The sequence below is a fragment of the Mercurialis annua genome, linkage group LG7 (genome assembly GCF_937616625.2).
Source record: "Mercurialis annua linkage group LG7, ddMerAnnu1.2, whole genome shotgun sequence".
NCBI lineage: Eukaryota > Viridiplantae > Streptophyta > Magnoliopsida > Malpighiales > Euphorbiaceae > Mercurialis > Mercurialis annua.
The window spans coordinates 10,262,969-10,334,098 of NC_065576.1; the positions used below are offsets into that span (position 1 = coordinate 10,262,969).

The following is a 71,130-nucleotide window of genomic DNA, read 5'->3' on the forward strand; positions in this document are numbered from 1 at the left end:
CAACATTTTACATCATTTAGTTCTCTTTGTAGTTGTCTCTTTTAGTTAGGAGTAGAATAGTTTTAGGGTTTTGTGCCTCCATCTTTTCCACCATTGTTGTGGTGTTGGAGCTTTATGATTTGTGTTGAACAAGAGTTATCTATTAATACAAGTCTTTATTGTTGATTCAATTCTTCCAAGTAAGTATTTATTCAATATGATTTCCATTTGCTTAGTAGTTATTAGTGATGTTTAGCATGTTTGGCTAAACCCCCATGTTTGGGGGGTTGATATGAACTCTTAAATGTTGCTTTGAATGGATTTGTATGTATGGATTGAATAACATGTTTTAATCATTGTTCTTAATGCTTGTTTTAGATTGATCTCCTAAAGCATGATTAGTGTTTGTTTAATGCATTGAGAGGTGGTTAAATAGATAGACATATGTGATTAGAAGTCTAAGTCATAACACCGTGAGAGCGGGTTAGGGATTAGGTAGCCGTTGAGTTGGATTAATCATTGCTTGTTGTTTAATTGATTAGGTTTAGTATCACGAGAGTGAGTTAAGCTTTAATTGGTTGCTCGATAGGTGGTTTTGTTGTTCTTTGAGGCTCGAGAGAGCGGGAACGATGCTTTAGAAACAACTCGGTTCTTGTTGAATGCCATGATGTTCATTTCCGTTTGTTGCAATGTTAATTAGCTAGTATCAACCCTCAAACACTTTAATCTTATTGTCTTCAATCCTCTTATCATTTAGTTGTTGATTGTTGTTTGCTTTTATAGTTGAATAGTTGATTGCTTAAGTTTAATTTCCGTAGTTGTTAATCGAAAAACCAATCACTCGTTTGCTATCCGAATTGGAGTTCAAAATCATATTTCATTCTCATTAAACCTCTCATCCCTGTGGGTTCGACAATCCGGACTTATAGTCCATTCTATTACAAGTTGGTGAGTAAAATCCCCAACAGTAATCTTAAAAATTAGGGGGAGTTAAATTGTAAAACATAAAAATATTGGTACTAACTTTTACAATTTTGAAATTTTAGAAGAGGTCATGACACTTTTATACCTCCTCCTATCTCCGTCGTTGGATAGCCCTGTGAATGTAAATATGTTAACATTAGTTTGAGTTTCACTCAAATCCAAATGTATAATTCATAATTCAGATAAACAATTTGGTCAAAATCTAAATCGAAATCGAAATCAAAACATAAATCCTTAGCTATTTAAACGCACTTTAAAAGAAGGGTTAATTGCAAATTCATACACGAACTTGTAAATTCTCTATGTAGGCTTTGATTTAACTCATATCCGGATTCAATAAACTCGTATTTTGAACTAAGAATATGGCAAAATTCCAAATCCAAGTTCATAGCTATCCAAACGTAGCCTTAGAAATCAATCCAAGTCACCTTTATATCAAAAAATAACCATTTTATAGCGAAATAAAGTTTGATATGAAGACTACAACTTGAATATAATACAATAACCTTCAGAATTCATTATCAGGATTTTATGAATCAGAATTGAAATTTAAAGACTTCATTGAAGAGCCATAAGGTCAATAACAGTGAAGACATATCTTTTATAATATAAATGAGATACCGACTACTAGAATCTCAATTTATTAAATGGAGAAATTTTTAGGTAGACCGAGTCTAGCACGTCATCCGTAGACTAAACTACTCATAATACAACACTTCATTAAAATGATGGCAATATCGTAATATCACTATCAAAATTTGAATGCATTTATTGCAAAATTATTACGATATTGCCATCATTTTAATAAGGTGTTGCATTATGAGTAGCTTAGTCTACGGATGACATGATAGATTTGGTCTACCTAATAATTTCTCTTATTAAATGTTATTTATAGAGATGGGATTTGAGTCCATGACATGCAAATGCACTGGAAACACTTTAACTATATATGCTACTAGTACGAAACTCTCGCTTCGCCGTCGGAAAAATAATAAAAAATTAATAAATATTCAAAATTTCACAAATAAATATTTAATATGATATACAAGAATTTTTTTGCTTTTGGTTAGAAAAAATTTTTAAATTTTCATTGATAATTTAATTTTTGAATTAACATTTAATTAATTTTTTTATTTTATTTTAAAAAATGGTCTTTATAGATGAAAGCGAGTTTATTTTACTTCATAAAAGTTAAAAAGGGCTTGAATGTATTATTATAAATAATAAGTTTTGTAATTTGATTTTAACATATTTATTCGGCGAATTACAAACAATGCTCTATGGCACCGTTTGAATTGAGAAAATTCGGATGATTAAAGTCCATGAATTTGAATAAAATCCATCGTTTGGTATAGTAAAAAGTGATTAGAATGCATCGATTGTTTCAATCCACCATCCTCTAAAATTATTCATTTGATTTCCCACCTAGCTAGGAGGTGGAAATCCACCATTTTTTTGTACATGATGGATTTATTATTCCAAAATTATCCTTATATATCCATTGATTTTAGATTCTATCCAAACGATGGAATTTGCAAATCCACCAATTTCATATTCCATGAATTTTAAATTTATTGATTTTGTTAAATCCATCGATTTCTAAATCCTTCAATCGAAACGGTGCCTATATTTTCTTCTTTAAATATTTCTTTCTATATTAGGTTAGCAAAAATCGATTCATAATTTGTTTAAGCATCACTGATATGGCTTTACATTTGTTCATATTTTTAAGAAAACATTTCATAGTTAAATACGATGGCAAATTAAAGAAGATTTTATAAAATAGAAAAAATATAAAAAAATAAATATTATCATAATTTCATAAATGTATTATAAGTATAAAAGTTAATAACTAAAAAATTTAAAATAGACAAAACTATACTATTAAAACATTTTAATTATTAATATAAATTCAAAATAATAACAAAAGTAGTATTGCAAATCCAATTTTATTCCATAAATTAAAATACAAACTTTTTAAAAAAATATTGGGGTATTCAATTGGCATATTTAATAAACAATAATAAAATATGGTGTTCATTATATTCTTTTCTGTATGTTAAATATGTTTGAAAAAATAAATTAGTTGAAAATAATTATGTTAAATTAGAAAAATTAAATTTTAATAATATAACTGATCTAGACTAATCCCGCTGAATATCTCAGTTAAAAAAAACATATCAAATAAATAAGTTGAAAAGTAAAAGGAAAAGTTATGTTAAATCTGTACATTGAGCATGTTTGTTTTTTCTTTGCTATTTTATAATAAGGGGCAATTTCATTTTCATCTTGTCAAAAAAGACAAATAGGAACATAAAAGAAAAGAAAAAATGATTATCATGTGACATATTTTATTGTTTTCCAAATAAAGACACTACAATTAAAATAGAGCAAAAAGGACAAAAGGGATATACACTAATAGGAAAAAATATAAACAGATTTTTAAACTTCAATTGGTCCAAAAGTCAAATTTTATAAGGATATATGTAAACTCAATTTATCATGTTATTTGTGAACTAAACCCCCAGCAGAGTGCTTTCGTCGTTGGTGTTCTTTCCGATCTCTACGCATTTCACCGCTCCACCGGAAATTCCCTCTGCCCCTACCGTACTCCAGCTTCATATTATATCATGAATTTAAATCGCGGTAACGGCCGCAGTCGCGGCCGCGGCCGTATATAACGGTAAAGGTTACGTAACGGCCGTAACGTTGTGTAACGGTCTACCGAAGCGCATTTTTTTAAATTTTTTTTGTAAAGTATGTGAAATTAACATTAAATTAAAGAATTAAACTGATATTTTAATATACAAACCTCTAATAAAAAGAACTGTTAAAAAAAAACATATTTTACTAATTTGTTGTTATTAGAGTTGAATATACGTTAATTTTTGTAATAATAATAAAAAGTTATTCATAGGAAAAGGCAAACAAAAAATATACAAAAAGTTGTATTTATTGTTTTGAACTAGAAACTTCAAACAATATAATAGCACAGTGAAATAGCTTATTCGTAACTGATTTTTCGGTGTGTAAAGTTACATATAAATGACACATATATATAGTACGTAGCAAAAACATTTATTCACTATTTAAATTTGTCATTTTTCTCCAATTATTTCTGAAGACATCAATAATTTTACGAAAATAATTAACTTTCATTATTTTGAAATGGCCAAATGTTGTAAAAAGGCCAAACCTTTTATAAAAGTTTCACAAAAGTCCTGACCTTTCAATTTTGTCGATTTTGGCCAAAAACAAATTATTTAGTTTCAATTGTGGCCAACTCTCAATTTGATCTCAATTTGTCTATGTGGCATGACAAATATTGAAAGGTCAGGACTTTTGTGAAACCAAATAATCCATTTTTGGCCAAAATCGACAAAATTGAAAGGTCAGGACTTTTGTGAAACCAAATAATCAGTTTTTGGCCAAAATCGATAAAATTGAAAGGTCAGGACTTTTGTGAAACTTTTGTAAAAGGTTTATCTTTTTTACAATATTTGGCCTTTTGAAATTGAATTATTTACTGGCATATATCAACAACTACTCCACTCATATTGTCCCACTCCCACTTATAAACAAAATAGCAAAACAAATCTACCCACCCAATTTTTTCCCATCTCTTCACGTGGCCTTCTGCGCAGCTCCCTTCAAATCACACTGCAGCTCCCTTCAAATCAATCATTTCACTCTACCTCTCCACTCCACTCCACCTCTCCTTTCTTTTCCTCTTCCATGGCCGTTTCTCAAAGGTAACGGTGTGAAATCGGTGTTACCTGTTATACAACGGTGGTAACGGCCGTTACTAGCCAAAATAAAAAATAGGTGTAATGTAACGGAGATCTCGGTAACGGCGACCTCAGAAACCTAGAAATAACGGCCGTTACGTTACGTAACGGCCGTTATTTAAATCCATACATCATTAAAATAATAACAATCTTATAAATTCGTTTGTTACTTATTTACACCTTTTGAATAATAAAATTACGACACGTCACTGAGTATACTTAAGAATTTCTCACATCTACATAGATGTTCATACCGACAAAAATGGTGAATGGAGACGAGCTATTAAGCTTATTTACTCATTTATTACCTTTTGCGTGTTCCGTTGCAAAACTCGAGTTTCTGCACACAAACAAATCACAGAAATGAAATTCATCAAATCACATATATACAAACTTACGAATCATCGTCGTGTTAATACATCAGATTCATCCAACAACTTTTTACGTGTCATAAAATACATTAGTATGTAACTCGTTTGTATATTTGAGTTGTGTCAATAATTTCAAATAAAAATATTTGTTTCTTGTGCGGGAAATATTATTGAGAAGAATAATGATGTTGCTTTGAGCTGTATAAAAGCATATATATACAAGCTGATATATACTTGATAACAACAACGTAACAAACCACTAATGAACCAATGATAAAGTAATTGAGTTAGATACAAATATACAGTTCTCATCGGAGAGGGTGATTAGAAACTGATAATCTAGCCAACGAGTTATAATTCAAATAGTAAAACTGTTAAGATTGTTGTTTTAATTTTTCCTACAAACACTCTTTCTTTATAATTATTAGAAAAAAAAACTAAAATTTAAAAAGGAAACTGTTTTTAATTTTATTTGTTGAACATACTTTATTTTTAACTTATTTGCCAAAACTACTCCGGTGTGGAAAAGTATTTAAATTTATTAAAACACTATATTTAAGTTGTTTATAGAAATCATTTCAAATTGTTAGGAATTCCATTTAAAAATTGTTTTTTATAAATGATTGTAAACAGCGATTATAGACCATTTAAAATTGTTTGAAACCATTTAAAATTGTTTTAGAAATGATTTTGTTTTTAAACGGTAGCAAATTATATTTTTAAAAACCGTTTGAAATTATTTTTTAAAAGACATATTGAAAAAGGATTTGATGCAGGAAGTCAAAGTGCAAGATTAAGAAATAAACTATGGAACACAGTGTGGAAAAGTATTTAAATTTTGTAGGCCTAATTACTTAAAAACCACCCACTTTGTAATTTTTTTTCGTTTATATCATGACTTAGGAAAATTTTCAATTGTACCCTATTTTCATTTTTTATGTTTCATCTCTACCCTAATGAGTTAAATTGACCTATTTTCTTTTGAAAAAGAGTTTAAATTAATTCTTCATTTTTAATCTATATTCTGATAAAACGTTAATATTAATCATTTATGTATCTTGTTTTTAATATTTTCATCCTTAAATTAATTATTATCAAAAAATTTAATTTTAGGGTACAAATGAAACATAAAAATTGAAAGTAGGGTACAATTGAAAATTTTCCTAGGTTATGGTATAAATGAAAAAAAATTACAAGATGGGTGGTTTTTAAATAATTAAGCCAATTTTGTAAGTATTCTATTTTTTAGGTACTTTTATAAACATCTCTTGAGAATTCAGTTAAATCAAATTAATCAATATAAATTGCTTATATTAAATTAAAAATTTTGATTAATTTGATTAATCTGATGGATATGGTCAAAATAAAAAAAAAGTTTATTTTCATCTGTCGTCCCTGACTTTTGAGCTTTTTATCACTGACGTCCCTAAACTTTATTTTCGGCCTGTAAACCCCCTGAACTTTAATTTTCCGATCACAAAAGTCCTTTTATCCGAAAAATAACTAAATTACCCCTAATAAAAAAATAAAAATCTAACCAAAACCACTCCAACCAACCCAACTAAATTTAAAACTCACCCTCAATCCATCCATCAGCCACCGTCGCTCCACCTGCCACTCCGGGTGGAGCTGCTCGCCTGAAGGCGAGTAGATCTGCTCGCCTCAAGCGAGTCCACATGGAGAAGAACAGTCGTTCTTCCCCATGTGGGAAAGAACATATTTTCTTTCCCACATGAGATCGTTCTTCCCTTAGGGAAGAATAGATCTCTGTTTTTTTCCATGACTGGAATTTTCAAGTCATGGAGTCCGGCCATGGAGAAAAACAAAGCCAGATTGAAAGAGGAAGGGAGGGAATGGCGGTGGCCGGAGCTGCGGTGGCTAGAGTGGCGGCGGTGGAGCGGAGGGTATAATTAGATTTTAATTTTATATTAATAAAAATGATGATTTTAGGTTTGGTTAGATAATTTTAAATTTAATTACGTGGTTTTAAGTTTAATTAAGTGGTTTTGGATTTGATTCGATTAGGTTAGATTTTTATTTTTGTCATTACACATTTTAGGGGCAATTTAGTCATTCTTTGGGCAAAAGGACTTTTGTGATCGGAAAATCAAAGTTCAGGGGGTTTACAGGTCGAAAATAAAGTTTAGGGACGTCAGTGATAAAAAAAGGTCACAAGTCAAGGACGATGGATGAAAATAAGCCAAATAAAAAGTTTCATTTTGTTTATAGTTAAAAAATCTAATTAACTGGATTAATCGAATTTTCAATATTTTATTTAATTTTTATTTTATCTATCTTTGGTTCAATTATATATTTTTTAGGTTATTAACGTCATTTCGATTAATTCAATTTCAAACTATTTAATTAATTTTGAAACAGTAAAATTAATATATTGATTTTTTTTTGTCGATTAAATATTCATGAACCGGACCCTTAGATAGTCATGCTAAGGAAAGCAACATCAACTGCTCCATGTATGGTGTGCTTTGCGTGAGTTTCCTTTCAGATTCTTAATTATGTTGAAATTGTGGACTATATGGAAGGGGAGATTATAAGAGCATATAATTGTGATGAATGAGAAAGATCCTAATCTTTCAACAAATTAAATTCTACAAAAATAATTCATTATAGAACAAATGCTAACCAATCAATAAATTTTGAAAGAAAAAAGGGTTATATATGCCATTAAGGTTTGGCACAAAGATCAACCAAGTTCTTTACATCCGGAAAGGTTCAATACACCACCAACGTCTTTTAAAGTGATTATCTATGCCCTTAATTATGACACTGTTTTCATTATTTGAAGACGCCGTTTATTTTATCTTGCGTTGATTATATTACCGTTTATCTTAGGAAAAAAAGATCATCTACGCCCCTAATATTTGGTTTAAGGATCAACTAAATTTTAACGTCTCGAAAGTATTACACCACCAATGTCTTCCAAAATGATCATTTATGCTTTCAATTTTGAGACTGTTTACACTCTTCGAAAACGGCGTTTATTTTATCCTTTGAAGACTCCACACCACATCGTCCTCATCTATTGTTACAACGGCAAGATCATTCTCCATTTTCCTGACATAAAACTCATTTTTTTGTAGCAGTGAACGCTCTATTTCCTTCTTTGGTAAGTCATAAATACTTCAAATTAATTAATTTGATTTGTATTTCTAAGATTTAGTAATTTGATTATGCATTATATATAGGCTAAATACACCAAAAATCACCAACTTTCGTGTGTTTTTGATATTTAACATAATCTTTTAATTTTGGCAATATCTAGCATGAACTTTCAAAAATTTTACAATTAAGACCACATGTGTGTTTCATTCAAAACATAGTGTCATTTTACATCCACAACGGTCGTTTTAATTTAAAACGATGCCATTTTACATCCAAAAGGGTGCCGGCGTCTTTAAGTATAAAAATTTAAAAGCTCATGTATTTTTTTGGTCAAAATTAAAAGATTATGTTAAATATCAATAACACGCGAAAGTTGGTGATTTGTTTGGTATGTTTAAGCCTTATATATCTACATACAAAATTTTGTTGAAGCTTGGAGGGTTTTGTGAAATAAACGACGTCTTCGAAGAACAAAAACAATATAAAAAATAAGGGCATAAATGATCATTTTGAAAGAAGTTAGTGGTGTATTTAAACGTTTTCAAACATTAAGGGTTTAGTTGATCCTCGAGTCAAATCTTACAAGCATATATTATCTTAAGATAATATAGTCCATGTAGGACAAAATAAACGGCATCTTTGAAGAATAATGAATTCTCAGTCTTTAACTCACATCATATACGAGCGAAGAAGAAAAGTCAGTTACATTATTAAATTATAACAGCAAATTAAATAGATTATATAGATTAGAATTTATAAAAATATTTCATTAATAATATAAAATTAATAGTTTATACAAATTGGAAGTATGACAAGAATGTTCATCTAAATAGTTCACATAAATTTAAAACTAGTGAATATTCTCATAGTAATAATAATTTTATAAAAAATCCATGAATGATTATTTTATAATAAAGAATTTAAAAATACACATTTAATAAATAAATAATTTTATATTAATTTCAATTAAAGAGAGTTATCTAATAATAATTCTTTTTGAATACTTTATTTGGCGCATAAATAAGTGGAAAGTTTTGCTTTTAGAGGTAGCAATTTCATGTTCCTTCTTTTTTTTTTATTAAAGATTTTAGCATATACAACTTTAAAATTAAATGATTCATCAAGAATTATAGTCGAATCATTCTAAAAGTTTGCATAAGAAAAATATGACTAAGCCACAGTAAAAAATTTGAAATCAACATCTATAATTTTCACTTGTCCATCTAAAACATACTTAAAACAATGATGAAGTGTAGACAAAATTAGACTATGTTCATGTATCCACACCTTCCCTAACAACAGTTTGAAAGTAATTCTAGCATCAATTACATCAAATAATGCATTTGATTCCATATCATCTATTACCACTGCAAGCCTAATCTTGTCGAGAGTCCTTTGATCCCCTTAATTGAGGCCTTGCATTATAAAACGATTCTTCAAAAGGTGGTCTATGGGCATTTTCAAACTTTTTCATGGTTTTTTTAGGTAACATATTGATAGCATATTCGTCATCTATCAATATTTTATTGACCATTAATTTTAAAATAAAACATTTTAAAAATAATGGATAATTAAGAGGTTTATAACCAAAATGTAAGTCCTCATTAGTGAAGTATATCTTGGACATACAAGAATGAAAGTGGGTCCTTTACACTCAGATTTTACTTCTTCTATTCTATCATGATCATGTTCATCAATATGAGCTTTCTGTCTCCGTTTGCTTTTCAGCCTTTGACTTTGCCTAGTTCCAGCATACCTTTTTTTTCCAGAGGGTTTTAACTTTTTAAATACCCCAAATAGCCTTGTAATTTTTTTATTTTGTAGACTTTAATGATCGTTGTTCTTCTTTTCTTAATTGGATTTTTCACTTCTTTTATCTCTTTATTTTGTTTCATTTGTTTTGCTCGCTTCTTGTTATTATTTTTTGTGTTTCCTTTATGCTTTTTTGGGGGAATGTTTTCCATTTTTTGACTGTTGCCTTATTATTATTTTTTGAGGAATGTTCCTCAGATGTTTTGGCTATTTCCTTTTTGAGAGATGTCTCTCAAGTGTTGGCTGTTGTCTTTTGAGAAATGTTTCTCAAATGTCGTGGCCGTTGCCTTTTGGGATTTGTTTCCCATGTGTTTTTTTAGTTAGTTTGTTTTTGTCACTTCTGTTAAACATTTTGTGAGCTTTATCCATTCATGATACAATTTGAGATATTCTATATTCCAAACCTAGATACCTCCTCGCCCTGTATTGTTTCAAGGTGGTAGGCTCCTCTTCCTGTTGTCTAGGTTACTCTGTACGGTCCTTCTTAGTTGCTTTCAAGTTTGTCTACACTAGCATTGCCTTTACCTATTTCAGCATCTCTTAGGACTAGGTCTCCTACCTTAAATTCTTGCACTTGCACTCCTTTATTGTGGTATCTTACCGCTTGCCTTCGGTACACTTCTGCTCGTATGTTTTTCAGATGTCTTTTTTCTTCCAGGCGGTCTTTCGATAGGCGCAATTCTTCTTCATTCGTTTCTTTATTGTAGTGTTTTGTTCTCATCGTAGGCATTCCAATTTCCACTGGTATGACTGATTTTGTCTCGTATGTTAGCCGGAAGGGTGTTTCGCCCATTTACTGATTTTGTCTCGTATGTTAGCCGGAAGGGTGTTCGGTACATTATTCCTTAGTAGATTATGTATATGTTGGCTATTCTTCTAACCTTTTCCGCTTCTCTTTTAACTTCTGGAATTTAGCCTGTCTCTAGGTATTTCCAGATGGGTTCCATCCATGGGTCCATCTTCTGTATGTGGTAGCTTGCTAGGCTGTCATTTTTTATGAACTTCTTTTGATTCATTGATGTTGGAATGGTCTTAGGATATCTATTCCCCATTTTGCAAATGCCGAGGGGCTGTGTGCCAGCTTAGTTTCTTGGGCGGGTATGTGTGATCTGTTTCCATGCCTCTAGCATTTGCCGCATATCCTGGCCAACTCTTTTGCATCTGACTCCATGGTTGGCCAGTAGTAGCATTGCAAGGATGATTTCCTAGCCATGGCGGTTGGTCCTTCGTGGGCTCAAATTCCATCGTGTATTTCTCCAAGGATGTACTGCCCTTCTCTTTGTGATATACACCTGCACCATGGACGGCTTACCGACGTTCGGTATATTGTTCCTTGGCAGATTATGTATATGTTGCTATTCTTCTAACCTTTTCCGCTTCTCTTTTAACTTCTTGAATTTTGCCTGTCTTTAGGTATTTCCAGACAGGTTCTATCCATGGGTCCATCTTTTGTATGTGGTACTTGCTAGGGTGTCATTATTGGTGTCCTTATTTCATCTTTAAGTTTCATATGCTGGAATTTGTCATTCTTTTTTTAGGCTGCTTTTACTATCAGATCTACTTCTGCGTTTGCTTCTCTTCTGATCTTCGTACCTGCCATTGTCCTCCTCTTTTTCCAATTTCTTGCAACAACTCCTTTTCCCTTTTGTGATATATTAGGTTTTCTTCTTTCGTGGCGAACGCTCCGTCGATTTGTCCAACCACCAGCTGTGAATCGCAGTAGTTCTTTAGGTTTCTTGTTCTTACCTCTGCCGCTAGTGCTAATCTTGTTATCAGTACTTCGTACTTTGCTACATTGTTCGTCTGTATGAAATTCAAGCGGATTGCGTACTCGATTCGCACCTTGTGTGGGCCTTTAAGGATGATCCCTGCTCCTGTTCCTTTCTCATTCTTGGCCTTGTCTACATACATTTCCCACTACTCCTTCACGTCCGTTTCTGGTTTAGAATAGCCAGTGAGCTCTGCCACGAATCGGCTAGAGCTTGGGCTTTCATTTCTTGTCTTGATTCGTACCTGATGTCGTGCTCTCCCAATTGCACCGACCATTTGACTAATCTTCTCGAGAGTTCGAGTCTTTGTAAGGCCTACCTCAGCGATTGATCGGTTCGTACGACTATTAGATGTGCTTGGAAGTATGATTTCAACTTTTTTTCTATCATTGTCAAAGCTAGTGCCATCTTCTCGATTTATAGATATTTGTATTCCGCATCTCTCAAGATTCAGCTTACATATTACACGGGGTGTTGCCAGCCTTCTTCATCCTTTACTAGGACAGTCGCTATGGTGTTTTTGTTATTAAAAGGGGCACGTTTGAGCCACTTTTGAAACCTTAATGGCTTAAATGTAATGGGAAATCCAATGAGGGCTTACTTGCCCTTAAATGTTGAGTTGGAGTTCCAGCATGTCCTATAAAAGAAAAATAAAATTCCTTAGTTGTCCATTTAGACTTTATTTGTCTATAAATACTTGTCCATTTAAGGACTTAAGGTGATTTTAATCTTTATCTTTCAAATTCACCCTTACCTAATAAATGACTATGTTTCACTTTAAAAAGCATTTATTAACTAATAGGGCTACATTCAAGAAAAAGCACTATCTTGGTATGTACAATTTACCTAAATGGACAACTAAAATGGAGGGAGTAGTTTTTTTTGACCTGCCATTGCCAATGCTAAACTTTCTCACCTGGGATTCCTATTTCTGATCATACTATCTCATGCAATAGAAGGAATGAGCTCATTACAATTTTCTTACTATTACTGAAATTAATAAATGGAAATGAAAGATCTGACATTTGAAGGTTTGAGTGTTACACATTCAACTCATCCGAACATCTTTGATCCTCACAGCTTTGACATAGAATAGTCCAAAGCATCCACGAGAAAATCTGCACATAACAATAACATACCAATGTGATTGTAGATTCTGCTGCAGAATCTCTATATAAACAAACAAAAATTTGATTTCAATCACAAGCATTTCATAAGTTGATGCATTATGTTTGTATGTAAAGGCCAATTCGTTTCCAGTGTTTATAGAATCATTCTGAAAGATGATCTCATTCTGCTCGTATAAATTAAGAGGTCTTGATTTATTAAAAAACCGCATTAGATAAACCGTTACCTGCATCATCTTTGGTGAAACACATAGGTGGCTTCACTCGAAAAACATTTCCATGCAGTCCACCTTTCCCAACTAGAACACCAAGATCTGCCATTCGAAGACGAACAAGGAAACATATATGTAGAAAATTAAGAGAAAATCATTTTATATATATTAAAGTTTAATATTTTCTATATTTAAATTGCTAAGGTTGGGTTAATACCTTTGAGTTTCTCAAAAAGAACTGTGGTTTCTGCCTTGGCTGGTGTCTTCTCCTTCCTGTCTGTAACAAGTTCTATTCCCACCATTAAACCCCTCCCTCTTACGTCTCCAATGACTGCAATATTACCAAAGCATGAAAAGTGTTTGAACCATCATTCTGTGTTATATCAGATATAAAAAATTAATTCAAAATTTTCAAATCGTCATACTTAATGTCATGGAGAACTTCAGCAAATTATACCCAGGCACAAGCGTGTAGATATTGGAAGGGTAAAATCAAGTTATTCTACATGAGGTTTTATTTTCTTTTATCTTTCATTAAAGATGAGCATTTCTTATGTTTTTTCTATACAAGCTCACAAGTGGCATGCAGGTCCACACGGGCATGCATTTGCAAAATTAGTCTACTTGTCTGATAGCTCTTAATGAGACAGAGTACCAGAACAAGCTCATCACATATTTCAAAGTCCTAAACTTCTGAGCAAATTGGTTTTACTTGCATGCACTCAAAAATTGAAAAACGACATTAAAAATAGGTGCTGAATGATAAAAAAAAGTTTAGGTTTCCTTGATGGTAATGAACCTAATATATAGCTGTTATGGTCCCGCAAATAGGATCTCGTCACGGGTCTGTTCGCCGGGAAATCTGCTAGATTTCCTTTGTTTCCTCCTTTCTTCGAGCGACCTATTACTAATGAAAAAGAGACTTTCTCTTTTCAAACTATAATTGAATTTATTGATTGGTTTATTATTCCAAATTCCTTCTCTTTAAATAGAGAAGAATCTTTTCCTGATTACAATAGGTAATCTAAAAGAGTCCTAATTAGAATACGTTCTAAAAGAATCCTATTCTAATAATAAAACATATACTATTACTAAATAAGAAATAAATAAAACTACTTCCTAAATAAGTCTGAGACTTATATTTATCTACTAACTAAATATTTAAGCTAAGATATAGGAATATATTATAACAGCTAGCTATCGTAACATTACTCCCTTTCTCGACTAAGAGCTTGTCCTCAAGCTCTGCTCTAACCAATCCAGGTGGTTTCCTCTTCCTCCGGGTCGTATAGCAAGAGGCAAAAAAGTCTTTTGCATTTATGCCCATTTGAGTAAAGTTCATCACAATTGAAACATTGCCCTTTCGCCCTTCGTTCTGACATTTCAGCTCTGGTCAAACGCTTAATTGAGGGTGCAACTACTCCTATTTCCATATTAGGTGATGATATAACATTATTGCCTTGGCGTTGGATTTTCTGCTCTTGGCTAATTGCTGAAGATGTAGCAATTTCGAATGGATTTGGGGCTGCCAATGAGATAGGAAAATTCTTTTCTCCTATTCCACGATAAATTTGTATTTTTCTCTCAAAAGCTCGTGCATAGTTCATTGCCGTCACCAAGTTTGGAGGATTTTGCATTTCCACATCGACTCGCAATGCCTCTGTCAAACCTGCAGTAAACATATCTACCTGTTGGTCTGAACGAACTGAGGTTGCTCTTGCAAGTAGGGTTTGAAATTGACTTTGATATTCTTCCACCGTTCCTACTTGTTTGAGATTGATTAGCTCTCCTAGCGGGTTGCTACTTAATGGAGGTCCAAACCTCAAAAGACAATAAGATTTAAATTGTTCCCATGCAATCCTTGGCTCCTCTTGCTCAAGTCTGTAAAACCACAATTGAGCTTCACCTGTCATGTGGAAGGCTGCCAAATCAACTCTCTCTCCCTCATCAGTTTTTTGGTTGGAGAAGAATTGTTCACAGCGATATAACCATCCTAGAGGGTCCTCTTTCCCATTGTAAGAGGGAAACTCCAGTTTAGAAAATCTTGGCACAACTGATGTTCCAAAATCTTTTACTGGCTGCCTGACTAAGTTTTGGCTATCACTTTCTGACACAACTTTGTTATCGCATACCTTTTCTTTGCCTGAAAATTGCAGCTCCAACATCCGTTCTATTGCCTTGACACTCTCGCGTAATTCGCCAATCTCTTGACTGACTCTCTTTTCTAAATCTTCGACTTTGCTTGCTAATTGGTTCTGATCAGCCATGACGACCGGCTTTGATACCAAATTGTTATGGTCCCGCAAATAGGATCTCGTCACGGGTCTGTTCGCCGGGAAATCTGCTAGATTTCTTTTGTTTCCTCCTTTCTTCGAGCGACCTATTACTAATGAAAAAGAGACTTTCTCTTTTCAAACTATAATTGAATTTATTGATTGGTTTATTATTCCAAATTCCTTCTCTTTAAATAGAGAAGAATCCTTTCCTGATTACAATAGGTAATCTAAAAGAGTCCTAATTAGAATACGTTCTAAAAGAATCCTATTCTAATAATAAAACATATACTATTACTAAATAAGAAATAAATAAAACTACTTCCTAAATAAGTCTGAGACTTATATTTATCTACTAACTAAATATTTAAGCTAAGATATAGGAATATATTATAACAGCTAGCTATCGTAACAATAGCTCGTCTCATTTATGTTGCAATTTGCAAACAATTAAAAGGTTACAAGATATAGGATCTATGCCTAACCCAACAGATCACCTACAAGCGGATGTTTGTATCTCTCTTTTTTTTTCCTATTTAGTGAACTTCCATTATGTCACAAGACAAAGAAAATGAGAAACAAATTATTCAATTGAGATGCCAAGTTTAAAAGAAATTACTGTCATGTTTTAGCTGAAGGTCTTTCAAGCGGCTAATAATGTGGGAACCCACATTGGCGCAATGTTCTTGACGCTTCTCTTTGTCAAGAACTTTCAGTACCGCATGCCCACCAGCAGAACAAACAGGATTGCCGCCGAACGTGTTAAATTGAATCTTCTGAGACATAACACTTGCTATTTCTGGTGTTGTCACTACTGCTCCTAGTGGTAAACCATTACCAATACCCTGAAAGATGTTACTTGTGAAATGTTAATTGGTGACAACACAAAATTAATACAACTCTCAAATCTGACTATTCAAAGCATTGTAGTGCTGACTGCTGAGGAATTTAAATTTTGACATTTAACTATTCATCAAAAATGAATAAGACAATCAAGACCTTGGCCATGGTAACTATGTCAGGAATGACTCCTTGTGTCTCAAAACCCCAATAATGGCTTCCTGTGCGACCAAATCCAGTTTGAACTTCATCAGCAATGCAGACACCGCCAGCATTGCGTACAATGTCATAAACCAGTTTTAAGTACCCAGGGGCCAATTCAACTGTTCCTCCAACTCCCTAGCATCAATCATTAACAAGCAGCAAAAAAGAAGTTTCAGAAATCTCTCTACACAAATAACTTGAAAGAAGAAAGAATTTAGGCGAATTGTCAACCTGAATAGTTTCAGCTATAAATCCAGCAGCTTTTCCTGAAGTACCATATGCAATGTGATCTTCCACGTCTTTGGCATATCCAGATGGATCAGAACCAAAAATCCCTCGATATGGATCTGGATTAACAACGTGATGAATGTCATCCTGCGGAAGATGGTTAGAGTCATTTGTAAATCTTATCTCAAGGCCAGGAAACTCACTATCGGGTGAGAATATGAGCCTTAAACTATATGTAAGATGCACTGTCTTAAAGAAAATTAACCATATAGTTCAGGGAGATTAAGAATTTTACATTCTTCGCTTAAGTTAGGAGCAGAATCAAAGAAAACATCCAGAAATTTGAAAACAAAAAACCAAATGCCTGTTGTTTACTGTTTGGCGCACAGTTTTAAGTCAATAACGTTAATTGAACCCAATATCTCATCAAAATTATGATGCTTTCACAATACGATTGATGTAGATAGTCATTTACATGAATGATTATCTAATTTCATTTTGTTGGATGGATCATATATATGAACATTCTGTAACATAGATTACTAACATAATGAGAAAAAACACACACTGGAAGATTCTAGTTGACGAGATAGTCACATAATCTAGGGCTTCAATTTACTTTGCACACGCAGTTCAACTATAAGGCTTAGGCTGTGCTCATGATTAGATCAGTGATGAAATTCCTAACAAAAAATGCCGAAATCACCAAACCAAACTAGCTGCTAAGTTACCCAAAATAATAACAACAACAAAATCATATAGGATTTGCAAAAAATTGTACATAGCACTAGGATATAAACAAACCTGTGGTATAGGGTACTTCCATGTGTTTAGAGCAGTTAGTCCAATTGTATTAGAGCTTCCTCCATGATAAGCATTTCTTAAAGAAATCATATCTAGATTACCACTGTATAGTCTGGCCATCAGCATTGCTAATTCATTAGCTTCCGACCCAGAATTTACAAAATACACAACCTGCAATATATATAAGGATCATAGTCATCGACACAATAGTCATCCAATTAGCTAGAAAATGTTCAAATTATCTATTAGTTCAAGCAGATTTCCATTTTTTACAATCAAAGCTTCATCTACAAATCAGATTATGTTACGAAACTATAATATGTTTAGCAAAAAAAAAGGATTATAAACCAAGGTAGCGCGGACACTTCATTCAACCAACATGTCCCGTTTCAGAAACATTTCAGACACTTGACATTTCAGACACAAAACCTATTTTTTAAGTAGGAAACATTAAAATAACACCATTACGCCGTGTCCGTGACCATGTCAAGTGTCCCGTTTCTCCATTTCCGTGTCAAGTGTCCCGTTTCTCCATTTCCGTGTCCGTGCTACCTAGACCAATAATAATCTAGAAAATTCAATTTAAAGAAGAAAAAAACCTTAAGATTTCCGGGCATCTTAGCGGCTAAAGCCTCAGCAAAATCAGCAATAGCATGATGCAAATAGATAGTAGTAGCATGTTGAAGAAGCTTGCTCTGTTCCATAATAGCATTCAAAATGTCAGGATGACAGTGACCACATGAAACCGTCACTATTCCAGCAAACGCATCCAAATATCTCCTCCCACTTTCATCAAACAAATACTGCATCTTCCCTTCAACAATATTTAACTGCACAATAACACAATCCTTCATGAGCTACTAAAGACCAAAACTTTTGACTAAAAAAAGGACATAAACTTACAGGTTTTTGATAGTAGTAGAAAAGAGAAGGACCCAGAAATTTCTTTCGTTTGCTAAGAACCTCATCGGCCAATGGGCCTTTGTAGGGTTTGGGATCATAGTTGAAAGGTGGGAGCTTTGGTGGCGGAGGATCGGTGGCTGTGGCGGTGGCGGATGGAGTGGTGGTGGTGGCGGCGGTGGAAGCAGCAGATGAAGAGAAGAGATTGATGTTGTTGTAAACAAGAGAAGTGGGTTTGGATTTTTGTATGATTTTCTTGAGAATATGAGACTGTAACGCCATTTTTTGGAAAGCAGGTGAGTGTGAGGGAAGGGAGAGTAACAGTGTCAGTGACTCTGATTCTTATGAGCAACTTGTAAATAATTTTTCGGTTAGACGTAAGCTGATGTGCAACTTTCTTTTTCGGCAAAAAGTATAGATAGGTCTTCGTATTTTTTACAAAAGTACGGATCAGATTTTTTAATTTTTTAAGTACAATTAAACCCTCTTAATTTTTTTTTTTTTTTGAGAATAAACCCTCTTTATTTTCAAATAGATAAATAATCTCTTTCGTCCAACACCATTAGAAACAGTTGTTTTAATGGTTGATATGTCTCTCACGATGATATAGGAAAAAAATTTACAAATAATTTTAATGTTTAAAATATTTATCAAAAATTTGAAAGGGTATATATTCAAAAAATAAATTAAAAGGGTTTATTTGTTCAATTTTAAAACAATGAGGGTTTAATTTTTTAATTTTAAAATTATAAAGACTTAATTGTGTCCAAAAAATAAAAAAACTTATTTTTTTTACCTGTCTTACCTTCTCAAAAACAAAAGTCAGGCGAATTTTAAAAAAAAATTCAAAGAGCACTTTGTCTCTTTAATCTATAAAAGATGGACAATTAGTATATAAGTTGATTTTGCGACAAATTAATTTTAAAATTGATAGTTATAATCAACAAATTTTATTTTACAAATTAATTTAGTTGTAGGAATAAATTGTTAATTGAAGAGATAGTTAAATTACAAATTGAAGTGATAAATTATAAAATGGAATTAATTGACCAAAATTGCGAATTACTTTAAATTATAATTATTTGAAAGTTGAATCCTAGAAAAACTAAAAAGGATTAAATTATTTTGAATTATAAAAATATTATACTATTTTGAATAGTTTAAAATACAATATGGAGTTTAAAAATAAGTATATCCTTGGAGGAGGTAAAGACAAAATGGCTGATTTGGAAGTGAGTCATGATCATGGATATATTAAGATCAGTGCATGTTTCACATGCTTTGTCTTCACGCTTTATTTTAGCTTAATAACATTATTAATGGTGGTTAACATCAATAATGGTTCGGAACAATTAATTGTAAAAATGCTGAATCAGAAACACAAGAAATAAACTATAAAATTAAGCCGGTTTAATTTTGATTTATTTTCTATATTGATATTGTAGAAAATACACCGAAAAAAAATCAAAAAACACACTTAAGAGACACGTACTAAACATTATAAAAAAAGGGTTAATTCCTAAAAAAATCACGAACTTTACACGAAGTTTCATTTTAATCATGACCTTTAAAAGTTGCCATTTAAAGGCACGAACTTTCATTTTGTTTCAAATTTATCATTTTAATGTATTTTTGTTTTCTAAATTCTTCAATAAACCATTAATAAAAGACCCAAATTATAAATCGACATTAAATCTTATTATCTTTTAGTTAGAGTATATAGGATTAGGAATTTTTGGTTCGATAAAATACACCGGATTTTACTTTGGCGATAGATTTGAAACAAAATGAAAGTTCGTGCCTTTAAATGACAACTTTTAAAGTTCATGATTAAAATGAAACTTTGTGTAAAGTTCGTGATTTTTTTAGGAATTAACCCTAAGGCCCCCTTTGGAATAATTCCAATTGTTAATTGGAATTCATTTACAAATGAATTCTATATGGAAATCATTTACAAATGAATTACACCGTTTGGAATGAAAGAATACAAAATTTAAAATTGAAATGAATTCCATATATTTATGTTTGGAATGAATTCTAGAATTGAATTCTTTGTAACCTTATTCCCATATTAACCTTATAGACATTTTATTAAAAATATCTTAAAAATAGAAATAATCATTAATTTTTTAATAATATCAGCTTATTAAATATATATATATATATATATATATATATATATATATATATATATATATATATATATATATATTTAAAATTAATAATACTAAAGTCACTAATATTATGATTAAGATGTATAAAATAATTAATAATGATTTTTAAAAATTAAAAATAAAAATATACTACATAAAAAAGATGGAGATGAAAATTAGAAAGAAAAGATAGAAAGAAAAAAAATAGTAATAAAAATAAAAAGTGAAAGAAAATAAAAAAATAACTTTATAAAGTAAGGACAAATTAGTCAAATAAAATTATTCTTTTAAATTTTTGGAATTCATTTGCAAATTCCACCTATTTTAGTTGGATTTGCAATTCCTCAAATTATAATTAAAACCAATTCCAGAATTTCAATTTCAAGAATTGTTTTAATAGGTTCATTTATTCCAAACACAAAAAATTAGAATTACAAATGAATTCCACATAATTTTATGGAATTCATTCATTCCAAAGGGGCCCTAAAAAAATTATCTTTTCTCTCTAAAACAATCCTAGCGGCCTAGAGTTTTTTTTTTAATTATTTCTTCAGCAGTCGTCAATAGTTTAATTTTTCCGTTGACGGTAGCCATTCCTTTATTTATGTTATTTTAATTTCATAAAATATAATTTGGATTAAAAGAATAAAACAAAGAAGATATTTGCAGAAAAGACATTCTACATGAAGAACTGTGGATTAATTGAAAGAAGCTAAAGTAGATAAACAGACCTGTTGGATCCATGTGTGTATAAGTTCAATTGTAGTTCAATTTCCAGAATGAAGCACCCTTGTCAAGGACATTTATTTCAAGGTCACCACTTCATAATCTGCCATCAGCACTGCTCATCCATTTGCTTCTGAATCTGTATGTCCTGCATTTTGGAAACAGTACAAGACCAATAGCTGCCTAATTTCAAATGTTCACAAGTTTATAAGCAGAACTTCATCATTTATATTTAAAACTTAAGCAAAGTCAATAATATTCAGGATGATGAATCTCCAAAACCTGAAAATTTCCTGGCATCTACTCAGCTAATGCCCACCAAAATCAGCAATAGCATTAAACAAGTAGATGGTTGTACTTGTAGCATTCTGGGAGACTTGCTTTGCTCCATAAGAGCATACAAGAAATCAAGCTATAAAAACACAACATAACAATCATCATTGATAGATTATGATTTCTATTAGAAAGCCAGGATAATATACAAAGGGTATAGTACTAACAGGATTTTGATTGTAGTAGAAGAGAGGGACCCAAAAACTTGTATTGTTTCTCGAGAAATTCATCGGTGTAGTTATAAGAAATCACCAATAGTCACGGCAAGAACAGGAGCCATCCTTAAAATGATGAAAACGAGTAACATCTCTCACGATGATTTCTCTACCCATAAGCTTGGAAATAAATTTGATAGCTGTATGACAATCATTACAGACTCTGAGATTCTTCATTATCCTCAATGTAGTGTTTTCTGGGGTACTTATTAGCCCAAATGCAATGGCCAGTTTCTCACTGTGATATCTAAGAATCTGATCCTTCACCTCTATATCAAGGTCATGCAATACAGATTGAGTGTCTGGAACAAACCCCATCTTTTTAATCTCCTTCCAGATCTTGTCCATCGTTTTATAGATTTTGTCTTTCTGAGGGTGTAGCCCATCGTCAGCTCCGAAGATATGTGCTTTGTTTTGAATCTGTATCCAACTAAAACCTTGCTCTTTCTTTACTCCTCTATCTTTCATTAACTTTCTAATTTCAGCAGCTTCTCGCCATCTTCCACAAGCTGAATATACATTCGCAAGGGCAGAGTATGCCCCACTGTTGTCCGGCTCAATGCAAAGCAGTCTCTCTGCTGCAACTTTTGCCAGATCAGCATTTTTATAAACCTTACAAGAAGATAACAGTGAACCCCAAGCTATAACATCTGGTTCAACAGGCATGTTCTCTATAAACTTAAATGCTTCTTGCAGCAACCCAGCACGCCCAAGCAGGTCAACCATGCACGCATAATGGCTCAGAGTTGGCTCGATTTTATGTACACTAGTCATCAAATTGAAGTAGCTCTTGCCCTGCTCTACCAATCCTACATGTGTGCAAGCAGAGAGCACTCCTACATAAGTTATGTGATCAGGCTCAATACCAACTGCCAACATCTTTTCAAACAGCTCTATTGCTTCTTGTCCAAGACCATGTTGAGCTAAAGCTACAATCATAGAAGTCCAAGAGATAGTTTCCTTGTGCCGACTAATGAGGTTAAATACATTTTGGGCACTGCTGATACTTCCAGCTTTTGCATACATCGTAATCAATGCATTACCTACAGAAACTGATGAATCTTCTTTTGATTTTATCGCGCTTGCATGAATTTGTTTTCCGTGATTCAAGGAAGCCACACTTGAAATGACACTCAACATGGCTGCTAGTGTATAACTGTTTGGCCGGGGTCCTTCTGTAGCCATTATTCTGAAAAGCTTCACGGCATCATCACTCAAGTCATTCTGTACATAACCTACTATCATAGCCGTCCATGCAACTACATCACGTTCCCTCAATGAGTCAAAAATATGTCTGGCTGGGGTTATATTCCCAAGCTTGACATAACCATCCAATAGGGCTGTAAATGCTATAACATCAAGATCTGAAATCCCGCTTTGCTTTACAATCTTCTGAGCAATTTCAATTCCTCCGGTCTTTCCATACATTGAGATCAAAGAATTTTCCACTGCCCCCGATATATCAAACTCCATCCTGATTAGGTAAGTATGAATTTGCTTCCCAAGATTCAAGTTCTCAAGATTTGCACAGGCTGATAAAATACTGGCTAAAGTAAACCTATCAGGTTTCAAAGAAGAATCTTCCAACATTCTAGAGAAGAATTCTAGTGCTTCCTTATCAAAACCATGCTGATGATATCCCGCAATCATCGAATTCCAAGTAACTATATCCCTTTCACTCATTTGTAGAAACTGAGCAAGAGCCAAGTCAACTCTCCCGCGATTCATATGCAAGGATAACATAATATTCCAACTCGAAATACTCCTCAATCTCATCCTATCAAAAACCATTTTCGCCATAGCAAAATCTCCCGCCTTTGCATACGTATTAAGAAGTGAATTAGCAACAGGAACACACCCACCAAGTCCTAATTTAACAACAAAAGAATGAACCTTTTTACATAAACCTAAACTCCCAAGAGCAGCACAAGAAGAAAGTACATTAGTAATGGTATATTCGGTAGGCGAAATTCGATCCTTCACCATAGCTATAAACATCTTTATCGCACTGTCGAAACGACCTGTTTGATTATAACCCACAATCATTGTAGTCCAAGAAACAGAATCACGCTCAGGTAATTCATCAAAAACGCAATGTGCTTCGGCTAATTTGCCTAATTTTGCGTACCCAGTGAGAACTGTATTCCATGAGAATGTATTCTTCACAGGCATTTCATCAAACAGAATGTGTGCATCAACCATGTACCCACATTTCGAATATAAATTAATGAGATTGTTCATCAAGTATATACTACTAAAGTTGAGGCCTAATTTGATAATTTGGGCATGGATTGATTTGCCTGTTAATGATGGGTCCTTGGATTTGAGGGTTGTTTGAAGAAGAAATGCATAAAAATCAGCTGGTGAAGTTGCCATTAAAGAATGTTAGAACAATGGAAAAATTTAATAGTTTATATTTATATACAATTAGAATTGGCGGGAGCTAAAAAAATTAAGGAAAATCTAACAAAATGCAAATGGATCAGCTTGTAAATTTTTAAAAGATTTATTACAGAAACTTTATACTTTTTCTTTTTCCTATTTTGGTGTTTCTGTTTTGCAGATTTTTTAAAGGTAAAAGATAAAAAAAATCTTTAAATTTCTCTAAAAGTACATATCTAAAAGTACATATTAGCTCGTTTATTATTTTTGGATATAGAAAAACGCTTGTTGTTATAAAATTAAACAATTGAACTCTCTAAAAAATTAAAATAGGACAAATAAACCATTCCGTTAAATATACAGTTCACAAAGTCAAATTGGTTAAGAGTAAAATTCAAAAAATTTCTTAATATTTACATCATATTTCAGATTAATCCTTCAAAAAAAAACATCAAAAGATTATCAAAAACTATTAAAAAATGACCTTCGGCGAGCTTGTCGGAGGTTGTCTGCAAGTTTATTGTCAAACAAAAACAGACCTAATGATCTGCTCTCTTTTGAGAACAAATCGGGTTTGTTTTCTCTGTTAGAGAACAATATGTATGTTCTCAGTAAGTCTGTTCTCTTTGAAAACAATAGGTCTATGCTAAAAAACCAACGACGATTGTTCGATTTCTTAATTAAAATTTAATTAAGTTCTAACTAAAATTAATTTGATTTTAATTTAATTTAATTTTAGTTAGTTTAATTGGTTTTAATTTGTTTAACTGAGTTTTGATAGATTTAATTGAATTTTGATTGGTTGAATATAATTGATTGATTGGTTGAATATAATTGATTGATTGGTCTAATTTGATTTTAATAAAAATATTACTTAATATTAGGAAAAAAATGGGTGAAATTATGCCACCAACTTCATAAATATAAAATTGGTATATATTTTAAAAATTAAGGTTATTTTTGAAATGTTTTTCTATAAATTTATGAGTGGCACATCAGTAGTTAAAGCTGGTTTTTACTTTTGATGGATGAAGGAGTTTTTTTTGTTTAGTAAAAAAATTTGAAAGGGCTTTTTTATAACAAAAAAATACTGATCTGTAATTTTGAAAAAACTTCGAGAATTCTTTTTGTATCATTTGCTTTTTTAATGAGGAATTTTATTATATTTAAATAAACAGTCAATTTATTCTCTGAATTTTTAATTTGGAGTTAAATAATTCACTTTTATTTTTTTTAAAAAAAACTCTTATTTTCGATTAATAAAGGATAACATTTTTAATCAATTAAAGATAAAATTAGATCGTCATGATCTATTAACTTGTACACATTATATACTAATATGCTTTTAATTGACCTAAAAATAAAAAATAATTTTTAATTGATCAAAATGTTTGAAAGTAAATAATTGACTCTGAATCGCAAACTTAAAAATTGGTTGATTCTTTATCCATTATATTCGCTATATTTACAATTTCATTTTTAAAACTTAAAAAAATATGAGTTTTTATAATAAAAATTGTATTTATTTTGATTTAATGAAATAATCTGCTTTATTTTAGTATTTAGTGCATTTGCAAATAATGAATTTATTAAAAAGGAAAATATATAAAAACAAGTTTTAGCCTATTTAAATTTATTTTATCCAATAATGATAAACAATAAAATAAGATTTATTAGTATAAAAATAGTCAGGAACACAAATTCAGGGGGTAAAGTTAGCTATCCAACACCGCGCTCATTTCAATTTCAAAATCTCCATAAAAATCCTAAATTTAGGTTTTTTTTTTATCCATAATCTCCTTTTTTTCATTAAATTTAGAATACCCATTTTGTTTTTTTTTTTAAATCAGATTGCATTTCCCATTTGATGCTTCAAAATTTCATTAAAAAATCCTGTTTTTGTTTTCAAAACCCTAAAAATGCCAAAACGACGAGTTAAAAAGAAGACAGTGAAAGAAGTTCCCCAAATTCAAAATCAAGACGAAGGTCAATTGATAGACCGAGAAGGTTCATTTATTTACTTATTCATTTAATTTGATTATATTTCGATTTCAACTTGGTTTGAATTATGCACTAATTGTATTATAGTTTGCTCCTAATTATGACTAGTTGAGCGCCAGTGTGCTGCAATTAGGGCTATGCGTGATGTGAAGGATGAGCATACCTTAACCGGGTTGCGTTTGCTTCAATCCTATTTCAACCAGGACCAGTTACAAACTCCTGCCCTCCAGTTCTTTAAGGAGAATCATGTGAACTTATCGATCCGAAAAAGTAGCGAAAATGGCGAAATTGAGGTGGATTGGAATGATAAAGGGGATGATTTGTCGATGAGTCAAGCTCCTAATGCAGGAAACTTACATGCTTTGTTACGCCGGCTGTCTGTTACATTTTCTGAGTGCTCTGCTGTTCCGTCTCTTGGCGCCTTTGACAATGCGGATTATGGTGAGATTGAGTAGTTCCTTTGTTTGTGAATGTTTGAGTTGGTATTTGGTTTGTTGAATTGGTGTAATCTGATGATGATTTGCGTTTTCTGTGGCAGGGAGAACGAGCATTTTGGGTGGTAACAGCCTGCTGACGAAGGACTTTGTATGTTTCTATAAAACCTTAGTTATTGCATTTTTGTTTTGCAAAAGGATACTGATAGTAGAAGGATTTTGAATTTAGCCTCAAGTTTGCATAAGTTAATGGGTGATATAGGATGACTATTGTCCAAGTAGCACGAACACTGTATTCAATCAACATTTCCCGTTTTGAAAACGAGTTGGAAACTTGATGTTTCGGATGGAAAACTTTGACCATTTCACCGTGTCTTTGTCCAAATATCTCATTTTCTGTATCTGTGTCCATGCTACATAGACTATTGTTAATTAACATTTTCTGAAAATCTTTTGGATACATATGATTCTTCTTGAAGTAACCACTTCTACTTTAACAATGTTTTCTGGTGGAAGATAAAAGAATTACTAACCTACATAGGTTTCTCGGTACTAAAGCACCTATAGCGTAGAAAGACGAGTTGTAATGTTTTCTTACTTTTTCATCCTTTGCTCATGGTTTTGAACTGGTAAAATGAATCAGCTTACCTTTTTAAAGATTTATCTAAGAGTGCTTTGTATATCACTTCATGGATCAGATTAATGAAGCAACACACTTAACATGAATCCATACTCTATTTTTTTTATCTGAGAACTATTTGATATTTTTCATAGGTATTGGAAGGTCCATCTGACTCTTACATGTTAGCTGACGGTCTCCAAACTCCTGGGGTGTGTACTTCTCTCATGTTTTCCCTTTTATATCCTCATACTCACAAGTCAAGTTTTTCTATTGACTTTTGCTAGCATACACTAAGTGACAACTTGAATATGTTTCAGTTTCTAAGGATAACTGAAGCTCCTTTTATGGATGATGTCTTGCAAAATATGTTTTTTATGATATATTCTGCTGAAGTACTTTAAGAAGACTTGGGAATAATTTTTGTCATGGTGTTTCTTTATTGTTTAGAATGAACTTTACTAAGAAATGTCATTGATCAAGGACACCGTGACACAGTCCCGTCACCAATTGCATAAAATATTTTTTACCATAGCTCCTTTGTCATTTTATCTTATTTTTCCTTTATATAGATTTTAATTGAACATGTAGACATATGATATATCAGGTTGCTATTTATAAAATTTAGAATCTCAAAATTGACTCAAATTCAACTGAGCTATATTTTTTGAGGTGGAATTTGAGTCCGACAGGATATTGAGATATTTGGATTCGACTCAATTCGATTTGATTATTTATGAAAAAGATAAGATTGAATTTTACCATAAATGGAATTATTAAAATACTCTATCTCGACTCATCTTGATTCAATTAATTTTTGTTGTTGATTTATTTAGGGTATAAGTGTAAGTATATATAAACATTAAGAGTAAACTGTAAAATACCTTAAACTAGACTAAAGTTTCTCAAGTGAGTATTTGAATATTTGAATTCGCCTCGAAAATTAATTCGAGTAACTTGAGATCAAACTCGCGATCGAGCTCCACATTTAATTAATTTCAAATATATTTTATTCAAAGTTGAGCAACTCGCGAGTTGCCTAGACTCATTACAAGTTTATATAGAAGCTAAAGGAGCATATTTTATCTGTAAATATACTTTAGAAAACTGTAGAAATCCTATTGAGGTTTCTGAAGTGAGTGAGATGCCTCTGATTATTGATGTAGGTTAGTAGCCAGAGAATGTCTGTCGGGATGACACCCAAAACTTTAAGGCTGCCTAAGCCTGGTGAGATGCTTCTCTCTGTCCATGGCTCACCACTCGGCGTCTTCAAGGAAGATAACATGGAAGCCATACTTGGTAAGACTATGAGAAACATACTACATTTACTGCTTTCTTGTTCTATTCAGTTCAATATGTCAATGTTGTTGAATTAGTCTACTTTTTAGGGTTTGTTTTGATGTATCATTAACTGATTGCAGAGTCAGAAGAGGGTTGACTGGTTTCATGTTGTTCACTTAGATTTTGAAATTATATGGCACGGAAACTTATCGATTGCTACACGGAGAGGCTTCTGAATCTACAAATTTGTATAATTATAGTCTATTCTTATAAAAAATGCCGTTTTCCGTTTCAATATTTCTCATTTGTGCTGGTGTGAATGCTTGTACTTCATCCATGTGCAGCTACCTTCATTTGTTGATGTTATGATCAATGTATAATTATACAACACAATGGTTGTGTCACGTCATTCGTCCAACAAACCAAGTAATGTGCTAATATTTAATGATAAAAAATAAGCAATAATTAAAGATTTCCAATCGCAGTCTTGTTGTAAAAATGACGGGCACAACCGTTGCATGGGATAAACATTCTCAAATCTCAATCAGCTGATAGTAGTAAGTAGGCTTGATCAAGAACAGCATGGCGTTTCCATTGGTTCTATTAGATACTCTGAAATATAAATTTTGAAATTTAATTTCTGAAAGAAATGCTCAACTCAATTATCTGAACTTTTAAATAGTTACAGGTTAACAATGGCACAAATCTTCGGTATTTATATGCCGGAGGTTATAGTTTTAAGGAAATTTTGTTATCTACACCAGATCCTTCATGAATTTCGCTACTTATAAAGTGTGAGGCTCCCTCATATAAGAATAATCAGGTTTAGATAATAACTGTCTGAATAAGTCATAAGAATAGCGACAAAGTACTGCAGAAAACAACATTTGATATTCCAGTCCAAAGATTTACATATAAACTTAAGGGGAAATTCACTCCGAACAGCAAACTGCAGAAGCATTAAAGCATGAAAAATAAAACAACTAACAGCAATCCGGAGATTCACTGCAAACAGCGAACAGCAAACTGGAGATTTCGCCATTTGGAGCTGGGCTGTCTCGGCAGATCCATGTCACTAATACCACGGTGGATAAACTGAAATTATTCCTAAATCTCAAAGTAAATCGAAAAAATATCAAAATTAAACCGAAAGTAAATCAAGAGTAATGCCAAAATTAAATCGAAAGAGAAAAATGAGTAAACAATAGGAAGGACCAAAAGAGAATCCCAACATTAGAATCCATAATAGATGCTTATAAGGATATATATACAAGACAACAATCATATATATTTAAGGCAAGATACAGCTCAACATGAGACATATTTCCATGCAAAATGAAGCACCAAGCACGACGACGAAGATGATCAGACAAGAATTAAGGCCCTCCTGTCTCAATCTTCATGCGGTAGAATGGGCTAAAAGTAACATTTTCCTTTGCAGACAGCTATTGCTTTAGTGATGTAAACACATAGAACTTGCGAATGTAAAAGAGAGGAAGCAATACAATTTTGAGGACTTTGATCTTCAGTCAGTTATGGTGTAATGTTGGAAACATGCACAGACACTCGAAGGGATTAATCAAATACAGGGAAACAAATCGTAAGGAGAAGAGGGTAAACTTACTACTCCCACAGAGAACGTATAGCCATTAAAACTATAATAGCGACGCTGAGATTTTGTTCACCATAAGAAGTAACAGCAGATTCTAAGACTTCAGGTATTGCAGTAAACGCCGGTCGGGAAATTCTGTAAAAAAAACAAGAAATTACAACTCCAATAAGAATCATCTGACACCATTCCAATTAAACCTCAACAGGTTATTTCTGATGCTAGTTATCATAACGCAGACAGAAAGCACCAAGAATGGCAATTTGAATAGGAATTATCACACTTTCACCACTTATAAATGCATAACTAACTGAATAATGCACATCAAAAAATTCACATGTAACAGGCTGGGTGATAAAATCAGTAACAGGGTGTTGTAGAGAAGATCAGGCACCCCGTTCAGGTTAATCGTTAATGCGCCTGAACATAATTCAACAGCATCGCAGCCATTATTAAAAAAACAAAAATCATAAAGCTACTTCATTAATCTTCATTGATGATTAAAAAATACCAAGAGGACTCACTTTATCTCTCAGCAGCAATCATATTAACTACCTCAATGATCCGCTTGTCCATTCGAACCTAAACAATATGCATCAAAGGAAAATGCAGAATCTTCACATACATGGCAAACAAACAAACACCCAATTATTAGGTCTTCATCGATCAAAATTCGGATTTGATAATATTAATTATTAAATAAAAATGTTCAATCAATTAGGGATAGGGTTTTATTTTTTAGAACCAAAAACCGGATATTAAAAGAGAAAATGACATACAATCCCTCAAAATCTCAAAATATTATGTTAATAACCCATCTTTTATTTTCTTACAAAAATCCCTCAAATTTTAAACGTTTCTTTCATGCCTACCTTTTTGCATTTTTTATTCCTATTTTATCCCTGATGTATTTTGCTTATTGTGTGTGTAATACACTGAATCATTTTTTCTATCATCTCCTACACAACGGTTATTTCCATTAATACAATTTAAATCCCTTCTTCTGATAATTACTCAGCACGACATCACCACGATCTCAGACTCCCACCTTGCTAACAGTTAGCTTCTTCTCCTCCATTATCTCCTAACTTCCTCCATTATTCCTTAACTTCCTCCATTCTTTTTTTTCCGACTTGTTTATATGGTTACCACACGCGGTGGGTCTGATTCTCAACCTGAAATCAAAGCTAGCGAAATGAGGAAGAAGACCGTTGCAAAGAAACCTCAAAAAACTGTTAAAAAAAAATCAACTGAAGAAGCTTCAGTTCGTCCATCTCCTACCTCTTTAAAGAAGAGACATGCAGATGATTTAATCCGGTCACCGAAGAAGCACAAAGGCATTTCCATCAATGAATCAAAGAAAACTGCTCCTAAGGTGTGATTTCATACTTTTCTAACTTACTTAGGGTTCACATTTAGTCTATTATAGGTTTTCTTAACATTTATTTTATACTCAATAGATTTTCAATTAAGTTATATTTATTTAGGGTTTATACTTGATCTTGTGTATAATGTTTTTTAATTATGAACTTAGTAGTTATTAAACAAACAATTGTTATGTATTCTGTTTTTTATGTATTTGTTATTTTCCAGGTTTAGGTTTTTGGTTTTAAGTTTTATCAACCTGTTTTTCATTATGATTTGTAGCTGTTTTTGCAGGTTTGTTTGTTTTTTTTTTTCAATTTTTTTGTTTTTATTTTCATTTCATTTTTTTTGTGTAATATTGGTTCATATCTAGTTGACATTGAGTTTTTATGAATTATGACATTTTTTGCTTTCATTTATGTACATCTATAGCAGTTTAAACTTAGTCGAGAAGAATTGTTATGTATTTGTTATTTTCCAGAATTAGGTTTTTTATTTTAAATTTTATCAACCTATTTTTCATTATGATTGTAACTGTTTTTGCATGTTTGTTTGTTTTTTTAATTTTTTTTGTGTAATGATGGTTCATATCTAGTTGACATTGAGTTTTTTTGAATTATGACATTTTTCGCTTTTCATTTATGTACAGCTATGGCAGTTTAAACTTAGTCGAGAAGTTCATTCTCACTCCAAGGTCGATACGCGCATGTCGTATGATATCATTTCCGAAATCAAATCGACTCTTAATGCCGGTGAATTGGAAATGTTCAGACAATGTTGCTTCGGGTACCTCATTGACATTCCAGAGATCACAATGCAAAATCAGATTATCCACTGTTTGTTACTAAGGGAGGTCGTACAATTGAACAAATCTGAATTATGGTTTGAAGTCGGCGGGTGTCGGCTGAAATTTGGCATTGAAGAATTTGCACTGGTGTCTGGTTTAAACTGCCAAGGTGACAGCAGTAAATATGGCTATCCAAAAGTTGCAAATGGCCTTTATGACAAGTACTTCAGCGGGCTGCAATCGGTTTCTAAACAAACCCTTCAGGATTTGTTTTTATCTAGGCGTTGGGATTCGGAGGAGGACGGTTTTAAGCTCGCATTTATGCATTTTTTGCACAATTTCTTGCTTGCTTCACCAAAGACTGCTCGTATCCCTTTGAAAGACTTTGATGTTGTTGATTCTGCCGATTTTAATGACTATCCGTGGGGTGTTGATGTATTCAAGTGCACGTTTGATTCCCTGGCCACAAAAGCTGTTCTTACTCCGGGATGTCTTAAGGCTGAAGACAATGCTTACCACTATCGCCTAAATGGTTTTCCATATGTATTGCAATGCTGGTTCTATGAGTGCTGCCCGGCAGCCAAAAAAACTTTTGTTCAACTTGTGAACAAAACTGCTATCCCGCGTATTTTGAGATGGCAAGCATTTTTTCATCCAAAATACATTCCTGTCGACAGAGAACTCTTTGTTGAATTTGCATCTGATCAGGTTTGCAGATTTTTTATTTTATGATTTTTAAATTGAATTTATCATTTGCTTTTTTTCATGTATGGTTTACATTGGGTTCACATTTGGTCTATGTGTAGGTGTTTTTTCGGTCTATTGTTCCAACCCCTGCAGAAAAGAATGCCCTTCCGTTAGGTGACTTTTTCAAAAAGAATAAGGGTAAGGGTAAGGCAGTGAATGATTCTAATGTTAGCCAAGTAGGTGGGAATGAAGACGGTTATTGTTCGGCGTTTGATATATCGAATGCTTCTGAATCAATAACGCAAACTTTGGATTTACGTAAAATGGAAAAGAAGCTTCAAGTTTTGATGGTTGGTCAGAAGACCATGCAGGCTGACATATTGGAGTTTAAACGTGTTTTCACTTGCAAATTTTCCGAAGTTTTGACAGTTGTAAATTCGTTAAATGCGATGCTTACTGATATTGTTGATTCAAAAAAGGTAACGTGTTTTGATTTTTAGTACTTTTATCATTTAATGTTACTGTTTTATGTTATTATAGTAGTTTACATTTTTTATTAATATGTACTGCTTTGCTCTAATTACAGGACAAAGTTGATGATTCCAATGTAGACGCCTCATCTTCTCGAGATGGCAGTGAACATGAGGATGATTCTAAATCATCTTCTATTGAACCTGAAGTTTCTATTGAAACAGAAAACACTGATTCTGAAGATTCTGCCATACTTTTAAAGGTTCAGTAAAATATAATTTATTGTATTTCATATTATGTTTTTGTAACTGAATATGAACTTAATATGAACTTCATATATGTAACAGACTCTGAGTAAGAAAAAGAAAGAATGTGATAGTTTGCAGACAAAAAGTGTTGAAAAGGAGAAAAATGCTGATCTTCCCGCGAAGAAAAATAGTTCTATAGGAACCGAAGGAGGAGTTGAAGATTCCGTTGATGCTCAAAAGGTCACGCATACTGATGAAATCGATCCTAAGTCTTATTCTGTAAAAGAAAATAGAGAAGGGGAGTCTTCTGATGAAGAAGAAAGTAATGAAAAAATGGAAGAGGTAGGGGAGCCTTCTGATGGAGAAGAAAGTGATGAAAAAAGTGAAGATGTAGGTGAGGAGGATGGTTCTAAAAAAATGGAAGATGCAGATTTGGTTGACGAGAAGGCTGGTGATTGGACTGACATTACTGATAATGTTCCAAATGAGAAGAATATGGAAGCTGATGCTGTGATTGCTTCGACTGCTAAGGTATATTTAATATTTATAAATTAAATTTTGTTAATTTTATTTACCTTTTTAATTTCAATTTATTAGGTTCCGCGTGAAAGTAAGGCGATCTCAATATCTCCAACATGCACTTTGACAGAAGAAATGTGTGATGAGGCTGAAAAAAAGGCATATGAATCCATTGCTAAATTAAAATCTAAGGAGGTATTGTTTTCTTTAATTTTTATTAACTGTTTAACTTTATATGTGATGGTTTATATTAGGTTATTATTGAGTTCATATCAGGTTACTAAAAATGTGTTTTTTTACTTTTTGTAGATTGACTATATAGAAGCAAACTTCGGTACTGATTCTATTAACCCTGATGTTGTGACTCCAGTTCCTTCTAAAAGGATTGTAAAACCTAGTTTTTTAATGAAGTCACCATTTTTGAACGAGTTTGGTTCTTCTTCAGGCTGCATTATGCCGAAGCCGAGTAATGGCAGCGTCTGTCTTTGTCCATTTGACGGTAATTGCATTTTTTTTAGTGATGTCACTAAACAAGATATTGTTCGGAAATGGCTGGCAGAAGGCAATCCTAAAAGCTCCAGGTTCGTATGCTAACTCATTTTATGTTTAGAATTATTTTGTTTCACTTAGATTTTTTAATTTGTTTTCTTTTTGTTTTTAGGAAGAAAATATACGATTCAAAGACTGACATATTGCGTCCCCGTTTTTGTCTTGGCGTTGCTGACATTGACTCAAAAAGTTGGTTTTACAATCTTTTTCACATTGGACAGCCTATCGCGTGTTCTGTTAGTATCTTCTTTCTTATTTTTTCTTTTTATTATTTTATTTATTTATCATTTTAATTACTCATGATAGCTGCAATAACCATAAGTTGACTACATATCAACTTATCTTTATTTTTTATTTTTTTGCAGCATGTAGATATTTTGCTTTATTATCTGAGGAAAAAAATTAAAAACGGACGTGGTGCAAACAGAAGATGCACAACTACTGACAATTTTTTCGATCGACGTATTCAAGCCATATACGCTTTATACTTGAAAAAGCAAGATACGTCACTTGTTTCTTCGAAAAATACAGCGGCTGAGTACATTTACGGTGGTCATATGCGTTGCAACACCAAGTGGGCTGATGTTGATGATGTTCTTTTCCCGATCAACTGCGGTAAAGATTGGCATTGGATATTGGCTCGGCTGAACTTCAAGGAACGATGCATATATGTCTACAATTCGTTGAGGTCAGTTCGAAGTGACTCATCTGCAATTGAGATCGTTAACTGCTATAGTGTGTTGCTTCCGCTCTTCCTTGAAGATGTCAAATTTTTTGAATCTCGAGATGACATAGACACTACCTGCGGTCCTTATGAGGGAAAGAGTATAACTGACCCATTCAGAATCGAGATTGTGCAGAACTTACCCATTCAAACTGATACGTAAGTCTTATATTTTTTACCATTTTTATTTAGTTGTTTTTTTTTAAGTTATGGTGGCAGAATATGAACTTGATGTGAACTGTATGTGAACCTTATGTCATTCTTATCTATTATACCTCTTTAACATTTTTATCTTACTTCTTGCAGTGATTGTGGAGTTCATATGTTTGCCGCTGCTGAGTTTTTTGTTGATGGAAAAGTTATGGGGGAAGATTTTAGTGCCGAAGAACACCGTGCTCGTTATGCTTCGTCATTATATTTTTATGGTCGTTGGAAGTACGAATCTTCAGTTCTTAGTGAAAATGAAGCTCCTTTGAAAATCAAGAGGGTGGCTTCTTAGGCATTTTTCCTTTTAGGATTTTATTTTGTTTTGTATCGGAAATATATCTGAATATTATCGTACTATCGTACTTTGGATGTTATTATTTGTCTTTTGTTTTTTATATTGTAAACAGAATTTATATTTTTAATTCTAGTTGGCACCATTTTTCTCTCTTTTATTTTATTTTTAGTCTACTATACAATTAAACATTTATTTGTTTCTTTGTGTAGCTTTTAAATATTAATTAAAAGTTACAATTTTTTTTATACCTAATATAAGCCATATTTGAACATAACTCTGTACAACTCATACTTAAGGACTATATGTGAACTTAATATTAACCTTATGTCAACTTAAAAAAAAAAACAAATCAACAAGTCTTTTTAAATTTATTACATATATTGTGGATTGCATTAATATATAGGACATTTTATATATAAAGAAATTGAAATTTATATTACTTTAAAACTTCAATATGTCTTTTTAATTGAAATGTATTTGAACCTCAAAACAACCTTATATCAACCTGAAGTGAACTTTAATAAATTGGATCATTTTTTCTTAGGCATATTCCTGCATGTCTTCACATTGTGTCCTTTTTTTTCACATCTGCTGCACTTGTTATGATTTGTAGTTTCCTCGGCAGATCTAATTCTTTTCTTCCTAGGCCTTCCCGACTTTGTTCTTCCTTGTGGTGTATTAACAATCTTTTGTGCCACTTCTTCTGGGACATTCCACAAACTTTCATCTACCACTGGATATACTGTTTCTTCATATGTCTTCAGTATTGTTTCTTTTGTGAAATAATGCGAACAAAATTTGTAAGGATCTTGATTGAATTCTTTGAGTATTGCCATTGCATGTGGGCAAGGAATTTCATCAATGTCGAATCTCCTACATGTGCACGTTCTTTCTTTAAGGTCGACAATGAACTTTGTTTTATGATCATAGACTGTCTTCACATTGTCATTTGAATTTGAAACCTGCATTTTTAGTTAAATGTCAGTAACCATATATGAACCATATGTTAACTATATGTGAACTGTACTTATTAAATTTTATATAATTAAATCATACCACTAATTTCAATGACTGAATGTAATTGTCATTCAATATATCTTCTGCTCTTTTTGATAGGTTTGTGAAAGTTGATCGTGCCAAATGCCTATTCGCGTAGCTCCATTCTTGCACCATTTTTCGTAGGTACTCAAGTAGTGTAGTGATTGGGAGATCCTTACCTGCCTTTATTCTTGAATTCATTGATTCTGCAATATTAGTTGTCATGACTTTGTGCCTGTTATTTTCGCAATGTGCTCGTGCCCATTTTTTATACTTAACAGCTTCTAGGTAAGTCTTTAAACCTCTGCACATACCGTCAAGTTGCTTCATGTAGTAGTCAAATGCCTCAGTTGTGTAGGCTTTTGCTGCCCCATAAAATGCTTCTCGTAGTGGTTTTGATGACTTCTTGAAGTTTCTTTTAACATTGTTGAATAAATGAAATGTGCACAATACATGGGAAGCTTCTGGAAAAACTGCAATGGCTGCATTTTTTATGCTTTCATGTCGATCAGAGACTATACACATGTCACTTCGCATCTTAAATGCATCTCTAATTCTCCTCATAAACCACTCCCAGGAGTCATCGTTTTCAGAATCCACTACTGAAAAAGCTAGAGGAAATATCTTACCATTTCCATCTTGTGCACATGCTGTTAAAAGCATACCTCCATAGGCTGAAGTAAGGAAAGTGCCATCAACAGCAATTACCGGAATGCAGAACTCCCATCCTTTTATAGATGCATTCAATGCCATGAAAACATAAAGGAAGCTATTGTCATCTTTTACTTCCAACTTGACAAACGAACCCGGATTTGCAACCACTAGCATGTACAAGTAGCTTGGTATTAATGAAAAAGAGTCATAAGGTTTTCCTCTTACCATTTCTTGAGCTACTACTTTCGATCTGTAGGCTTTAGAGTAGCTCATTTTTATTCCATGATCATCTCTCATGTCTCTCAAAATATCAGCCGGTTTGTATACAGTTTTGAGGTTGGTGTACTTGGATTTAATGTATTCACCAATTACACTCGATGTTGCCTGCCTTTGATCACTAGTTCTCACAACCATTGAGCAATTGTGGTTAATAATAAGTTTTCGAATGATAAAAATCTGTGATGTTTCTTTTCTTGAAGCATTAAGTTTCCATGTGCAATTTGTATCCAAACAACTCAAGAAATATTGCCTTTCACATGATCTCCGTACCTTGAATTGAAAATGGTTGTTGATTGCATAAGAGCTCAAAACTGATTTCAAAACATCTTTGTTCTTGTATGACTGTCCTTCTTTGATTTCTCTATGTTTTGTGTCTGTTATTAAATTATCATCTTTGAAGTTACTTTCCACTTCATCTTCATCATGTGTGAACTCATTGTTCAAAAATCTAGCATAGTTTATCACATCGGACATCTGTTCTTTCCTTTTTTCACTTGTTGAGCCTACCTCATATGTTGATCTTGATGCATTTGCTGATTGTTGTCCTGACTGCACATCCGCATTTGATACATTGAAAGTTGAGTCAAAGAATGCCACTTCATTTCCGGACGATATGAATGAAATGCATAACGGGTACATCATGCAATCTGTTGCATTCTTTTTCAGCTCCAAGTAGAATGACAAATTTCCATTGTCTGTTATTTTCATTGGTGGATAATTGTTTTTGACTTGATACTTAATTTCCAGGGAAGTTGACATAAAGTTGATATTGAGTTGCTTTGACAGAATTTCCAATAAACTGTTGTAGTCACTGTCTTCTTTAACCAATATTCCCATTGGTTCAAAATTTACATACTCCATATTTTGATTCCATTCTCCATTGTAGTGAACAAATATCAAAATACTATGCATATCTGTTTTTTCACATAAACATAATGAAAAAAAATCATTATTCAAAACAGTTACAGTTAATAATGTAATGCACTTGAAATCATATAATTTCATAATCATGTAATCTAACCTTAAAAAATCAAAATTTTGTCTGTTGAAATCGAATTAGATTCTCTTTTAATTTGAAATCCTTACTATAAACTTATTAAACTTATATTTAACTGAATTTACTATATATTTTTGTAATGTGTTATTATACAGATTTTCTTTATTTCTTATATTACTGATAACTAACATGGTTTGAGCTTGATCTTGAAGCTATCAATGGCAGAAAAATGGATAGAAGAGCAGCTCGATTTTTATATAAATCACAGAGATCAACTTGACTTAAAGGAAACGATTATTACTAACCTTGTTTGATCTTGACTGCGAAGCTATCAATGGACGAAAATTAAACAGAGATCAGCTCGGTAATGGAGTTAAGATGAGTATAATTTTTCTTTATAAATTCATTAACAATGGCATATTTGATTGAGGTTGAAGATGAAGATTGTGTTTGATGTTTGTTTGGAAAGAAAGTCTTTCCTATATTATACACGTTATTAGCTTGAGGTTATAAATGTCCTTTATTTTTTATTTGTAACTGATTTTGGGGTATTGAGGGATTCTTGCAAACTTTCCTATTATTTTGAGGGATTATTGCTTAAATAGAAAAGTTGAGGGAAAAACAATAGAAGGGGGACCATTTAGGGGAATCATGTAAATTGCTCATATTAAAACGAAGACGTTTTGGGCCTAAGTATATTATCGCGCCAAAAAGTAACCTGGTCAGAACCAGTGTTTTAAAAATCGGACCGGACCGCCCGGTTGGACCGGTTGAACCGCGAACCGATCAGTGGTCCGGTCTGAAAAGACAAAAAACCGAATCTTTTGGTTGGACCGGTATGAACCGGTAAAAAACCAAGTTTTGAACCGGATTGGACCGGTAAAAAACCGGCCATACAAATTTTTTTTCAAATTTTTTTAAATTTATTAAACCGGTTGAACCGGTCATTAAACCGGTTAAACCGATTGAACCGGAAACCGGTGACCTCATCGGTTCGGCCACCGGTTCAGTTTTTAAAACACTGGTCAGAACATTTAACATTAGCCACATCAGCAGCGACCCGTTACGTTTTAGTTAGTTATAGTAACCACAACAGAATCATCCAATCTATCATCTGCGTGCAAAAATCACAAACATATTAGTCAAGAACCTTCATTCAAAAATCATCCAAGAACCTTCATTCAAAAATCACAAAACACCTTGTCATCAGCTTCTTCCAAGAACCTTCATTCAAAAATCACAATCAATGGAAGACACTGTTTCAAAAAACCACAAACCAAACACTCTCACCAGTACTTTCTCACATTTCACCATGATCACTGTGCCATGTTTCGCCTACCACCCACAGAGAATTCCATTCTGACCATCCATTAGGATATAGCTTTAAGTATGAAGCTGGAAGCAGCCCTCCACTATCTCCTCATAGAGGTTTAAAGAACGATAGAACTCCCGCTACACCAAGGCCCTCCCCGCATGCTAATGTATCATATCTTCAAGATTATGTTTCAAGAAAGCATAATGAGGTTGATTTTCAAATGAGAATTTCACTTTCTTTATGCTTATTCATACTCATTCTCATTTTTAATGATTATATGACCCTCTTTCTTTGCAATAAGAAAGCGATCAACACTCCTCATGAAGGTTTCGAGATCGATAGAACTCCTCCTACACCAAGGCCCTCCCCGCATGCTAATGTATCATATCTTCAAGATTATGTTTCAAGAAAGCATATTAGGTTGGTTTTCAAATGAGAATTTCACTTTTTGTATTTATTCATATTGATTCTGCTTTTTAATAATTATCAGACCCTTTTCCCGTGAAATAAGAAGGGATTAACTCTCCTCATGGAGGTTTCGAAATCGATAGAATTCCCCCTACACCAAGACCCTCTCCGCATGCAAATAAATCATATTTTCAAGATTATGTTTCAAGAAAGCAAAATGAGGTTGATTTTCAAATGAGAATTTCACTTTATTTGTGTTTATTCATACTGATTCTGCTTTTTAATGATTATCAGACTCTCTTTCCTTGGAATAAGAAAGGGATCAACTCCCCTCATGGAGGTTTCGAGATCGATAGAATTCCCCTTACACCAAGGCCCTCCCCGCTTGCAAATGAATCATATCTTCAAGATTATGTTTCAAGAAAGCATAATGAGGTTGGTTTTCAAATGAGAATTTCACTTTCTTTTTGTTTATTCATACTGATTCTACTTTTTAATGATTATTAGACCCTCTTTCCTTGCAATAAGAAAGGGATCAACTCTCCTCATGGAGGTTTCGAGATCGATATAATTCCCTTACACCAAGGCACTCCCCGCATGCAAATAAATCATATCTTCAAGATTATGTTTCAAGAAAGCATAATGAGGTTGGTTTTCAAATGAGAATTTCACTTTCTTTGTGTTTATTCATACTGATTCTGCTTTTTAATGATTATCAGACCCTCTTTCCTTGCAATAAGGAAGGGATCAACTCTCCTCATGGAGGTTTCGAGATCGATAGAATTCCCCCTACATCAAGGCCCTCCCCGCATGCAAATAAATCATATCTTCAAGATTATGTTTCAACAAAGCATAATGAGGTTGATTTTCAAATGAGAATTTTACTTTCTTTGTGTTTATTCATACTGATTCTGCTTTTTAATGATTATCAGACCCTCTTTTCTTGCAATAATAAATGGATCAACTCTCCTCATGGAGGTTTCGAGATCGATAGAATTCCCCCTACACCAAGGCCCTCCCCGCATGCAAATAAATCATATCTTCAAGATTATGTTTCAAGAAAGCATAATGAGATTGGTTTTCAAATGAGAATTTCATTTTATTTGTGTGTATTCATACTGATTCTGCTTTTTAATGATTATCAGACTCTTTTCTTGCAATAAGAAAGGGATCAACTCTCCTCATGGAGGTTTCAAGATCGATAGAATTCCCCCTACACCAGGGACAAAGCCAGGAGTTTTTCTTTGGGGGGGGGGTAAAAAAAATTATAACTACCATTCATAAACTATCATAAAAAAATAAAAATTTAAATTCAACTTTACTAATAAAAATAATTGAGTCTAATTCAATATAAAAAAAATTAAATATCAATCGCGAAATTTCACACGTCTTTTTTTCATATCATAAAATTCATCAATAATTGAATCAGTACTGAATGTCTTTGCAATTTCTTTCTCAATATAAGTGACCAAGTAATCTGTAAGATAATCATTTTCCATTTTATTCCGTAACTTCGTCTTCACAATACTCATAGCTGAAAAAGAGCGCTCCTTTGTTGCAGTAGTCACAGGAAGAGTCAAAATGATTCGTATTAACCTATCAACTAAAGGATAAATTGTAGCTTTTTTAGTGTTCATCAATCCTTGACATAATTCCGAAAGAGTGGATAAATTCTTCAACTCTGTATGTTGAGGAATATCAAACTCATAATGATGTAGTTGAATCTTCAAATGTAGCTTTTCTTGTTCGGTGAAATCTTCAGGATAAAAACTTTCTACAAGATTGCATATATTATCAGCATTCAACAACCTGTAATTATCCTTTGGATCTAGAGAAGAACTAAGAACAAGTAGTTCAACTGCTTTATCATTGAATTTACTATTCAACTCTTGCAATTGTGTATCAATTGTAATTGTGAATAGGTCATACTGATAATGGTGACCAATAGAAGTATTAATTTCCTTAAAACGACACCTACTTCGACGAATGGAAAAAGGAGCATTCATATCGGGGATTAATACTTCATGCTTCTCACAAAAGGATTTAACGTCTTCAATAAACTTCTCCCATCCACATTCTCTCATATTTTAAATCAATCTTTTTGTGGTAGAAACTAAATCAAGAGCGTTTAAAATATCTTGAGCTTTTCTCTGTAAAGCTTGGCAAAGATCATTAGAGAGTAATAATATATCTCTCATAAGATGTAAGATGACACAATACCAAAAGATGTCATATAATTCATAGCACTTTCTGCATCTCCACGTAGAGAATTGTTTCCATCCTTGATGATATTTTCAAGAACAGTGGAAGTCGCATCAAACATATCAAATAAACTACAAATTGAGCTTATGTGAGAGCTCCACCTAGTATCTCCAGCTCTTTGAAGATTACCAATCTGATTTTTTCCAGTTCCAGTCTCAATTTCTCCAGTTTCAATCAACTTGGCAATATTAGTAGCTTGAGCAGCCCTTAGTTCATCTTGTCTTTTGCAAGAAGCACTGACGATATTAATGATAAAAGATAACTGACTGAAAAAATTGTGAATGTCAATTACCTCTCTAGATGCTCCAACCAATGCTAATTGAAGTCTATGAGCAAGACAATGAATATAATATGCATATTGACAATCTTTCAAAAACAAAGCTTGTAACCCGTTCTATTCTCCACGCATATTACTTGCACCATCGTAACCCTGACCTCGAATATTATGAGTGCTTAAGTTGTGATAAGAAAGAATAGCAGATATGTTATTTTTCAAAGTCACGGCTGAAGTATCAAAAACATGAACAAGATCAAAGAAACGCTCTTGCACACAACCATTGTTATCTACAAATATCAAAATAATAGCCATATGTTCTCTCTTTGATAAGTCTCGAGACTCATCCACAATGATACAAAATTTAGCTTCACCAATTTCTTCACGTATTGTACGACGCACTTTCTTTGCAAAAATATTTAAAATCTCCTTTTGAACATCAGGAGATATATATTTTGCATTCTTTGGAGCATTCTCTAAAACCATTTTATGGACACTCTTATTATAAGATGCCAACAACTTTAATTACCATCTCATGGCAATTACCTGAATTTTTTGACTCTTCACTTTCATCATTACCTCTTAAAGAACAAGTTTGAAAAGTGAGCCACTGAACTGCATTTATTGTGGTCTTGAGTCGTAATCGATTATTCGCAACATCTACAAAAGATTGCTTTGAGAGTACATTATCATTGTGTTGAGATTGAGCCATCAAATCGTCACAGGATCTTACAGCATTATGATGAGGAGAATAAGGAGAAGTACCAATATGACATAAAAAAGCACACTTTTTTTCGTCATTTACTTTCTTCCAATTTTGAAATCCCTTAATAGTGAAAGCAATCCCTCCAAAATGTTCATTAGACTTGTTGAAGATATAACGTGGAAGACAAAATGCAGTACACTTACTAGGTGAATACTCTAACCAACTCGGAAATTTAGAATACCAAGAAAAAATAAAATGTCGAGGACGATTTGTTGGACCAGATAATGGATACTTAGGAAGAATAGGTTGATATGGTTCAAGGTTTATATAGGCTCTTCGAATTTCATCACGTTTAATGACCGGATACTCCAATATAGGACGTCTTAATCCCGGATCCCTCTCTAAAGAGGAAACATCGGTTTCACCTGAATTTTTTCTAGCAATTTGATTAGCTGGCTCTTCAATACCACTAATATTAGAAAGTAGTATATCATCACTTTCTAAATTAGTCGTACTTGTTCGTGTAAAATATGAATCAATTCTAGACGATTTTCCCATATTAGTCAAAATACAAAATTCTATTATTAACAAAAAAAATTAATAAAAATTAGTAACATTGTTGTTGCAATTAGTTTAGAAAAAATAAATATAAATTTCTATTACAATAACATTAAATTATTATTATTAATCAATAAAAAAATATATAAACAATAAAAAATACTTTAAGAGTTGGAAAGTTGTGCTCGTAGACTTGTTAAGAGAAATTAAATCAATAAAAAGTTGATTGGGACGAATTGATGAGTAATAGAAACAAAGAAAAGTAGAATGGCGGAGGCTTTCTGTTTACAAGTTAAATTAGTGATTCTTTTGTTCTAATAATCTCTTATATAAGCAAATTAAAATTAGACCTAATACTAATTAGTTTAGTACACGGCAGGAGTTTTAGTCTTAGTGGAATTTGGACTTAATAAATTTGAAAGATAGTAAACCACTACTACTTGTACTAAGTCAAGTTGACTTAATGATTTTCATTAGTGTTGAAGTGCTAAGAGTTCTACAAATATTGTACCACCGTTAGTCTTAATATATTTTTTTTTGGGAATTTCTGGGGGGCAGGTGCCATTGCACGCCCCCAAGTATCTACGTCCTTGCCCTACACCAAGGCCCTCCCCGCATGCAAATAAATCATATCTTCAAGATTATGTTTCAACAAAGCATAATGAGGTTGGTTTTCAAATGAGAATTTCACTTTCTTTGTGTTTATTCATACTGATTCTGCTTTTTAATGATTATCAGATCCTCTTTTCTTGCAATAAGAAAGGGATCAACTCTCCTCATGGAGGTTTTGACATCGATAGAATTCCCCCTACACCAACACCCTCCCCGCATGCAAATAAATCATATCTTCAAAATTATGTTTCAAGAAAGCATAATGAGGTTGGTTTTCAAATGAGAACTTATTTTTCTTTGTGTTTATTCATACTGATTCTGTTTTTTAATGATTATCAGACCCTCTTTCCTTGCAATAAGAAAGGAAAAAAACTTCAATTACATGATTGTTCATCTAAGACTAAACCAAATTCCAGTCCTGCTCGTACAAACCCCAAACTCATAATGAAACAAAGGACTTTTCTGGTCTATCCCCCATCTACTACTCCCTTTGACTTCGGGGCTATTACTTAAGCCGACATTAGACGCTACCGCAGATCCGTATCAACAATTGCTCTTTCTAAAGTACTAATTCTTTAATCTGTCTTTTAACTTTTTTGTGAGCGCTAATTTGGCATATGAATCTACTGATATTATTCTTTCGAGGTATCATCGCTCGTGTCGCTAACGACGACACAGGTTATAACTCTCAGATTCGGGGGAAATAACCAAATAGACTGGCATAACGTCGACGCAAGGTCAGTCCGCTTGCTAGGTTCGTTTGAAGGAATAATAGGGCTATGTTCCAGCTCTCATATCCACTTTTGGAACCCTCAATTGAAGTTAAAGAGTAGTGCCGACCCCCTAAGAATGCTACTACCCTGCAATTTCACTCAGTTAGATGCTTACACGTTTGTTAGGTTTCATTCAGGTGGCCTTCCATACTTGGTTTTGTTTGGTCTGCCATCCTCTTTCAGATATGATTTCGTAGAGGATTAATGGTCACGCATTGAGTTGACACCTCTCATGCTGAGCTATACGTGGGGGCTGACGACCAATTATCTTTAGCCTATGCTAGCGGTGGCAGCACATTTCTCATCTTCACCTACAACTATCCCGGCTGGAGCCGCCCCGCCGCTCGGTTCCAATGCCCTTTCCCATTAGCAGAACAGTTAGGTATGGTGATGATATTTGTATATTACAAGTGAAGCTGCCGGAAAAAATGTGTACTGGTCAAGAGATGGGGCAGGTTTATTCACAACCTTGCTCCCGACAACCCACGACGTACTAGGCATTTCGACCTCTCTTATCCATCCATATGACATGTAAGTTTTCTTCCCTATATATTTTAATTTACATTTTTTGATGGGTTTATAAAATTAACAGTGTTGTTATTTGTAATGCAGCGTGAACAGACATGAAAATTAGGCAAAAGATGAAGATGAATGTCTTGAATATTGTATATGTCTACTCTAGTTTTCCCCTACTGTTTCACCTTTTGCATTTGCTATAGACAACAAATATTATTGACAAAGAGATGAATGCTATTTTCTTGTAAAAAGCTAGCAAATGCCTAGCAATATTTTGAATCATCCACTATAATATAGCAATTCAGAAGATAAAAAAATCAAAGTGAACTTCTCACCTTGTTGTACACAATACATCTTCTCAAAGAGCACAAGAATATACAGAGCTGAACGATCCATTGCCGACACTGGTGTCAGCGGAGGTGATGGCTGGCATTAGGGATGACGAAGAAGAGATTGAGCATCTAGGGCTTTCAATTCTCGATTTTTGATTTGAGAGCTCTACTATCCTTCTATTCCCGCTATAAATTTGAAAAGGAGAAACACCGCCCGTGATCCTAACTAAATTTAAATCATTTAACCAATAAATAACACTCTCTTTTTTTTTTGGTTGGAGTAACACTCTCTTTTACTTTATGCGATAAAAGAACACTCTATTTTAGTTTATAGATAATTAGTTTTCATTAACAACTCTCTAGTTTATAAGATAAAAAATGATAATTACTATTACTAATTATTAGTTAACTAGACCGATGCGCGCGCGTTGCGCGGGTTTGATAATAAAATCTAAAACAAATATTTTTTTATATTATCTTAATTAATACATGAAAAATTTAAAAGTAAAAAAATTAAATAATTTTCTTTCATGGCATGATCATATATAGTTGTAAAGCTAAGAACACACATATAATATGATTCATACATATCACCACCAAACAAATAAAAAAAATATCATTCGAACATGCTTTCTAGCTATAGATTAATAATTTGCGGGCATTTTTTTCTTACGATAAAAACATATCAATTGAGCAGAAATCAACTATAAGTAATTTTATTTTTTATGAAATATAAATATATTTTATCATTTGAAATGCTTTTTGTGTCTAAGTGCATACATGTATATAAGATAATAAATTATGTATATTAAATTTTGTTGATGTTTCTCATTATATATAGAAGAATAGTTTTTTATTATTTCATAACTTACAAATATTAAAAATATAAAAGACTTTTAAGATTTCATAATAAATGACTTTAAAAATTTATAATTAATTAAATCTATAACTAATTAGAAATAATAATTAATTTCATAATTTATAACATTAATGATGTATGCAAAAACTCTTTAAATTTATAACTTCTTAAACATTAATAAAATATATTAAACATTAGATATATTCAAATATACAATATACCAAATATTAGAAATAAATTAGACTATTTACATTTTAATTTCATAATTTTAATTTTTTTAAATGCAATGGATTTAAACCTTCATTTATTAAATTTAAAATTACTTATTAAAAATATATTTTATGTCATAATTAATAAAAGTAAACAATAAAACAAAACTCTTCAAATTCTATAACTTATATTAAAACTCTTTGAATTTTATAACTATAAATTTATTGTGTGTTTAAGAAAAAATTAATTAAATTATATAAATAAGAATAAAATAAATTTGAATATAATTCTACACGTGGATGAAATATAGAAAGACACTTGGCGAAATTGTGTGCAAGTTCATTTGGAGTTCAAGATTATAATATATATAAATATAAATATAAATATAGAAAGACACTTGGCGAAATTGTGTGCAAGCTCATTTGGAGTTCAAAATTATACTATATATAAATAAATAGATTCTCCAAAAACTTATAAACATGGTGCTTCGACTCATTGTTTATTAAACGCGCTTTTGTTGAAAGATATCTCGATCTCATACGTGCAAAATCTGAGGACGAACAGTAGAGGGCACCCATCAGTAGCCGACCATAGTTTTCTGTTCTGACCGTCTTTGAAGGAATTGAGTCCCGCTGCGGCCTCTCACCATCAGTCCCGTCTCAACCTAATTTGAGATTCCATTCAGTTCTATTGAAGAAACTAAACTTCAAGCTTCAGGACTTTCCAATTGATCATAACTCGGACATAGAACTACATATGCGAATTGAAGTTCGTGAACTAAACTTCAAGCTGTCGGCTTATGAATGTTGAGAAGATATAGAAAGCTCTTGTTCAAAAATGTCAATGCAATAGCCTTGACATACAAATTTACATTGATACAGTCAATCAAGGGGATCACAGTGTCTCATGAATTTACAACACTGTAAATGGAGAGTACAGTCGCAGGCAGCATGTAATTCAACGTAATACAAAATGTTGTAGAATTTTCCTTACTCTAATATATTAATGAAGAAATCCACTTAGCTAGAATTTGCAGATGCTGAACTGAATGTTCTTACCGGTTTCCGTTTCCTGCATATATGGAAAGGCCACGTGTCATCAAATTGAAAAGCATGGGCATCTAAGAAATGACTTTGACGAATGCATTTTGCTGATTAAGGCTCTAATCTTGAAAGTTCTATATTTGCAAATATCATGTCAATTTACAAAGTACAAATTTAATCTACTTGCTCGCGTGCAACAATATGTTTTGCAATTATTCATTTCAAGAGCAATAACAGAAGTTCTTACTCTTAATTCATTGGCATAGTATATTGCGAAACCACTTTGCAACAAACTTTTTGAAGTGCAAAAGTAAGTATAAGTCAGTTTTAAAGATGCTTTTGAATGGCAGAGTGAACAATAGAAGAATTCGTGAAAAGCCGAATGGAGGATAGTTTAAACTCAAGAGCTAAGCATTTGGAATGCTGAAAAAAAATAGTTAAGGAAAATAAGTCCATTAGAGTCCTACTCGCCAAAACTACAGTTCTACTGGTCGACACTTATGTATTGCTCCAGACTGCATCAACATGATGGACGACAAGCAATGCAGCAGAATAAGTCCATGCAAGAATGTTAAAACAATATAATGCAAAACACACCAAAAGCTTGACACGTTGTGAATTCTACAATAAAATTTCGGAGGAAATTTTGACAACTAGTTCATGTTCTCGAGCAAGAATAACATACCATGTCATATGCTGACGAATTACTTAGATGCTGAACTCGAAAACTGTTCCTTTGCAAATGGCATGAGAACTTCATGTAGAGTGTTCCTCAACTGGGAAAAAATAGGAAGAATACACAAAACAGTGACCGATTGTGCCAACTACGTCTTATCATAATTCCGTTGACTGGTTACACCGCGAGCCTTATTGGTTACTCCACGAGCCTTAGCAGCCCCAGTAGAGTCCGAACTTGGTGGTAAAGACTTCAAAGCTCCCAAAGCATCCAAAAAGAATGTTTTATTAGGAACAATACCATCTTTGTCCATATGCTTCAGCACTTTCTGCACAAGCTCCTTCATGTTAGCTTTAGTGTAGGCTTTATAAAGGAGCTTATATGTTGACGAATCAGGTTGCACCCCAATGTTACGTGCATTGTCAAAGAGCATATCGGCTTCCATTGGCAAACCATTTAAACAGTAAACATCTAGCATTGCGTTTAATGTTGAAACCTTGACTTCCTTCCCAGATTCAACCATATCATCACAAATTTCGCGAGCCTTAGAAACATTGTCACAAAATCCATACATCATGATAAGACTCTCATATGTGATGAAGTTTGGTGCATATTTCATTTTAATCATCTTGTGATAAACACTCTCGGCTTTCTCTCTCAGCCGTGCCTTCCCGTAATTTGTTATCATCGAGTTAAAAGTAGCCAAAGTTGGTCTCTCTTTTGAATCCATTAAGCTCTTAAAAACTTGCTCCATCTTATCAAATTCTTGTTTCTTTCCATAAGAGTCGATCAGTATATTAAAAGTAATAATGTCAGGCCTACATTGATTGCTTTTCATGCGAGCAAGTGCCCCCTCCATTTCTCTAATCATCCCATTTTTCCCATAACCATCCAACACACCGTTAAACGTATAAATATCAGGAGAAACAATACTCTGATCAAGTTCTTTAAACAGATCATTAACTTGATCTACATCTCGAGCTTGAGCAAAAGCTCTCAAAAGAATATTATAAGTTACGATATTGGGCTGGCACCGTTGCATACCTTTCATTTTCTCAAAGTAACCAACAGCTTTAGACAAGGCTTTCACTTTATCCTTGGAGTGAAGGTGGGCCGTAATGAGTGCATTATATACTGCAGAATCTGGTCGACACCCACTGTTACGCATCTCAGAAAAAAGCCACATAGCCATCCGGGTTTGACCTTTCTTCCCCATAACCGAAATCAGCTTCGAATAAATACCAGTGTCTGCTATATACCAACGCTGTTTCTGCATCCATCTGAAAACCTGAATGCATAATTTCTAATCCAGTCAATCAAATTTGCCTAATAGACCCAATGTGGACGTTTTTCAATGATTAAATCGTTAAAAGTGTGATAGTGCACGACCCCGATATGGGTTAAGCCAAAATTTTACTCTTAAATATAGTTCAAATATGCTGCAGTGACTAAAAGTACATAGAAACTAGAATTAAATTCTACTTGAAAGAACAGCAAAACAGAAAAAGAAGCAAAATCAAACCAAAACCCATATGCGCACAGACAGTAAAGATGACAAATTTGAACAAAAAACAGTTAAACAATACAACAAATCCGATCAAACACCATGTTACCTCAAGGCACTGAAGCCACTTATCACGCCGACCAAGCTCTTCAAAAATCAAGAAACAGTGTTCAGTTCTAACAATTTTAACATACTTATTAAGTGTCCGAATTATGGGGACTTTATCATTGCTAAAGCTCCTTAACATGACCTGAACCAACTCGTCTCTCTCTGATTCCTCGGTTGTCGGGGCCCATTTCTTTCTGGGTCGGGCCGAGACGAAGGCTATATGGGTTTGACGGAGATGTTTGTGGTGATGCCATGGAGGAATAGGGCTGTGAATTTGTGGGTATTTGTGGGTAAATGTTGGAGGAGGAGGAAGAGGTGAGAGTTGAAGAGGATTTGGTGGCATTTCTTGATTTGATTAGGTAGTGAAGTGAGGTTTTCGGTTGCGGAAGTATGTTATCTATGGGATGAGCATAAATAAAGAAGAGTTTTGGGGTTTAATTTGCAAAACTTAAAACATGGGCTTAAATAGTAATTTGCCCCTTCAACTTCTAAGCAATGGGCAATTAACATATAAATTAACTTTGTTAGCAAATCAGTACGCGAGTTTGGTGATTATGAGCAATTAGCCCATTTTGGCAAATTAAATTACAAATTAAGGGGTAAATTGCCGATTCAAGAGACAATTAACTTACAAATTGAGGGGGCAAATTGCTTATAATTACCAAGTTTGTGTACTGATTTACCCTTAAAATTTAATTTAAGTGTTAATTTCCCATTGCTTACAAGTTGAGGGGTATATTGCCACTTAAGTCTTAAAACATGAAAGAATGTTCTTTGAACAAAGGACCAATTCACCTCTAAGTTGGCACAAAGTATTAAAAAAAATTAATTCTAGAAAAACAGGACAAACAGATTCCAACATTTGACAAGTTGTTTTAACACCACCTCTCTGATGCAATGCAGTATGTGCGATGTAACAGGTGCGAATATATCTTCTGTGATCGATAGCGCAAGATGTGCAGTTTAGGTCCATATCAACTGTTTTTGGAAACACTTTTAAAAACGTTTTTATGTTTAAAAAAAAACAGTTTGATCATTCTTAATTTACTATGAGCAGGGTGGGTTTCGGGATCGCTCGCCCAGACTTATGATTGACTTCGAATGTGGAAAGGTTTTGAAAAATGAAATCGCCACATAATGAAATGCCTTTTATACCGACTAGATAATCTTACTCGCTTGTTGGTAAGATTATCGTGCATCTGACCAAAAGACCAAATTCCTGAACCTCCCTGAAACTCATGTGTTTGGATTATCAGTTACTGATTTTATTTACTGGACATATTCGTTTATCTCATCTCAACTTTCAATGGCAGGCCACATGATATAATACTGAGAATGTAAACAAGTCGGCAAGCGTGTCAACACACAGACTCGCATATGACTCAATCTGGACTGGTAATTGAGGCAAATAGCACTTACCCCTAAGCATACATCTAAATCTGACAGTTTCTATTAAGTAATCGAATAATGGATGGTCTGGATCAATTTTCATGCACAAAGCCTAAACCGGATGTCAAATGTGAGATTGATTTTATTATTAGTCATCTTAAATACATATATAATCACTAATTACGTTTTCATAGTAGTCCTAAATTGTTGTTTGTTATCAGATTGAGCTGGTGGCCGGAGGTGCTTTGAAGGTTTAGAGGGTTCTCCCAAGGTTTTGGGAGAAAAATCGTGTTTTAATATTTTTATTAAGAAAAAACTTGAATTTTTCAAATAGAATTAAACAACTACTTTAAAAACTCCATATAAAAATTTTCTATTTAGTTTTGTATAATTAAAGATATAAATTATTTATTTTATAAAGTACTAATTCTTCTAAATAAAATAACAATAAGTTTTTTAATTGGTAATAGTTAAACTGAAAAAATGTATAGTAAAAAAAATTGCTTCAAACTTATAAAAGAATAGGATTGAGAACGTTGAAGTAAAGTAAAACCATCTTAAAAAAGTAAAGTAAAATCGAATATCTACACGTGATGAAAGTGGAATATACTTCTGTTCGCTAGATTTTCACCTTGCTCAAACCTTTGAATTTATTAATGGGTAACTTTAGGTACTGATGCTTTAACCGGGGTGATTCTAGATGAGGTAAACAGGATTTGAATGACGTAACCTTAATTCAAGTGACGTAACCCGAATTCAAGTAACGTTGTCCAAATTGTGAATGACGTTACCGCCGTTCGATTTAAACTAACAGTATTAATTTGGGAATCCTGAGATCCAAGCGAGACTAATATCAATTCTACTCCTAAACTAAGATTCAATCCGGAGATTGGGATAAAAAGCCTGAACTTTGGTTTTTGATTAATGATGTGTTGATGAAAAATAGTAATACAATAATACTAGCTACTTATAGGAAACAAATCCTAATAAAGAGACCTAATTCTAATGAGATTCCATCTCCTAATTAATGAAAGAAATTAAATAAAAAAAGGCTAAAATAAATATAGCTCATATTGGGCAGAAATCCCCTATGAGCCCATTCAGCTTTTTCACCAAGTTTTGGGTTTCGTCACTTTTGAGTCCATCACCTTCTACCCAGATCTCTGGGCCGGTGCAAACAATGCCCCCAACAAGCTTAGAGTCTCAGCTCTAGGCTTGTTATTTTCGGCCTAGAGACTCTCATGGGCTTCGCTCCACGCCATAAGGCCCACGCGGTAATATTTTTCTTGACTTTTGACCTTCGGTAACCGCTTTTCCCGGATATAAAATAGTCAATTTTTTCTTTTTTGGATTTACCTGAATCTTTGACCCCGAAATTCTCTCAAATCTATTGACCTCTTGCCGATTTTCCAGATCCAAATCGCCTATTCTTCAACACGAATCACCAAGTCACCATGTCTCAACAAGAACAGGCTGCTCTCGAAGCATCAACCAAGATCGCCGAGGTTCGCTCAACTGCCCTGTCAACTTCCTTTGAGGTAATTTCAGAACTAGATGACAACCGATTCTCCATTGGTCCGATTCTCACCACTCCTTCAGAACTCTGTGAAACCGCAGTTCCATTCCCAGATCATGCTCCTCCTCGCTTCTCTGAACTCCACTACTCTTCCGTATGGACCGGTGAAACTTTCCGAAACTGGCCGAGTACCAACGCCGATTATAAAAGTTGGATTCTAAGACTTCATGGTTATTATGGCGATGTCTGGAAGGTCATCGGCCTGTATGATTTAATTGGAATAAGCCAAAACACTTTCCCCATTGCCAAATACTACTGCTTTGGAGCTTCCCTATTCTGGTCAGACACCACCAACACCTTTTGCTTCAGGCGGGGACCGATGTCGATCACCCTATTAGATCTCGCCTGTATGTTCAATGTTAATATAACGGGTATAAGAATATCGCCTCTCAACTGCCAAACACTCCCGAATTTACACCTTCGCCCCGAAAAATCAGCAAAAAGCTTCAAAAACTTCCTATCAGCAAACATCGTCCAAAACCACCTCTCTCCAACTGCTGACGAGCACATTGCGTTTCTAGCCTACATTCTCGCCAAATTCATTATATGTCCAGCTTCCTTCCGAGTTACCCACGAGTGTCTTCGAATCGCCGTTGCCCTCGCCGAAGGCCATCCTTTGAACATGGGCGAGTTCATACTTGGACACCTTTACCGATGCTTGCACAGTATGGTAAAAAATGGCAAAGTCAAGGCGCATCGATGCTCCAGTGGGCCGATGTGGATGATCCAGGCATGGTTATTCATGTACTTCCCAGACATCGTCACACTTCCAGAGCGATCATCAAACATATGTTTTGGATATACCATCTTTCAAGGAGTTGCCACCTTACCTCATCTCAAAGACGTTATCGCCTACTTCTTGGACACTCGTGAATCGCCCAACACCTGGTGTCCGATACTTAGCTGGCGATTTCCACCCAAATGGCTTACCTACGGTTGGGAGATAACCGATGACAACGAAGTTGATGAAGACATTTACTCCCAATGGTGGGGAAACTGGTGCAATGCCCTAACAAGCCGCAACCTGATGATCGGCAATAACTTCAAGAACAGCGGGTCTGAAGCTTATTGCCCAAACTACATGTCAAGGCAATTCGGCTATACCCAGGCGATCCCATGCCCGTTCTTAATAGACAGAAATGACCAGGGACTTACTCGCTCAGCATTACCAACTTCAAGATATGTTGGGTACCTCGGCCAACTTCACGAAGCCTACTTACCTTCTCCAGATGAATTGCCAATTCCTGACGGAAACCCTTCTTCTACAAATGAGTTCGAGGAGTGGTGGGAGATAGTAATCGGGATCAACTTTGGATTATCGGCAGACGAAATACTTAAACTGAATATTTTTCAACTTCCTGAAACGAAGCGAAAACGTACTCACGCCGATGTTTTTCTTTTACAGGTGCCGCAGCAGAAGAAGAGGAAAGGTAATTATGAGCATCACCTTGAAATCGTTAAATTTGAGCGCTTTTACAAATTCAAGTATGACCCTACGAATCGCCCTCTTTTAAGCTTAAAAATGGAAAACCATAGAAGAGAAGCGTGGCGAAAATATATTCTTAAATGGAGGAAAGTATGGGAGAAAAAATATCCACATCGCCCTTACCCAATTTTCCAGAAACATATTCGCCCATCTTTTCTTTATAAAGCACCCTTAGTACCAGACTCTGAAATTATGTTAGCGAATAGAAAACCGAAGTCTCATCCTAACAAGGTGATGTTTACTGGTTATTTTGTGCCAGGTGATTGCAAAGATATCGCCGCCCTTGTTAATGAACTGAAAGTCCCTGCTGGTAAGTAACGAATCCTTTTATATTTTTTCTTTATAACTTTACAAAATTCGTCTAACTTCTTTTCTTTTCAGAGGTGGAAGCCGAGATTGAAGGGGCGATTCCTTCTGAGGACGAGGAAGACGAACAACCTCTAAAGAGGAAAAGAACTGGGAAATCGCCAGCAGTACTGCAGACAGGCAGGAAGCCGAAGCCATAAACCAAAAAGGCAAAATCGGCTGTCGTTCCGCCGATAATCATACCTGAGGAGAGCTCCTTGAAGCCACGAGAAAATGAACCCTCAAAGAAAACCAGCAGCACTCGAATCTCAATAAAAATGAGTGGGGGCTCAGTGGATCGCCTAGCCGTGGCCGAATCGCCTGCTTCGGTGTCTGCAGCTGCGACGGTTTCGGTCCCTGGCCCTTCGAGTCTTAAGCCAAACATCTCTCGCACCGAAGCTTTGAAGGTACATCCCTTACCTATAATCTTTAATTATCGCCCATGACTCCAAAGACTAACTCGTACCTTTCTTGCAGACTAAGCTCCTCGCCTTTGACTCCGACACTGAGAGTGACGAGGAAGGCTCCACTGAAAGTTCTTCCAGTTCTGAGCCAGAAACTGGCGACTCGGAAAATGACGTGGATCTCCATCTGAATACCATGGTGGCGATGAAGGCTAAAGGAATCCAAGTGCTAGGCGATCCTGACGAGTCTAAATCAATGAAAGCATCATTGGAAGCACTCCTTGCTGTGAAGGATGTGAGCAAAGTCACCGAATCGGCCAAGACAACAATCGCCAGGGTGGTGAAGGAACTTCCGAATTTGACGAAGCTTTATAACGAAGCTGCCCCTGCCAGAGCCTCATATGAGAAATCGCTGGAGACCAAACGCAAACTTGACGATGAGTTTGGCTCTCTAAGGTCCAATGCTAAGAAAACTTCGGACAAACTCGCCCCTCACACCACCAAGATGGATGAGCTCAAATCCAAAATCGAAGAACTTCAGGCGGAACTCAGAGCCGAGGAAGAAATTGCCGCGCCCTTGGAGAAACAGCTGGATGAATTCATTACCCAGGGGACGGACCTGAAGGATCGCCGTAATCAGCTGAAGAAAACACTCGCCAGTGCGGAGAAACATTATTCTGAGGCGGTAAAGAATTTATCAGACATTCGCAGTGTTATGGGCGATCTTTTCAGCCATTTCGGCTAGTTTTTTTTTGTTTCTTTTTTAATACCCCAACGGCTGGAACAATTTGAATTTGTAATTTTTGAAGTACATTGTTATAAATTCCATGTTTTGCTTATATTTCCAACGCGTTTATTTCTTTTAATGCGAAATATCTTGGTAATCGGCTAGTATTCCGATTGTTTTTATGACATTCAGACCCACATAGGTATCGGTGACGGTGGAACAAATCGGCTGGTATTCCGAAATTTTTATATAATGTAAATATAAATTACAAGGTTCCAACACCGAAGATTGGTAACTACAAATTATTTAAATCGGCTCTATTTCCGATTATTAATATCAATACCGTCCTGTCGACACATCGGCCAGGAGTCCGATGTCATAAAAGTTACCCTCTTACTTCTCGAAGATACGTCTGTCAACTCCTTCCTAGCAGCTCGGGACGTATTTCTTCAAATATTGTGCGTTAATGGCCCGATCATGAACTCGACCATCTATGTCAGCAAGTATATATGCACCGTTACCCAATACTCGGACAACTTTGTATGGTCCTTCCCAATTTGGGGACCATTTCCCTAGTCCTTCCTTCTTCGCTCCAATGGATAGAATGACCTTCCAAACGAGCTGGTCAAACAGAAAACTCTTACTTTTGACACGTTTGTTGTAAACTCGTTCCACTCTTTTCTTCTGAGCTTCTAAGTGGTCAAGTGCCAATAATCGTTCTTCATCTAAGTCTAAAGCTTCGAGAACCATTTTGTCATGATAATCGGCCTTTGTCAAAACGTGCTGCATCTTTCGCCTCGTAGAAGCTACCGTCAACTCCATCGGTAACATCGCATCATATCCATACACAAGTTTGAAAGGTGTAGTGCCCGTAGCCGATTTCTGACTCGTGCGATTCGCCCAAACGACTTTTGTTAATAAATGGTGCCATTGTTTCGGGTTGTCTTCTATCATCTTCTGTATAATACCTTTGATCGCCTTATTAATTGCTTCAGCTTGGCCATTTGCTTGCGCGTAATACGGAGTTGAACGTATCAACTTGAAACCCATCTCTTTTGCATAGTCGGTTACATCGCTCCCAGTAAACATGGTTCCCTGGTCTGTGGTAATAGTCTCTGGCAAACCATGCCTTAGGATAATAAATTCTCTGAAGAACTTGATGACCGATTCTTGACTTGGTGATTTCAATGGTATGGCTTCAACCCATTTAGTATATTAATCGGTTGCGACAATCACAAACGTGTGTCCTTTTGATGATGCTGGGTATATTTTGCCAATTAAATCCACTGCCCATCCTCGGAATGGCCAAGGTTTAACTATCGAATGTAGCATCTCGGCAGGAACGTGCTGTACGGAACCGCACTTTTGGCATGCCTCACACCCTTGGGAGTATCAGATACAATCTTGCTCCATTTTGGGCCAATAAAACCCGTATTTATGGATCAGCCATCTCATTCGCGGACCAGCCTGATGTGCACCGGCGATACCTCCGTGTACCTCGGCCATGACCAACATCGCTTCTTTTGGGCCGATGCATCTAAACAGCAAACCGTCACTCCCCTTTTTGTACAACTCATCGGCCAGGATTATATAATTGAGGGCCAAAGTTCGTAATCTTCTGTTGGACATATCTGGCGATTCAAACCATTTAGTTATCTCTTTCCTCCAATCTGTCAAAAAATCCAGCTGGTACACGGAATGGGTTGCCTTGTATACCGCATCGTCTCTGGTTACCAAGTTTGGCGTATCTCGCCGAATCGCCTCATACTCATAGCAAGGTTTATAACCGCTACCGTGTTGGGCGAGATCATTTGCCTCCATATTGTCGATTCTCTCCGTGTATTCTAACCATGTATCCGAGAAACCACCAATAAGATGCTTAGCTTTGTTGCAATATCGGATTAAGAGTTCCGACTCGCATTTGTATTCTCCAGAGACTTGTTTTATTACCAACAGTGAATCTCCCCAGACCTGGATCGATTTTGCCCCCAGCTCCATTAAGATTTCCAAACCTAAAATGAGAGCTTCATACCCGGCTTGGTTGTTGGTACACTTGAATGTCAAAGAACAAGACATTGTGAACCGTGCCCCCGAGGGCGAGATGATGACGATTCCTGCTCCGGCACCTTTTTCTGTTCTTGACCCGTCAAACCATAATTTCCAAGGATGTAGTTCCATACAGCCGATTCCCTCCTTTATGTCGACTCCTGGGTGGTCTGAATGAAAATCGGCAAGGACCTGCCCTTTAACTGCTTTCTGAGGCACATATACGAGAGTAAATTCTGACATTGCCACTGCCCACTTTCCCATCCGATTCCTGAGATACGGTCGGGATAGAATGTATTTTATGATATCGGTCTGTGCTAGGACATAAACCACAACTGGCAACATGTAATATCTCAACTTGCAGCAAGTGAAATATAAACATAGGCACAGTTTTTCGATGTCCGAGTATCGTGTTTCAGTATCGGTCAAGGTTCTACTGAGATAGTACACCGATCTTTCAACGCCTTGGTCTTTCTATGCGAGCCTACACCCCAAAGATTGGGAAGCTGCTGATATATATAGTAACAAAGGTTGATTCGGCTTTGGTGGCATCATAATCGGCGGCTTCACTAAATATGTTTTTAGCTCATCGAACACTTGTTGTTGCTTAGGGGTCCATACAAACTGGTCGTTGTCCTTTCCCTTCAACAACACGCTCCAACTGCGTAATCGGCCGGCTGTGTTTGAAATGAAGCGCCTCAGAAAGTTTATTTGTCCGATCAACCGCTGTAGTTGTTTCTTGGTTTTTGGTGGTTCAGCATTAATTATTGCTTTCGCTTTATTCTTATCTACCTCCACCCCCCGCTGGTGAACCAAAAAACCCAAGAAATTCCCTGCCGATACCCCAAAGGCGTATTTCAATGGATTCATCTTCAAACCATTGGTTCGGATCCGCTCAAAGCCTTGTTTTAGATCGGCAAGGTGAGCTGCATTGTTCGGCGATTTTACGACCACATCGTCGATGTATACTTCTAGACACGCTAACCCTTCGAACATTTTGTTCATGGTCCGTTGGTAAGTTGCGCCGGCGTTCTTTAAACCGAAGGGCATCACAATCCATTCGTACGCACCAATCGGCCCGGGGCAGCGAAATGCGGTTTTAGAAATATCGGCTTCGTGAATCGGCACTTGATTGTACCCAGAATGGGCGTCCAAAAAACTAAGGATGTTGTGCCCGGCGGCTCCATCGATCAGCATATCAGCTACCGGCATCGGATATTCATCTTTGGGCGTCGCCAAGTTCAAATTTCGGAAGTCGACGCATACTCGTAGCTTGCCGTTCTTTTTCATGACGGGCACTATGTTGGATAACCATTCTTTGTATTTAGCTTCCCGTATGAAGTTGGCCTCTTTAAGCCGATTGATCTCTTCTCTGATCAACTCCTCAACCTCTTTTGACATTCGTCTGGGAGGTTGTCTGAATGGACGAAAGCCATCTTTCAGAGGTAACTTGTGTTCGGTGATTGATTTATCAAGGCCCGACATTTCTGCATATGACCAAGCAAAACAATCCTTATATTCCCGAAGAAGTGCAATCAATTCGTTTCTAAACGTGACATCGAGGCTTGCGCTGATGTATATCGGTTTGGGGGATGTTTCTGACCCTAAATTAACCTCTAAGAGCACGTCTTGGACTTGGGCTGGATCGTCTCCCAACTTCCCGGTGGCTATTTTGAGGGGTTTTTTACATAAATCCCTCAAAAGTGCTATAGTGTTCCATTTTTCTCTCAACATTTTGATTTTAGCAAAAATCACTCAAAAAAAAAGAAAAGTTTTCAAAAATCTCCCATAACCCAAAATAAAAGAAAATGAGACAATATTGTCCTTACTATTTGTCAATATCTTATTGGTCTATATTTGAGTCAATAAAATGTTGACATGTGGCAAATATGGGTTTGGTTAGACTAACCAACCGACCGCAACCGACCACCGGCCGATTCCGGTCCAACCACACAGTCAACGGCGGAGGTCAACGCCGGTCAACGGAGGTCAACGCCGGTCAACGGCGGTGGTCAATGACGGTCAGCGGAGGTCAACGGCGGCGGTCAACAGAGGTCGGCGGCGGTCAGCGGTGGTCAACACCCGGTCAGCGGCGGTCAACTATAGTGGTGAGATTTTAAAAGAATTAATAAAACACAAATTTGCTCTTGGTAGGATTTGAACCCATGACCTCTCACTCTTTGTCTAAGTGCCTAACCACCAAGGCAAGACATGCTTGTTATCTTTATTTACTCTTTAATATATATACATGTTCTCTTTAATAATATATAAAAAAGCATATAAACTAAATATCAACCTATTAAAATGGTTGATTATAAATAATATATTATTATAAAACACTAATAAGATATTACGCTTGTCAAAATTTAAAAAATTTATTCTAATTAAATATTAACTTAAAGTAAACTAAGTTAAAATAGATTTTATAAATTAATGTATTAAAAACACAATCAACTTAATATCAACTCGACATAAACTCAAAACAGATTATATATGTTAATTGAGTTGATATTAAGTTAATTTTTAAAATTATAATAATTTACTAAAAAATTTACTTTAAATTGACATGTAATTTACATTGAGTTGACATTGAGTCGATATTAGGTTTACATTGAGTTGACATTGAGTTGACATTAGTTTGACATTGAGTCGACGTTCAGTTATTAAGTTTGCATTGAGTTGATATTAATTTACATTTCAAAATTAAAATAATTTACTAAAAAATTACTTTGGATTGACATTAGGTTTACATTGAGTCGGCATTAGGTTTACATTGAGTTGACATAGAGTCGCCATTAGGTTTACATTGAGTTGACGTTGAGTTATTAAGTTTACATTAAGTTGATATCAATTTACATTTGAAAATTAAAATAATTTACTAAAACATTACTTCGGATTGACATTAGGTTTACATTGAGTTGATATTGAGTTGACATTGAGTCGATATTAGGTTTACATTGAGTTGACATTGAGTCGACGTTGACTTATTAAGTTTACATTGAGTTGATATTAATTTACATTTTAAAATTAATATAATTTACTAAAAAAGTACTTCGGATTTACATTAAGTTTACATTGAGTTGATATTAGGATTACATTGAGTTGACATTGAATTGACGTTGAGTTGATATTAAATTGACATTGAGATGATATTAAGTTAATTTTTAAAACTATACTTACTAAAATACATTATTGAGTTGACATTAGGTTTACATTGAGTTGATATTGGGTCGTCATTGAGTTGATATTGAGTCGATATTGAGTTGACATTAAATTTACACAAATTACTGTAATAATAACTTAAATAATTTACTTTCAATCTACTATAGTTTATTTTTGAAAGTATAAATTATAAAAAAAAAAATTATATAATAATAAAAAAAATTCATTTTAAAATTATAATTATTTATCAAAACATTTACTTTAAGTTAACATTCAGTGAACATTAAATTGATATTGAATTTATATTGAGTTCACATTAAGTTTACTTTGAGTTTATATTGAGTTGACATTGAGTTAATATTAAGTTTATATTCAGTTCACTTATATTAAAATTACTTTCGGTTTATTTTATTTTAATAAAAGTTTAAATAATTTACTTTTAAATTACTATTACTTTATTTGTAATATTATAAATTACTTTTAATAATATACATAATGAAGTTGACATTAAGTTATCATTGATTTGACATTAAGTCATCATTGAGTTTATATTGAGTTTTTATTGAGTTTTCGGACACTACGGGGGTCCCACCACCACATATTCGACCACGACCACTAAACCATTATATTTTTTAATTTTAAAAAGTGAAATATTTTTATTAGTTTTACTTATGTATTAATAAATTGTATAAAATATAAATATATGTATATTTTATTTTTTTATTGTATAAATATTTAAAAAATAAATAAATTTAATTAGACTAATTTAATATTAAATTTATAATAAATTTAATTTAAGTTGATATTTAGTTGATATTTAATTTGCATTATAAATTAATTTCATTCTAATAAGTTAATCTAAATTTATAATCAGTTATATATATATATACTATAGAGTAAAGGTTGACAACAATCAGCCTTTGCCTCAATGGCAAAGCACAAGCTCTCCCTTATAAGAGGTCAAGGGTTCAAATCCCCTCACCCACAAAAAAGTGTTTTATTTAATTTTTAATTATTTAACTAAAATTGGTCCAACCATTAAAAATGGTTAGACCACAAACCAGTAATGGTCCGGCCGTTGACCGCGGTGGTCCGGCCGTTGACCGCGGTGGTCCGGCCGTTGACCGCGGTGGTCCGGCCGTTGACCGCGGTGGTCCGGCCGTTGACCGCGGTGGTCCGGCCGTTGACCGCGGTGGTCCGGCCGTTGACCGCGGTGGTCCGGCCGTTGACCGCGGTGGTCCGGCCGTTGACCGCGGTGGTCCGGCCGTTGACTGCGGTGGTCCGGCCGTTGACCGGCCAATAATAGTCCGACCGGTGGTGGTTCGGTTAGAAATGGTCCGGTTTATGTAAAATAAGGAGAAATTATTAGGTGTAATGGAAACACAATTGGTAAAATACACCATAAGGATAAAATAGTAATCACAACTATTAAAAGGTAGAGATGAAAAGAATCTTTTAAAATTGAGGGATTTTTGCAAAAAAAAAAAAGTTGGGTGATTTATACAAATTTTTGAATTTTTGGGTGATTTGGTGTAATTTTCTCTATTTTGAGATCTTCTATTCTCAAGGTATCGGTAGGGTCTTGATCTTGATCCTCGTATATGCACTCCGCGGATAACACCCCGTGACTGAGTGCTAAGTTATGGACCTTCCTTCGCAACTATGTGTGTCGTCTATCCATCAGACTGTTGCATGATGGTAGATCGGCCGCTGCCCCCGAGGGTAACGTCTGTCGGCCGATCCGCGTTGATGAGGATCCTGGGACTTTTTGTATCTCGATGACTTAAAGATTGGATGTTCCTTACTTGCTCGTCATACATCATAGCTTCTAAAACGTTGCTATCTTCGCCAAAAGGGCTCGGGTCACCCTGCACTATCTCGGCCTCCCCAGCCTCTCGCCATAATATCAGCATCTGATGCATGGTTGATGGGATGCACATATCAGAATGGATCCAGTCTCGGCCGAGTAAAACGTTGTAATTGCTTCTAGCATTAACAACAAAAAAACCTTCTTCGGTCTCGACTCGGCCAACCTATATCTTAAGGGTGATGTACCCTTCGGCGGGGGTCTCGCCTCCGGCAAAATCTGTCATATAAACGTCGGTGGTTTCCAGCTGGTGATGTTCTATTCCGAACTTCTTGAGCATCCGAGAAGGCAGGATGTTTACTCCTGCGCCGTTGTCAATTAGCACCCTTCCAATGGCGACGCTATTTACCTCAACTTTGATATACAATGGCCTGATGTGCCTTGTCATTCTTGCCGGTGGTTTGCTTAAAGAAACAACTGCCGAAGCGTCATTACTATTCTCGTCCGGGATTATAACATCTCCATCCAAAATTGACTTCTGTCCCGGTTTATTCCTAAAAGAATCCGGAAGAGTAACTACTTGGACCTCTTTTCGGCCATCACTTTTAGGGATCCATGCTTTGAGCTGCCCACCTTGGTGTACAACGACTAACTCTTTTTTCACAGGCACCCAAGCCTTCAACTGGCCATCTGCGTGGCTCAGGACTACGTCCCTATAAGATCGCCTGTCGCTGTTTGGTGATTTCTCATCTCTTGCAGGTGTACGAGAAGGTAGTTCATCATCCTGATGTCGTTTCTTTTCCACCCAAACCTTCCTAAGTTTTCGTTTTGGTGTCTCAAAGGGCTCGGTTCCCGACCGATTATGCTTGCCCTGAGTTGCTTCTAGATCGTCTTTGGTTGCCCCCAATCTTTCTTGGATCGGTCTTTTAGTCCCGGACGAAGATGCAGCAGTGGACAAACGATTTTTTACCGGCACTCGGCTCCCTGGTGCCGATTTGGGTTCTGCGGCGATCAATCGCGACTCCTGTCGCATTCTCTGCATCCGCCTCTTTTGTGTCTTCGTCATACGAGGGGTCTCCTCCGTTGGCCTGAACACCCTTTTAAAAACCGATCTCCCCTTCTGTCCAGATGGCATGTGTTGTTGCCATTCCTTGGTGGGGGACCTTGGTTTAAAGGTTTTTGGATTTGTCCTGGCCGATTTCCGTACGTACTCGGTCTCAGGGCAGCTCTGGCAGTGCTGACAATGTTGGCAAACCGGCTCTGATATAATTGGTTTGGTTATTCGATGTTGCCTTGCTGCGTTATTCACTGCTACTCTTTGTCGAGGTCGCTTAGCACTCCATTTCTCCAAAACTTTCCCGATACCCAATACTTGGTCCAAATTGGGCCGAATCAAGTTGATCGAGACGCATTTTGCATCGGCCTCCCTTCTGGACGGGAACAACAATTTCCCTTCAGTTATCGCCTTTTGGACTACGTTTCTGAACACTACGCAGTTATTGGTGCTATGTCTCCATGAGTTGTGGAATTTGCAGTAGTCTTTGCCAACTAGTTCCTCGTTTGTTGGTAAAACATGGCCCTCAGATAGGGAGATTTGCCCGTCTTTTAAAAAGGCGTTAAATATATCGTCGGCCTTTGTCAAGTCGAACGAGTATTCCTTCTGGATGACCGCCATCTTATTCTTCTTCACATATCCCGGCTTCCTTAACGCTGCGCATTCCGTTGGTTTCTTTCCAAGAAACTCGGCCATACATATCTCGTCATCAGACGAATCGTCCTCGCTATCGGTGATAACGGCAACGTCCAACTGATCTCGGTAATAGGTGCCTTTCGAAGAACCTCGCCTCTGTTCCTTCTCCTGGAGTAGTCGCTCGTAACCTGTAACCCTGTTGGTGAGTTCAAACAAGTCTCGAAATCGGTGGCCTTCGAAATGTTCCCGCATAGCGAAATTCATCCCTTTTACGACCATCGGCACGCAATCTCCTTCGGATATGTGCGTCATGCACCTCGTCCTTAAATTCCGGAAGCGGCCGATATATTTCTCGACGGATTCGCTGGGTAGTTGCGAAATTCTTGCAAGATCGGCCAAAGTAACATCGGGTGGCGCTCTGTAAAATTCTTCGTGGAATTTTATCTCCAGGTCTTTCCACGTATCGATCGAGTTGGGTGATAAATGGGAGTACCACGTGAATGCCACCTTGGTGAGGGAGCTGGCAAATAACCGCAGTTTCCAGAAGTCGTGGGCCCCTGCTTCTCCACATTGAGCAGAAAATCTTGCGATGTGTTCCACCGTTGACTGGCTTTTCTCTTCTCCTGAGAATAAACTAAATTCAGGCACTTTGTACCCCCTAGGGAATGGGTATAGTTTATCAATCCAATCCGGGTACGGCTTCATGTATGACGGCCGAGGCATCGACCTGACGTCAACCCCTAATTTCTCCAATTCATCTAGCAACTGCCCCCGATTGTGTAAGTTGTTCTCTCCTATGGGGGCGTTGTCGCTACCGTAGAAATTATCCTGTGGCAATTGCTGGTTCGGGTATTGTTGCCCTGGCAACTGGTCGTTGCCTTGGCATCTTCCGGTTCCTAGACCAGGCATATCATTGCCCAGGTGCCGTGTTGCTCCGGTACCGCTCGTATCACCCCCTTGAAATCGCCCAGCTCCCGATGAGGATGGATCGCACACTTGAAATCGCCCGGCTCCCGATGAAGATGGATCGGCCCTGACCCCTGTGTCTCTTTCTGGGCGTGTTAACAACCGTACCGATCCATAAGTAAAACCGGTTTTACTTGGTGATTGCCCTGCATCGGCCGCACTACCAAGACCGCCATTTCTTTGCGCTGTCGAGGTATAATCGGCCCTACGGTGACTCTGATCGGTCACTGATTGTCCCGAAAAGATCTTTCCCAGATTGTCCATTGAGCTCGTCAAGTTGTTCAAGTTCTTCACGATTGATTGCTGAACGACCGCCTGGTCGGCCAACATCCCCTTGAAGGCGTTGGACATCTGTTGCATCGCTCCGTCAAACATCTGCCGATTTTCCTGAACTATTTCGTCTCTCATAATGGTAAAATCGGCCCTAGATAGCGACGGGCGAGTGGGTGGTATTTCTCGGGAAAATTCATCGAAATCTTTCTCCACGTCATCGCCTTCCATGGCTTTGTTGCTTGCAGAAATTACCTCATGTGTCGTATTCTGAACCCCTTTGTTCTGTGTCTGCTTATCTCCTTTCGCCATGATGGTGATGATCTCTGGATCTGGTTGCTCTGTTTCTCCGAATTTCCTTTGAAGTTTGGCTCGGCTTTGAGACCGAGTTTCCCTGTAATCGTCTGAAAAAACTCCGGTTTTTGTGCTGACCATAAACTGTCCCCAGTGGAGTCGCCAAAAGATGTTCGCTAGATTTTCACCTTGCTCAAACCTTTGAATTTATTAATGGGTAACTTTAGGTACTGATGCTTTAACCGGGGTGATTCTAGATGAGGTAAACAGGATTTGAATGACGTAACCTTAATTCAAGTGACGTAACCCGAATTCAAGTAACGTTGTCCAAATTGTGAATGACGTTACCGCCGTTCGATTTAAACTAACAGTATTAATCTGGGAATCCTGAGATCCAAGCGAGACTAATATCAATTCTACTCCTAAACTAAGATTCAATCCGGAGATTGGGATAAAAAGCCTGAGCTTTTGTTTTTGATTAATGATGTGTTGATGAAAAATAGTAATACAATAATACTAGATACTTATAGGAAACAAACCCTAATAAAGAGACCTAATTCTAATGAGATTCCATCTCCTAATTAATGAAAGAAATTAAATAAAAAAGGCTAAAATAAATATAGCTCCTATTGGGCTGAAATCCCCTATGAGCCCATTCAGCTTTTTCACCAAATTTTGGGTTTCGTCACTTTTGAGTCCATCACCTTCTACCCAGATATCTGGGCCGGTGCAAACAACTTCAAATCATTCATACGCCATATAGCTATCATGGAAGTATTGTTTTTAACCTATTACGTAGAGGTAGCCGTGGTTTATAACTCATCGGTTCTGGTTGAACCGTTAGGTCACGGTAGTGTTTTAAAAACCGAACCGGTGGCCGAACCGGTGAGGCCAACGGTTTTCGGTTCAACCGGTTTAACCGGTTCAGTGACCGGTTCAACCGGTTTAATAAATTTAAAAAAATTGAAAAAAAATTCGGTTCACCGGTTTTTTTACCGGTTCAATCCGGTTCAACACCCGGTTTTTACCGGTTCATACCGGCTCAATCCGGTTCAACCCGATCCAATCCGGTCCAACTAAAAAATTCGGTTTTTTACCCTTTCAGACCGGATTACTAACCGGTTTGCTGTTTAACCGGTCCGACCGGCCGGTCCGGTTTTTAAAACATTGGGTCGCGGTTCAAAAAAAATATAAAACCAGCCTGGACCTGTCTAAGTGACATTTCTATGCTGGTTCAAAATCGGCCAGTTTCGAGTTGTGGGCGGTTCAAAAAAATTAAAACTAAAATTTAATTACTAAAAATCAAAATATCAAAAATAAAATAACATGCGGAAATAATATTGTAAAAGATAATGAACTAAATCAAAAAATACATTAAAAGAGTTTGGAATTTATTCTTTGATATCTAATTTATTTTATCAAAAAATAAATTATCTATGCATCCTGTTGTGATTTTTCTCAAAACAATTCACTTAACCGTTTGCTTTGTAAATATTGGTTACAAAGTGACCATTTACAATTATGTAAAAGGTCACTTTATGACTATTTTATGTATAATAAGATATATGATTGAAAAAAAAATAGTGCATCAGTTGATCATAATATAATGTATAGATATAGTAAATGTATAATCTAATACAATAAATGAATAATCTAATATAATATATATAACTATATAATAAAATAGGGAAAAGGGTCAGTTAAGCCCCTAACGTTTGGCCATTGGATCAAGTAGGCCTTTAATGTTTGAAAAGGTGCAATTAAGCCCTTAACGTTAGTAAATCTTATCACGTGAGCCCTCCTCCTTAACACCGTTCAAAAACGAAGAGATCTCTGTCTATTTTTGCCAGCATGGACTCCTCAATTGCTGACGTGGTCATAATACCATTATACCCCTCACCTTCTCCTCTACTTCTTCTATAGTTTTTTCTCATCTTTTTATCTGCCACTTCCTCATCGCCACCAAGTTAAGAACCCATTTCACTTTCTATTTATTGAGATTCTTTTTTGTTTAATCCTGTGAACCAAAACCCACTTCTCAAATTCACAATTGTTTCATTCAAATACTATAATACAGAAGAAAAAAATAGAACTCTGTTTTGTTGAAAAGCCGAAGTCTCAACCTGAATGGTTTCTTGTGCTCAGTCTGCTGACTTCTTTTTTTCATTCTTGACATTTTTATTCACTTTGCTCAACTTGGTTTATGTTACACTTCACTAAATGTAACGTCTTAAAAGGTCTCAACGCCACACTCGTAAACACCATAACCATCCATCAACATTTCGACGACGGCTAAGACCCACATAATTAAATTTCTCTGAAAACAATCTCTAATGGCTCCAATGATGTCGGCTTTTTACAAGCAGATTGCACTGAAATTTATCTATCAACAATTAAGATCGTGGGTTAAAAATCTTTAACAAATTTAATTATTAAACTTAAAAATTTACGTCGGCCAGTGATTGCAGTTATCTACAATGGATTCTCGCCTCGGGCGCTTAATGTAGCGAAACACTTTGGATTGATCAGATTGTTTTTTTTACTTAGTCGTGCACTGTTAGTGTTAGTAATATTTATTAGCATATTCAAATGGGTCTTCTTTCGATTACGGTACAGAAGGCCACCATGGAGGCTCCTGGTTTCTCTGAGCCTCAAACTTCAGAGGTTTCGTCATTCGTCCTCGATGGTTCAGGGTCGTACCCTGAGTATGGGATATGGTGGTGAACTGTTGCTTGTCAAATGTTGATTTGCGAAAATAGATAGGCGAAGAGTTCCAAACCGTTTTGATGCATATTAGGAAAACATTTACTGTTCTTTTAGCTGTTGAAGTTATTGATTAGTTTTCCAAAAAAAAAGTTATTGATTATCAATATTTTCTGTTGAACATAAGGTGTTCGACAGAAGTTCTCAATGAAATATAGATAAAAAGAGAGTTGGTGGCATTATAAATTGTCGCATTTCATGTCAATATTGACACGTAGATTAGAAATTAACGGAGATTTTAAAAAAATTAACAGCGTCAAACTAAAGGGCTTATATGATACCGTTCATTAACATTAGGGGCTTAATTGCACCTTTCCAAACATTAAGGGCCTACTTGATCCAATGGCCAAACGTCAGGGGCTTAACTGACCCTTTTCCCAACAAAATATAATAAAAATAATATATATTTATATATATAAAAATTAATAGTAAATAATTTTTATGGATGAATTCAACCCTTAAACCGCCGGTTTATGGTTCAAAAAATTTGGAACCGGACTGTGACTGATTTTCCTATGGTTTCGAGCCGGTTTCAGTCCGATTTCGGGTTTGATCGGTTCTAAATAGAGTCTGATCGAGTCTGTTCCGGACTGGTTCATTAGCTGACCGACCCATGACTAGCTCTACTATTATGGCTTCTACTAATTTTGGAAAATTACCACTACAACAAAAATGGTCTATTGTGACATTATTATGGTGACATTTTTTTTTAAATGTTGCTTAATCTCATAAACATACATTTATATGACATTTATGTAAATGATGCTTTAAATAATTGTTAATTATAACAATTTTATAATTCTTTTATAACATTTATTGTAAATGTTACTTTTTAGAAAGTAACATTTACTGTATACATTATTAGAATAGAAACGATTCGACATAAATACTTGTGTTTTTCTCTTACGATTTTTTTCTCTTTTGTGGAATCCCTTCATCTCTTTAACAATTCGTATCTGCTTATTTATCAATGTCTATCTCAATAAATCAAGTCTTTTTCTAATTCTTTTTCATCTTCCGTAATTTGGTTATCATATTGAGCAATCCCATTGAAAGTACGTA

The 71,130-nt window shown here is 34.9% G+C and overlaps 7 protein-coding genes and 1 long non-coding RNA gene across 10 annotated transcripts; 1 reads left to right on the forward strand and 7 right to left on the reverse strand.

Moving 5' to 3' along the window:
- Positions 1-12,719: 12,719 nt before the first annotated feature.
- Positions 12,720-18,801, reverse strand: LOC126657673 (alanine--glyoxylate aminotransferase 2 homolog 1, mitochondrial-like). The gene is made up of 9 exons (XM_050352404.2): positions 18,418-18,801; positions 18,114-18,344; positions 17,515-17,685; positions 16,714-16,857; positions 16,438-16,617; positions 16,058-16,283; positions 13,383-13,496; positions 13,181-13,267; positions 12,720-12,944 (listed from the first exon to the last, which is right to left on the reverse strand). The coding sequence occupies exons 1-9, from the start codon at positions 18,694-18,696 to the stop codon at positions 12,901-12,903; spliced, it is 1,476 nt and encodes a 491-aa protein (XP_050208361.1). The 5' UTR covers positions 18,697-18,801; the 3' UTR covers positions 12,720-12,900.
- A 2,075-nt stretch (positions 18,802-20,876) lies between these two features.
- On the reverse strand, positions 20,877-24,377 carry LOC126657671 (pentatricopeptide repeat-containing protein At2g22070). The gene is made up of 3 exons (XM_050352401.2): positions 21,794-24,377; positions 21,576-21,705; positions 20,877-21,441 (listed from the first exon to the last, which is right to left on the reverse strand). The coding sequence occupies exon 1, from the start codon at positions 24,215-24,217 to the stop codon at positions 21,875-21,877; it is 2,343 nt and encodes a 780-aa protein (XP_050208358.1). The 5' UTR covers positions 24,218-24,377; the 3' UTR covers positions 20,877-21,441; positions 21,576-21,705; positions 21,794-21,874.
- A 1,562-nt stretch (positions 24,378-25,939) lies between these two features.
- LOC126654641 (uncharacterized) lies at positions 25,940-28,853 on the forward strand. Of its 3 annotated transcripts, none has more exons than XM_050348568.2 (6): positions 25,940-26,230; positions 26,333-26,665; positions 26,763-26,809; positions 27,433-27,489; positions 28,444-28,576; positions 28,699-28,853. In XM_050348568.2, the coding sequence occupies exons 1-6, from the start codon at positions 26,143-26,145 to the stop codon at positions 28,713-28,715; spliced, it is 675 nt and encodes a 224-aa protein (XP_050204525.1). In that variant the 5' UTR covers positions 25,940-26,142; the 3' UTR covers positions 28,716-28,853. The 3 variants fall into 3 exon arrangements, with proteins under 3 accessions (XP_050204525.1, XP_050204526.1, XP_050204527.1); XM_050348569.2 differs by having other exon boundaries at positions 26,136-26,230; positions 26,312-26,665; XM_050348570.2 differs by having other exon boundaries at positions 26,139-26,230; positions 26,344-26,665.
- Positions 28,854-29,366: 513 nt separating this feature from the next.
- LOC126656231 (uncharacterized) lies at positions 29,367-30,903 on the reverse strand. Its single transcript, XR_007633180.2, has 2 exons — positions 30,692-30,903; positions 29,367-30,305 (listed from the first exon to the last, which is right to left on the reverse strand). It is a non-coding gene; the product is annotated as an uncharacterized LOC126656231 (long non-coding RNA).
- A 5,503-nt stretch (positions 30,904-36,406) lies between these two features.
- LOC126656575 (uncharacterized) lies at positions 36,407-38,164 on the reverse strand. The gene is made up of 2 exons (XM_050351170.1): positions 37,076-38,164; positions 36,407-36,981 (listed from the first exon to the last, which is right to left on the reverse strand). The coding sequence occupies exons 1-2, from the start codon at positions 38,123-38,125 to the stop codon at positions 36,550-36,552; spliced, it is 1,482 nt and encodes a 493-aa protein (XP_050207127.1). The 5' UTR covers positions 38,126-38,164; the 3' UTR covers positions 36,407-36,549.
- A 4,740-nt stretch (positions 38,165-42,904) lies between these two features.
- On the reverse strand, positions 42,905-44,510 carry LOC126656775 (uncharacterized). The gene is made up of 3 exons (XM_056103748.1): positions 43,793-44,510; positions 43,387-43,722; positions 42,905-43,287 (listed from the first exon to the last, which is right to left on the reverse strand). The coding sequence occupies exons 1-3, from the start codon at positions 44,508-44,510 to the stop codon at positions 42,905-42,907; spliced, it is 1,437 nt and encodes a 478-aa protein (XP_055959723.1).
- A 4,129-nt stretch (positions 44,511-48,639) lies between these two features.
- LOC126656525 (pentatricopeptide repeat-containing protein PPR5 homolog, chloroplastic) lies at positions 48,640-51,538 on the reverse strand. The gene is made up of 3 exons (XM_050351110.2): positions 51,145-51,538; positions 49,541-50,819; positions 48,640-48,883 (listed from the first exon to the last, which is right to left on the reverse strand). Exons 1-2 carry the CDS (start codon positions 51,484-51,486, stop codon positions 49,680-49,682), a joined length of 1,482 nt encoding a protein of 493 aa, XP_050207067.1. The 5' UTR covers positions 51,487-51,538; the 3' UTR covers positions 48,640-48,883; positions 49,541-49,679.
- Positions 51,539-57,496: 5,958 nt separating this feature from the next.
- LOC130014811 (uncharacterized) lies at positions 57,497-59,461 on the reverse strand. The gene is made up of 2 exons (XM_056103749.1): positions 58,471-59,461; positions 57,497-58,266 (listed from the first exon to the last, which is right to left on the reverse strand). The coding sequence occupies exons 1-2, from the start codon at positions 59,459-59,461 to the stop codon at positions 57,497-57,499; spliced, it is 1,761 nt and encodes a 586-aa protein (XP_055959724.1).
- Positions 59,462-71,130: the final 11,669 nt, after the last annotated feature.

Coding starts and splice junctions, on each gene's coding strand:
- LOC126656575 (XM_050351170.1), bottom strand. CDS start 38,125: ATGGTTGTGAGAACTAGTGATCAAAGGCAGGCAACATCGAGTGTAATT. Junction 36,982..37,075: donor TTCAGTCATTGAAATTAGTG/GTATGATTTAAT, acceptor CTAAAAATGCAG/GTTTCAAATTCAAATGACAA.
- LOC126654641 (XM_050348568.2), top strand. CDS start 26,143: ATGCCAAAACGACGAGTTAAAAAGAAGACAGTGAAAGAAGTTCCCCAA. Junction 26,666..26,762: donor CTTTGACAATGCGGATTATG/GTGAGATTGAGT, acceptor TTTCTGTGGCAG/GGAGAACGAGCATTTTGGGT. Junction 26,810..27,432: donor GCCTGCTGACGAAGGACTTT/GTATGTTTCTAT, acceptor TATTTTTCATAG/GTATTGGAAGGTCCATCTGA.
- LOC126657673 (XM_050352404.2), bottom strand. CDS start 18,696: ATGGCGTTACAGTCTCATATTCTCAAGAAAATCATACAAAAATCCAAA. Junction 16,858..17,514: donor GGAAGTACCCTATACCACAG/GTTTGTTTATAT, acceptor CATCTTCCGCAG/GATGACATTCATCACGTTGT. Junction 13,268..13,382: donor TCTTTTTGAGAAACTCAAAG/GTATTAACCCAA, acceptor TTCGAATGGCAG/ATCTTGGTGTTCTAGTTGGG.
- LOC126656525 (XM_050351110.2), bottom strand. CDS start 51,486: ATGCCACCAAATCCTCTTCAACTCTCACCTCTTCCTCCTCCTCCAACA. Junction 50,820..51,144: donor AGTGGCTTCAGTGCCTTGAG/GTAACATGGTGT, acceptor TTATGCATTCAG/GTTTTCAGATGGATGCAGAA.
- LOC126656775 (XM_056103748.1), bottom strand. CDS start 44,510: ATGGGAAAATCGTCTAGAATTGATTCATATTTTACACGAACAAGTACG. Junction 43,723..43,792: donor TGAAGAGTCAAAAAATTCAG/GTAATTGCCATG, acceptor AAATGGTTTTAG/AGAATGCTCCAAAGAATGCA. Junction 43,288..43,386: donor TCAGGGTTACGATGGTGCAA/GTAATATGCGTG, acceptor GACTTCAATTAG/CATTGGTTGGAGCATCTAGA.
- LOC130014811 (XM_056103749.1), bottom strand. CDS start 59,461: ATGTTGCCAGTTGTGGTTTATGTCCTAGCACAGACCGATATCATAAAA. Junction 58,267..58,470: donor GCCCAAAATGGAGCAAGATT/GTATCTGATACT, acceptor AATGGGTTGAAG/CCATACCATTGAAATCACCA.
- LOC126657671 (XM_050352401.2), bottom strand. CDS start 24,217: ATGGCAACTTCACCAGCTGATTTTTATGCATTTCTTCTTCAAACAACC.